Raw genomic sequence first — 70,704 nt, forward strand, 5'->3', positions numbered from 1 at the left:
GGGGGAAAGAGGTCATCTAAGGGAATATTGCTCTTAAGAGAGTATGTACTGCCGTTCGGTCGAACGGTCTTTCTTTTCTTTATTGTTTGGATAAGAAAAAGTGGGAGCAAGTTTGCGGAACTTCCGCGGTGCTGCTCTCCCCGGCTGCTGCTGCGACTGCTGCTGTGGCATCGGGGTTGGAGGCGGAGGCGCCCCCCTGGAGCGCTGGAACCGGCCTGGACCCCGCTTCCTCCCGGCCTGCTGGTGGGAGGAGCCCGTGAGAATCGCCCCGAACCGGGAACGATTCTCACGGACGGACTGCTGGTGAGCGAGCACCTCCGAGAACCGGGGCCCAAATAGTCCATCCGGAGCTAATGGGTCCTGGACGAGGCTGGCCCGCTTTCGTTCCGGAACCGCAGTGTGAGAGAGCCATATGGCCCTCTGGATCATGGTGGCCCATGCCATATGCCGGCCCGCCGAAAAATGTCTACCGGCTGGCACAGCTGAAGGATGGCGCTGGAGAAGCGGGAAACCGTCAGCCATCTCTCGGCCTCCTCCGGGCCGTAAGCCTCCCTGCCAGCCGACAAGGAGACCAGGGCAGAGGAGAGCAGGGCGATGTTGTTGACCGCCGCTGCAGACTGCGAGGCACAGACGAACAACCTGTCCGTCAGGCCGGTAATCTGCTTCTGGAGGCGGTCGGGGGGCAGCGGCATCTCGTTAGGACGCCATCCGGCGCCCGGACAGAGAAGCGCTGCTAAGGAAGGCTCCAGGCGAGGGAGTATCAGCCCACCCTTCCACGTTGGTGAAGTCAGTGAAGGCCCTCACCGGGGCCCTCAGAGTAGAGGGGTTCCCACCCGCAGCAGTGAAAAGGTGCTGAACCGGTGGGGGGGGGACTGTTTATCCCGCCGGGAGGAAGACAGGGTGCGGAAACACTCGCCCCCGAAGAGATCGTCCATCCGGCGCAGTCTCTCCCTCGGGACGATAGTGGCTTTGGTGGAAGCCCCGGAACGGGAGAACTCGGACGCAGAACAAGGAAAGACGTCGTCCAAGGAGGCAACGTCGTCAACCTCGAAGTGCTCGTCGGAGTCCTGGGCATCCGGAACTCCGGCCCTGAAGAGGTCGATGGCCTCAGCGAGATCCACCGACGGGGAGAAAAAGAGGTGCCTGGAGAGGAGCCCCTCTTCAGGCAGCATGCGGCAGGCGCCACAGGAGGCGGGACAGGAGGCGCACTGAGGCCCTTAAAATATATATAAGGCGGTTTGCGCCGCCTTATATACACGGTGCCGTGGGAAATGTGGGCGGTGCCCACGTTTATACATAGTTTTCACGTGACGTCACGCCCTTGTTGGAACGCCCACCTGGAGGGCAAAAGACACTATTTCAACTGCCTGTCCGCTGCCCGCCAGCTACTTTTTTTTACTAGCTTTGGCTTAACTTTTGCCAAAATGCCAGATAGTTGTTGGGCAATTGGCTGCACAAATCGACGAGGAGACAAGCCTGGTTGTGCTTTTACAGAATCCCGTCTGAGAAAGAAAACCCAGAGAGGAGCAGGTTGTGGATATGTGCCTTGAGACTTGCCTCCGTCCCTTGGGAGAACAAACAATGGCAACCATCGAAGTACACACGTCTTTATAGCGAACATTTCATCAAAGGTAAGGTTAAGCTCGGTAGTCAACACAGTATTTTAATTATTGTACTGTCAGTCATTATATATTTACGTATTCGTTCCGACATGGTTCGCTTAAGTGGACCTATGCACCCAACTCCAGCGGCCTTGCTAATCATTTTCAGTCTGAAAAGATAACAGTCAGATGTAGGAAGGGGAGAGGGTTTTACCAGTTTGCATGCAGTGTAAATTTTCCGAAAATTCAGATAATATTATTTGTTTAAAGGTTGGGTATGGGATTTGCGAAATGCCAGCAGATTTTGAAAAATACACAACTCAAATGGTCCTACCCCCTCTCCTTCAACGCTGACTCTGACTCCACCCATTCCAAGTACATGGACGCGCAATCATGCACGAGCGAACACAAATGCGCGAGAGCGAGTCATTTGCTAGTTAGCTAGCTCCAGTAGCTACCGCAGGATAACAACAAACAGAAGCTTGCTCTGGGTCACGAGGTTTGAGTACGTGCACGAAGGGGTCGCGCGCGGGGCGCGGGGGAGGGGGAGTGCAGTACGACCGTTTGATTGACGTACTTACTGTCCAATGCAACTCGGTGGCAATGGAAATCATTGGCTGGAGTTTTTCGAGCCCTGCCCGTTCCACAGATGATTGACTTGTTTAATTGTCATGTCAGTACTTCTAACTCAGTGGCTGTAAGTGGGTTATGATAAGGATTTCAAGTAATTTTGCAAAAATGGCCAAAAAAGAGAATTCCATACCCAACCTTTAAGTGATTTTATTTCATGAATAAATTATTATGGTAACGTTAGTTATATGAATGAAGTACTGTAACAAACACATAGCTTAGATGTCTAAAGTCTAAACAGCTAGCTCAGGATAATATCACTTTTTTCTCTTACAGCCAGGAGAAATATAATTTAGCAAAATCCATTACAGTATCATGAAACTGTCTGAGAACATAATGACTAAAACATGGAATAAAATTTGACTTTAATTAAAACTGTGTTCCACTGCCTACTGTAAACATTTACAAAAACAAAATTGGACTAACTAAATGCAATTTTCAGTAAGTGACAAAGACTAAAACTAAGTTAACACTGTCTGAAGGAATGATATCACAATGTTCTTGATTTTACTAATAACTTGTTGGCATATGTGGGACATAAACCCTCTTGTGTCATTATAGGTGCCAAATGTGACGACCCCTTGTCCCCTGACTGGGTTCCACCCATCTTCTCACACATTCCAGCCACCAAGAAGAGATAAAGGGAGAAAGACATGGAAAGGTATGAACAGCACAGCAGAATGAAGAACAAGAGGGTGGAGGAGAAAAAGAAGAAAGATGCAGTGGATGTCCTCCTTGACCTTTCATCAGTACCAGATGCTGGACCTGTGCCACCTGCTGTGGATGAACAACAGTGTGACGACAAGCCATGCAAGGAAGGAAGGAAGGGAGTGTAATGACCTCAGGGAGGAAAACCGTAAGCTGAAAGACATTATTAAATCAGGAACATTTGATGAACTGGCTTTTGAAAAAGATGAGGAAAAAGTGAAGGCAATGACTGGAATCTCCACATATTCAAAGTTACAAGTAGTTTCAACATTTGTGTTATAATTTCTGCAGACTGGTACAAACCTCTCTCCCTTCCAACGACTTCTGTTAACTCCTATGAGGCTGAAAATGAACCTTCCCCTGTCATTGCTTGGTTGTATGTTTAAGATCTCAATTCCAACTGTCAGCAGAACATTTAGAAGCACCATTGAAGTGCTGAATGCAAGGCTTGCTCCAGCAATTTTGTTTTGGCCAAATCGAGAGGAGCTTCAGTTATCAATGCCTATGATATTTAGACAGGTTTTTCGTAAATGTTTGTATTATTGACTGCTTTGCCATTTTTATTGAAAGGCCTAGAGACCTAAGAGCACGAGCACAGACACTCAAAATACAAACATCACCATACCATGAAATATCTAATTGGCATTACACCACAAGGAACAGTTTATTTTATATCAAAGGGATGGGGTGGGAGAACATCAGACAAACACTTGACTGAAAGAAGTGGATTTTTGGATCACCTCAACCCAGGTGATGTCATACTAGCTAATAGAGGGTTTGATGTGGCAGATTCAGTTGGTCTGTACAATGCTGAGCTTAAGATCCCAGCTTTCACTAGAGGCAAAAACCAGTTGGGTCCAGTGGAATTATTACGAGGACTTGCATCAGTTAGGATACATGTGGAAAGAGTTATCGGTGAGGCAAGGAATCGATACACCATACTTCAAAGTACAATTGGGATTCAAATGTGTGAAGCTGAGCATCCTGAAGGTCTTACACCTCTAGATAAAATAGTCTGTGTGTGCTGTGCACTGACAAATTTGGCTCCTTCAATTATTCCTTTGGGTTGAACATGAGAAAAAACTGTTAATAACAGTGAAGTCACTGTTATTTCCATCAATGAAATAAGGACAGTGACAAAAAAGAATTCATACTTTTAATATTTTAGTGTTTTATTACCTTTTTACAACATTTTTCTATGAATTATTGGTCCTTAAATTGTAATAATAAATAATTTGTTTTTTGAAAAATCCATGAAATGTAACATTACAAAAGAGTGGCAACCCTGTAAATAACTATAAACATCTATATACAAAACTGTACTGTGTGTGTATGTATTATGTAACTATATACATCTATATACAAAACTGCACTGTGTGTGTATGTATATATGTAACTATATACATCTATATGCAAAACTGTACTATATATCTATCTGTCTCTATTAGTGGTGGGCATACATTAATTGTTTTAATCTTGATTAATTCCAAAATTGATCTAGATTAATCCAGATTAAAATGGCAAACGGCAAAAAAACAGTTTGTTTACCTTGACAGCGGTCAATTATACTGGGCTGGGCAATGGCGATTTATCAAATATAATTCACCGCCGGAAGTTGTGAAGTGCCCATGCAAGTGAACGGAGCATAAACAAAAATAATTGACAGCTGAACGTTGGGAAGGCCCATGCAAGTGAATGGAGCAGTCTACAGCATTGAGAAGAGCCGTGTAATAATCCATAATAATGTAAGGTTTAGAAGTTAAATATTTGAAAGTTGTAGAATAAATTAATATAATTTATATTGGAGTTAATTTGCTAGAAATGTACTTAAATTTTTTTGTCAGTTAATCATTTACATATTTATGTTACACAATTATAACATATTTACATGTTTACATATTTAACACAGTCAGGATATTCTGTTGAATCTGCCTCTCTGATTCCCTCACGTTTACCTCAGTCTAAATTCTAGCTTCTGATTGGTTAGTTCAGTCACGTGATGGGTCCGAACAAGGAAGTATCTGAAAATAGATTAACAGCGATATTTTTTTTGTCGCGCGATAAAAGTTTCGCGTTAACGCCGATAACGGCCCACCACTAATATATATATATATATATATATATATGTATACACACCTGTATTGAATAAAACACTTACACTTTGTTCAGATTGTTCTGTTTTTTGTTATCCCTCTCTCAGGTCTGGCAGGGACTTGGTTGTTTTTAACGGCTGAAATACGGTGGCGGGTGCCGTGTATGGGTCGCAAATGCCCAAAACTTGCAGTTTAAACATATATCTGGTCTTTTCTTCTTTGGAGAGATGATCTAAATATTCGTGGCATGAAACTGTTTGGAAATAGACAGGTTTGCGTGGTTGTTGTCCAGCGTTTCCAGTGTTAGCCGCCATCTTGGAACCGGCTTTTTGCCCTCCAGGGGTAGTGTTGGCTTGTTTGTTCGAGAACCGGTTCGAATGAACGAGTCTTTAGGACGAACGAAGCGAACCGGTTTGTTTCTCTCGTTCGTCTCGTTCACCATTCGATTCACCGGAAACTCGACTGAACGAACGAACGAGTTTCCGGTAGCACTAACTCCACTGAGTCTGACTGACTCAGCTGAGAACCGTGCAATGGCGTGCATTCCATGATGCGATTCACCGCTACCGGAAACTAGGCTGATTCGCGAATGACTCCTCCCAGTACAGTCGAGTTCCCGGTGAATCGATTCACCGGAAACTCGTCTGAACTGGGAGGAGTCGTTCGCAAATCGTCTATTCGTTCAGCCTGGTTTCCGGTTGCCTCAAGAAAATTTGATTTTACTATTCTTAATATTATAAACTAACGAAATTCGTTCAAATCGCCAAAAATGGCAACCCTTGTAAATCCTGTTTTGTTTAAATAAAGATGCATTTATTTGTAATAATTATTGTGATGTTGCCTTATGTGCTACAAATCCTGCAGAGTTGCAGGTGAATGATTAGGCCAAAGACTTAGCCAATATCGCCAATAAGTGTGTGTATCTGGGTAGGGAGAGCCGGTCGATTGAAACACGGGACGATTGAAACACAGAGATTTCCTCGAAAACCACGCAAGGCTTTCAGGTCAAATTTCGTCACTACGTTCAGCACGCAAGACTGACCAACCCCGGGAAATTTCGTGTAATGACGTCCCACCGTTCAAACGTTATCCCCCAAACCTGTTTTCGAGAGCGCATAAAATCCTTCCTGCGGTAGTTTTTTGGTAATAAATAGTTGTGTTTTTTGTTCAATGCCATAATAATATGACTATAAAACAGATGAATTAGTACTTAAACCTGTGCTAAAGTGTGCAATGTCAGAGTGTTGAAGTTTCAGTAGTCGCTGTCGGGACGATTGAAACACCCGTTTCAAACGCAACAGGTGTCATGTTATCCGGTTGACCTGGTAGTTTTTGTTTAAAATAAATAAAAGGTTGTTCAACTGTGTATCCCTAAACATGACTTAGGACAGGGAAATAAGTAAATTTAATGCAAATTTAGTGGTCCAAAAGAAGAAAGGTGAGTTTTAATCGAAGTGTGCATCTTGACAATTACGCAGAATTACGCACGGGCCAAAAATATATTTTGACCTATTTATATTATGCAGAATTATGTGAAATTTTAGCAATGACGAGTACACTAGTATGTTGTCCGGTATGTTGCATAAAAACAAGAGTAAGGTCAATAGTTTCTTTTTAAAATATGCTGTTTCATTCGTCCCGCATGTGTGTTTCAAACGTCCCGACTCATTCATACAGAGATTCATAAAGTGTATGGAGACAGCATGGAGACAGCTTCATATGGCTGGTTTATCATGTTCCCCAGATAAAGATCATGTCACGAGGACAGCAGCTGTTTCTACATATCTGTTAGCATTAGCGCTAATCACATCCTGCTATATAGCAGCTTCTTAATTAGAAACAACCTCTTCAATTAACACTTTTCAAATGGTGTGAATAATGACATTGGTCATCAGCATCACAAAGCCCTCTGTTGTTGATTAACATCCCCCAGACTCAGGGACGGTTCTGTTCCATTAACAGGACCAACCACCACCATTTTTGTATATTCTGAGGTTGGTAGCCTACTTTGTATATTCTGAGGTTGATAGCGCAAGTATTTTCTAACTTTGTGAGTTATGTTGTTATGGGTTTGATATTGTTGTTATGCATTTATTGGCATTTGCATTATTTGTTATGCATTTATTTGATTTAGAATTTGATGAATAATTTCATGAATTAAGTATTTTCCTGTTTTAGACCCTTACCCTTTTTTTAAGATATTGGAAGTTAGTGTTATTAGTAATAGCACTGGTGGTAGTAGTAGAATTAATAAAAGTATCACTTAAATATTCTCTGTGAATGTTGTCGCACTCTTCACCGCCTTCAGAGCAACGAAGTGGCTCTTCCTAAACACAAATCATATACAGAACGACAGTGGCTTCACTAGGCTGTTATATTCGGATATTGTTTGGTTAGGCCCGAATATAATTTCTGGGTACCAAAAGAAAATCTTTCGATATTTATTGGTATACTGGTAACTATGGACTGCATTATTAAATTCAGTGTAAAAAACAGTGTAATAATGATTCTAGTCACTAATGGTAGTAAGTTATTTAGAAAGAAACACAGGGATTCCAGGGACATCTCAAAATAAAGTAGCATAGTCCTTCTGGAAAGATAGTAAACAGTTTAAAAACATAACCAGACTGTTTACCACCTCAAGTGAAATAACCTATCCAATCCCCAGTCAGATCCATCTATCCATCCATCCATATATACATATAGTCTGTCTCACTTGTATTCATTTTACTCTGAAATAACTTGAATGGACCTTTAGATGTTTGATAAGCAGTCAGCAGTCAGGTAACTAATTAAAAATATAATATGCTGTTTTGTTTATTTAGGTAAAGCATTATGAAAAAATGTGCATGCACAATAAAGCATACCATTTTTTTTTATCTTTAAGTATGCCCAGAGGGATACCTAATTCCCTTTCCCTCTGGGTTAAGCCCCGGATGATTATGAAACCTAGAAACGCTCCTGCAGAATGACAGCCTCAATTTTGAATCACATTAATGATGCAGTGTGTAGGATTTAGTGGCATCTAGCATTAAAGTGGCAGATGCAACCAACCGAAATGAACAGTTACAAAATTATGTCTACGAAAAAAATAATGGGGTCAAGCTTGGTCATTTAAGTACTTTTTTATACGATTTTCAAGGATCATTTCCAAAAAAGAATGGAAAACTAAATGGAAAACAATGCAGCTTATAATGCTCAGGGAGTTCAGATAGAGGCTGGCGAGTGGATGGACAGCTGGTTATGAGCTATCTGCTGAAAAGTAGTCACAAGTTTCCAAAAAGTACTTGTGACCTTTATTCAAAGGTCCCCATCCCCAACGACAGCTCTACAAATAATGTAAACTGTTTTGCCCAACTGGATTTAGAGCTCCTTAAACACGGTTCACACAGTATGTTGCAAATCCGTATTTAGACCCAATAGCAGTCATTATGAAAAATAAAACACAGAGAACAAAGTACAAATAACGTTTGCTGACTTATTTTTAAGGAAATGTTTGCTAACTTATCTTAAATTGACCCAATGCACTGATAGGTAGGTTTAAACCCACAACATTGTGCTGAGAAGAGTAGAGCCTAACCACTAAACTACTGTGTACAGGTGGTTGTACTATAACAAAAATAAGCGCCTGAAGCCTAAAAAAAATATTAATATAATAATAATAATGTTATAATTGAAAATAATTCAACAAACTACAAAAAAATACTAATGAAGTCTGAAAGTCTTCGCCCCACATTGGGGTGAGTGAGTGATGCCATAATTATGTGTGGAGATAACACTGATTTGCAAAACTTTCCAATATACTAAAGACCACAAAAGGATATTCCTCCAAACTACTTGATGCCATGCCCAAAGCCCTCTACAGACCTCAGAGTTCAGACACAGAGCGACATCTGCTGGTCCGTTGTTATAAGGCTCGTTTTTGATGGTAGGCTGTCATCTATTTCTGTTCACCCTGTCCATAGCGTTATAAGGATAAACTGATATTGAATCTAGGCCTATAGGAAATTATTTGGATTGTGATTGTTTTTATTTTTTAGGAGAAGGACTCTGAGTATTTAAATGTTTTGTTTCTTCAAATGGTGGATATCCAGCGATGTTCAATTTTAATGACATTGGATTTCTAACATTCAATGTATTTTCTGTGTAGGCCATGACGCGCCAACACGGAGCACGTTATCAGGTTTTTGAATTTCTAAGATGCGATGTCCTGCATTCTCGTCCATTTTAGGGTGTCCTGCTGGACGTTGGCAAATCCTAAATCTCTTCTAATTCATAGCCTACATTTTCAGTTGCAGGGCCTGCTCAAGACAATACTATTTAATGGAAAGAAACAATAACCAATTAACTATTGACTTCTAGAGATTTTGATGTAAACTAGGGCCTACTTGGCAAAATTGAGACATATACATTTGAGACTAACTTTCAGTAGATTCAAAGTAGGATTGCAGAGATGGATTGTTTGTTCGTTTTGTTGTTAGCTTTTTTGTATTTTAGAAGTAGTATGCCCACTGGGCAGTGGTGGGGGTAACGCGTTATGTAACGATATTACTTTTTTGGGTAACGAAGTAAAGGTACGCATTACATTTAAAATATCGGTAACTACACTATTTTACTAGACTATTGTAACGCGCTTTCCTGAGTTACCCAAGCCGTGTTTGCCTGCGTGTAAAGTCCTGATCTGTTGTGGTGCGTGCATGCGTGCTGCCTGTGTGTCTACAGCGCCTGCTTGCCCCGGCACGTTGCCATAGCGATCGATTTGAGTGACGTAGCTGCTTGTGCGAAGGAGTGTTCAAGTGTTGGAGCGCAGAAGCAGGTGACACAGAAAGACAGTCTGGTTGCAGGATTCATTGTAGAAGACACAGTGGCGTATATATCGACGGTGCAACCGGTGCAGCTGCCCGGGGCCCAGACGGCGTCAGGGGCCCATGGAGGATGAAAAATAAAATGTGTCGGGGGCGCCCTCTGGTGGCGCCCTTAATTAATTAACTAAATTATACGAAACCCTCACCGCAGTAAGCAGGACACCGCGACTCCCCCCCCCCAAATCCCCTGTCGTCCCTCTAGTCGACAGGGGATTTGATAGTCCCCTGTCGACTGTTGAATCGCCCAGATTAAGAAAAATACTAGATAAAATAACCGCGACTCGCAAGCCAACATCCGACAGGAAAACATTTTCCTGTGTTATCCCGACATGGAATCGAAGCCAACAACAAAAGTTACTTAGGATTCCTAAGTAACTTTTCTTCTCAAGTTTAAAGTAATGCCGTCTATCCAGTGCACCGTCATTCCTAAATTAGGAATGACGGTGCATTGGATAGACAGCATGACTTTAAAACCTGAGAACGCTGCTCTTGCCTGCAAGAGGGTTAGAGGAAGACACACTTGAATAGCTTGCGAAATAGTTCAGGTTCATTCAGCCTTTGGACCACATAAAGTATAGCATGGGTCACCGCCGCTTAAGTGTACTTCTGTTTTAATTGTATGAAGTGACCTTTTTATATTTTTCATTGACCACTTAATTTTTGAACCAAGTGTTACAATAAAAAAAAGCTTTTATTAAAAGACCCCCCACCCCAAATTTGAACAAAACACATTTTTTGGCTGTTTGGCTGGGGCAGAAGAGTGGAAGGGGAAACAAAGACAGGTAGCCTAAGATAAGGAAAGGAATGAGAGGAAGAACAGTGAAATGAATGAACAGTGTGATAAACGCAAATGATTACCAAATGATTACCAAAAAGGTTATAATTACTGATTTATCAAATACGCAGAGAAGAGCATCATCGAATAAAGATTAAGGACCTGGATTATATCTTACAGTATTGAAAACTGTTGAAACTACAATTCAGAGTGGAGAAGGCTGAAGGCATTGGCCCTAAAAGTGTCAGTTTCACCCACTCTGGATTATCGCTTCAAGAGACTGTGAAATGCTTTTTAAAAAAATGTCATTTCCCCTATTGGTGAAATGAACCTTGTCTTTTAGGTATAAACTACAGCAGTTAAACCTTATTCCAGGATGCTCTACGCTGTTGCCTCCTAGCTCTACACTAACAAATGCGTTCATCACACTGTTCACCAGAGATGGGGGGACTCGAGTCAAAGACTTGACTCGAGTCCGACTCGAGTCGCCAGTTTTGCGACTTGTGACTTGCTTGACCAACACTAACGAAAGACTTGACTTGACTTTGACTTGCCCCTTCCTGACTTGTGACTTGACTTGACTTGAGTCATGTGACTTGCCAAGTCATTGCAGTCTTGCTAAATATTTTAAATAATAAGAATAAAAAAAATATTAGATGAACATTGTTTTATTGTGCGCGAGTGCTCCTGACCTGCAACCTGGCAACCCGCCCTCTTCCACGCAACGTGACATTCCTGCATGAGTCTAGTGAGTGATCATGAGCAGAGATGGAAGGCGCTCCGACCAACATCCCGAAAATAATCAATTTTGGCTATAAAGATTACACAACACAAAATAAAAGAGGAGCGACATGCAAAATCTGCAATGTCAAAATTACGGATTTGCCAAGCACCACGTCGAATTTCATCCGACATTTCAGGACGGCACATAAAGAAAGGTGAGTAACATGTTGCAAACCTAGATGGATTAACGTCCTTGATTCACACACACACAAATAAAAAGCTGTTTGAGATTCATTCATGTTGAGCTGATTCATTACGTAACTTATCTTCTTACATTTAAAAAAAATGACTCTGAAAAACAGGTTTGATGAAATACAGACAGAAAAAACGAAAAACGAATTTGATAATGACTTGACTTGACTTGACTTGACTTGATGATGAGACTTGACTTGACTTGCTTGACTAAAGCTGTGCTTGGACTTGACTTGCTTGATCCTCCTTACTGACGACTTGGACTTAGGCCGAATCTCGATTCTTCCCCTTGCCCCTTTTGCTTTGTCTTTGTCTTTGTCTTAACCCTAGCACTTGCAAGTGTAAGGGCCAAGGGCTGAGATCTTTCCCCTATGAAATGAGACGCCACTCGGTTTCGGGTACGTCATCATTCATCGTCGCCAGCTGGCTGCCCCGTCACCAGAGCGCCGAAACGCCAATAAAAGCCAGAGAAGAAGAGCGATATATATATATATATATCTTATGCCGCTTTTCCACCGCACATGTAGCTCGACTCGACACGACTCGACACGACACGACTCGACACGGTAGCAGCACGGGTGCTTTTCCACCGCAAATAGTACCTCCTGGACGTGGGCGGGGTCGGCTGCGCGAAAGGGCCGTGACGTATTTGTGTACGCGACGCAAACAACACATACGCAACCCACACATGGACAGAACCCACATAACAACAATGGAGGACATCGATCGCATTACTATTATTAGCTGGCATGTTGAAGAAGTTGGAGAAGTGGAACATGTTGGCTGCGGCGCTGCTATGGATGTTACCAGCATGGTTGCCATGTCGCTCTCGTGACTTCGTCACACTCTCTGGCCAATCAGTCGCCGGCCGTCTGCCGACGTCACCTTTTAGCATCGGCTCAGCTCGCTTGGAACCTAGAGCGAGTAGGTACTAGAAAAAGCAGCCACTTCAGGTACCAGATACCATGGTACCGCGGTGGAAACGCAAAAAATGCGAGCTGAGTCGAGTCGTGTCGAGTCGTGTCGAGCTGGTACCATGCAGTGGAAAAGCGGCATTAGATGCTGCCGCCATCGTTGAAGAGTTGAGGGTGTGTGTAGCATAGTGGTGAAACGGATCAGTGTGTCCACGGTTCGGTTCAGATAACCGTTTTGGGCCTCGGTTTCGGATACGGTTCAGATCATGTCCGTGATAGTAAAAAGGCGGACTTTTTTTTGACGGAGGGTTTGGGGGAGAAACACAAAAATGAATGAGACCCACAGGCTATTTGCAATGTGTTAATTGACTGCAATCAGACAACTTGCAAGGCTTTTTTGTGCAATAAATGTTCCCCTAAATGCATTTGAAAACATGGTGCACTGAGTGTAACATGTAAGGGATAACGGCCGACGAGGCTTAGAACTCTGGCGACGAGCGCAACGAAGTTTAAAGCCCAGTTTGTTTTGAACGCTGACAGGCTGAAGGGAGGGGCGGGAAAAGTCTCATTGGCTCGGGCAGCACTGGAGAGAATGCATTCCGCTGGGTCCTAAACACCCTTTTGTATCGGACGTAGGCTACAGTAGGCAAAATACGCTACATAAGGCAATGCCTTCATGAAACCGAAATCCGCGGATCTCCAGAATGCTCCGAACTGTGGTAAACGAACCGAACGGATTCGGATACAATTCGAATCCGCTGCAGCAGGCCTAGCATCTAGCTGGCAAGCTACCATATAAGCCAATGGAGTGGTGGTATACGCGCTAATTGTATCCTAAAACTACCGTTTGAAAGCTTCAGTTAAGACCTACAATACTATGCATCGTTCGTGTAGCACATTTCAGATCAAACCGAGTCATTATAAACATATAAAAAGTTGTGTAGATAGCTGTAAAATATTCCTCGCATCAAGCAGCCATGTTTTTTTTAAAATTCCCGGTTTCGCTATGTGCTCTGGGATAGCCCTTGGAGGAGCAAGTGAGCTCTCAAATCATCTTAAAAATAAGGGGTACATAGCACTCAATCTTATCCCTTAATCTTGATCAAATTGGGTATTGAGACACCACTAGCTCTCACATGAACGCGCAACTTCAAGGGTAAGGGGGAAGATAAGGGGTAAGGGGAAGTATTGAGATTGGGCCTTACTTGAGACTTGAGGGCTAAGACTTGCGACTGACTTGAGACTTGCATGTATGGGACTTACTCCCATCTCTGCTGTTCACCCATTTCCTAGCGTGATTTAGCTTCCCCGGATGGTCAGCCCTCCACCAGCGTCTAAGTTTTATAACAAATAATTAAATACGTGAAGATTTGGTGATAGAGGTAAAGCATCTTCTTTTAAATATTATAAGTTAATTAGTTATTCAGTTCTGTTGGATTCCAGCCCACCATGGAATATATGGCAATGAAATTGCTGATAAATTAGCTAAAAGATACTAACCTAATTAGAAGAATTTAACCTTAAGTATATATATTTTTTATTTTTATTTATTCATTTCTTTTGTTAGTTTGTTTTATTTTGTTTATTTTGTTTCGTTAGTTTGGTTTTTTCTTTGAATTTATTTGTATGATTTAAAGTATGATTTGCCAACGTCCTTGTCCTTGTCAACGTCCTTGTCACAAACTCCTGTGTAGTAGTCCAGTAGGTCGCGGTATATGGGGAAAAACTATGATCCGCCACTAAACTAGAAGAAGAAGAAGATCTCTGCATCCGGTACGTCACGGACTAGGTCACGTGTCCTGGCCACATACCGTGGAAGCAAATTGCTCCTGTATGTTACCATGCGCCACTGAGCAGTTTGCATAGGAATGAATGGGCGGCCTGTTGTGTGTGCAAAACACTACGCGAAACACGGGAGCCTCATGAGTTCAACTGTTTACTCCAACTTATCCCAACGGACACACGTCACCGGAAACACGTCATCCGTTACATTAAAATACAGGCATGCTATCAAAATACGGGCATGCCGTAAACACTGTCATGGATACATAACACGGCCATTTTCCAGTCCGTGGTCCATCCTTTATTATGTCCATGGACGGAGGCCTGCGTATAGAGTGGCGAAGTCACGCCCCTTCCGGTAGGGCTCATGGGACCTATGAGATCGAAAAATATGAATGGGTGTCAATGGAGAGAAAATAATTATTTTCTGGTCCCGGTCTTTATATGCCCTGGATTACACATATGTTGTTTGTGGATTTAAAGGATAATTTTTCATGCAAAGAGTTCGACCGTTTATTGTGCAATTGTTCAGATAAAGGCTGTAGAGAGAACACAACGAGAAAGACTACACGGCTCGTATGTGACGTCACGCTCCCTGCGACTGGCGTGGAGATGACCGACAATCTTCCCATCGGCATAACTGAAACTCTGCACGTGCCCCGACTTATAATGGTTTTCACCTCTTTCGATGCTTTTATCCTCCCCTTGGAAAAAGCGGTGAAGTGGGGCAGAGAGATCGCCATCTCTGTGCCGAGTTCCAAGGGCGGGTGTGGTGACGTATATCATATGCGTCTAGAGCAGCGAAGAGCTGTAGTTCACAAAGCGGCCTCACATAAAACCTAAAATTATCAAACTTCTTCACGAACATTTTTAGTTTTCTTTGCATGAAAAATTATCATTTAAATCCACAAACAACATTTGTGTATGAAAAATTATCCTTTAAATCCACAAACAACATATGTGTAATCCAGGGCATATAAAGACTGGGACCAGAAAATAATTATTTTCTCTCCATTGACACCCATTCATATTTTTCGATCTCATAGGTCCCATGAGCCCTACCGGAAGGGGCGTGACTTCGCCACTCTATTGGTTAGAGCATAAGTTCAGGCACTGACTGATATGACCATATCAACCGGTGTGCTGACTACTCTAGATTTAGAGAAAATGTCATTTGAAAAACGTACACATGCATATTCTCGCCTTTGCAAAATTGCATTATGTCAGCACTTTGAAGTGGGCTATAGACCGAATTTCACATAAGTTCAGGCACTGACTGATGTGACCATACTAACTGTGGTACTGACTACTTGTACACAAGGGACCATTTGATTTTACTGTATAGATTTAGAGAAAATGTCATTTGAAAAACGTACACATGCATATTCTCGCCTTTGCAAATTTGCATTATGCCAGCACTTTGAAGTGGGCTATAGACCGAACTTCACATAAGTTCAGGCACTGACTGATATGAACATACTAACTGTTGTACTGACTACTTGACCACAAGGAACCATTTGATTTTACTGTATAGATTTTGAGAAAATGTCATTTGAAAAACGTACACATGCATATTCTGCTGGCCAATGGAGTCGAAGGTCCGCACTGGCGGCCAACTTGCCACAGTCAGCTGTTCACCCATAACACTGTGTTGACTTGGTAGTGGTACATGTACTTTTTAAATAACCTTAACCACCTTGCTACATTTTCCAACGGTTTGTTTTGTTATAAACGTCAGAGATGTAGTTACGGCACTGCATACATGATACTGATGAATAATTATGTTAGATTCTAAAAAAAAAAAAAAGTTCTATAGGTACAATATTATAACCACGTTAATAAGGTTTGTAAGAAACTAAACCGTTGGGAAAACGGTTGAAAATGTAGCAAGTTATGGTTATTTATAAAGTACATACAGTACCACTACCAACACAATGTTATGGGTGAGCAGCTGACTGGCAAGATGTCCACAAGTGCGGACATTCTAGACGCCGCCGTAAGACAGCTAGTGTTCTATATATCTACACACGTAGGTGAAGGGTTTTATTTTTAAAACGTTGCGAGATACCACCCAAAGGCTGTTTAGAGTAAAGGCGCACGAAGATTTTGTGTGACGGCTGGTTTAACCGCGGAAGAACGAATGGCGGCTCACTTGACCGCAGTACTGTCAACGTATGCTTTTGTCGACTGGGTTGGCTCTCAGATATACGTGTTTCTAACAAGATGATATCATTAAAGGTTACATAAAGTAACGGTTTAATAACACAAACGCAGGAAACACGTGAGCTGCTAGTTTAGCGAAAGCAGCGTCCCTAACAACCTGACGTCGTTGAAACATGCGAGCGAGCCGATAAAATCTTCCTAATAACTATAAAACTAAAGATCAGACACAATCACTGACTCAAGATTATGCAAGTAAAAAGTATATTTCTCGCTAGAAACGTTATTAGAAACACGTTTAACGGTGAATCGGTCCTAAAATATTGCATTTCCCATTCAGATAATAAAGATTAATAAAGATCATACACATTCACTGACTGAAGATCATTCAAGGAAAAAGTACATTTCTCGCTAGAAATGTCATTAGAAACACGTTTAATGGTGAATCTGTCCTAAAATATTGCATTTCCCATTCAGTTAATGCTGGGATTTGCGTATCATATGCACGCGAAATGGACGCATCCGCCCTCCACAGTAGTTAATGCTGGGTTTTGCGTATCATATGCACGCGAAATGGTCATTTGGTGTATGTACTGCACGCATTTTGAAAGTGTCAAACCGTGCGATCTGTACGCATATTGGTGAGACTGGGTTGATTGATCTATATAACATGGCGCTTCGACGCGATGGAGAGTCTCCAAGGTTGCCGCGAGTCGCGACACACAGAACCACTGAGTCACCGACCCCAGTGGTGGTTCTACGATTGTTCTAAAACAGGGGCCATTGAGGAGCCACAGGTTACATTCAGGGACCAAGTTCAGAGTACATCCAAGCACACAGATAATATATTCAGTACAATGCAAATTCATTCTCTCTCTCTCTCTCTCTCTCTCTCTCTCTCTCTCTCTCTCTCTCTCTCTCTCTCTCTCGGCGAAAGTGTCGCGCGACAAATTAAAACTTGCCCGATTCGCGTCTCTACGTTGACTTTGTATGGAGTCGTGTCGCCCCTTCGCGTTTGGTGTGAACGCACCTTCCGGTTAAATCACTTTGTTAGCAGCAACGCACCCGATACTCTTATTCCATGGGAACATTATTATTTTGTACAGATGATATTTTTATTCACACCAGAATATTTACCTTATCAATAGGATTTGTCGACAATGCTCATTTGTAATATCCTAAATGTGCAAGAACGAATTAAACAAGATTATCTGACTATGATTATTATTATTAGGCCTAAATCGTAGCATGGGCATAGCATAATATTTATCTTCCCTACTTGTTCATTTTGCTTTTAATTATTGGTTGTCTTTCGGTTATTATCTATTTAGTATAATAAAAAAGCCTATAGTAATCCCTAAAGAAATATTTGACTGTTTTGTGTAATTTTAACAAGCCATTTCCTAATATGGGTGCCCACAACCCAACCACCGTCAGGCACACTCGGGTCAATATCAATAAAACACGCAGACAGACAGTTTGTCAGGAATCAGCCATGTCTAGCAACTATTTATCGCATGAAAAGATAATACAATTTAATTGGGCGTGATGGTTCCCTTTCCTGTTTCTCCTTTCTGTATACACTTTACAATCCACTAAAAAACATGACCCATCGTGAAACTTCCTGGTCTGCCTCTTACCTGGCCTGTAGTCCCAGCCCACAAGGTGATCTCAGCACTTCATCATATACCAAAGGACTACAGGCCAGGTAAGAGGCCCCCATGCACTTCTCTTTCTGGTACCAGGTGAGAACTGATAGAAAATCGTAAACAACAACAATCGACTGGAAGCCTGCTTTATTTATTGTAGGTTACAAAAAATAAAGAAAATGGCGGCATTGTTGTTGTTATCGATTTTCTATCAGTTCTCACCACACAACGACGTCTCATCTTTGCTGCTTGAATGTCGGTATGTAATGGTATGGAGTTATTGAAACTTACTATGTGTAAAAAAGACTAGAAATTGAATGTTTATTTTTAAGCCTCGAAAGTTGCACTGGGTGCCTTTAATATAATGGAATAAAGAACGAGACGGGCACTGCTAGGTTCACTCAACGAGTATCACTGTATTCTTCTTCTAATCACTCTACATCACATTATACAGTTTCAGTATAACACTAGGTAAGTGTGCCATCTGGTGGTGTAGTGGAGTAACAGGAACAGCACGTAATAAAACTGAATACACAACAGTGTGTGATCTTGTTAAGTAAAGATAACTGTAACAAAAAATAATGGCATCAATAATCTAGAGTGGTTTGCTTACAGCTACAAAACTCTTAGAATCAAAAGAGACTTTTAAAAGACAGGTCAAGCAGATTGTATGGAACAAGGTGGATACTTAGCATCGTGATCCAGAAACAAATAAAAAAAATAAAAATCTAAGTGAAAAGACTAAATATTTTTACATAGATTAATATATTTATAATAGTCATTTCTAACCTTGAATGCATAACCTTGTAGCTCCCCGTAGCCAGTTAGCCAAAAACTGTGACTGCTTTCTCAAAATATTTACTTGAACTATAATAAATTGAATACTTTTTAGTAGTGATGCTCATTTGCTCATTTTTGAAAGAAAATAATATCTTGGAAATAAATGCAATGTCCTTTTACCACATGTCTCCCTTCATTATTTTCAAGCTCCTCCTCCAAGTTATCCACCTCCTCCATTCTTCTGACATGATAACCAGAATCACTGGGTTCTGCAGTCCCGATGAGCTTGACCTCCCTATCTCCACCCACTACTGAGGTACACACTTCTGGAATTCTAAAATGTTACAAAGACATTTGACACGAATTTATGAAAATAATTGACCCCTCAAGTCTATATAATGCATGTGTTATTACTTTATGAATCGGAATGATACCCACATTACAAAGGCCTGTATTTTAATTGTTGTCACTCATCAGGCCTGTCATTTTGTAAACAAAATCAGCATTGGCGAAGCGGTTTGTTGAGAACAGGTCGCATGAAGAGGGTGAAAAGGCAAGTGATTTCTGGCCTACATATCGGATCCCTTCGTGCGTTTTAAGCTATTGGCTCCGACCGTGCAGCGAGTGAGGAGACTCTGAGAGGTCTCTGAGCTGACATATGCTTTATTCTCCACATATGCAGATAAATACTTAAACAGTAGGCTATGTGCATAGCTATAATAGTAATACTATTAGTACTTAGTAGTAAATTACTTACAGGAAATGTGATTGACAGGCCAGATGGTTTTCCCAAATAAGTCATGAAAGAGATGCCCTGATTGGCCAGACATTAGTAAAGAGCTATTCCAATTTGTATTCTAGCCATACACACACTTTTTATTTTCTACACTACACGGCTACTGTTGATCAACAAGGTCTATTTGGGATAACCAATTTTTGCAATTAGGGAGTACCAGAGCTATTGTCATTTCACTTCCATGATTCTAGATATTATTGCTTACTCATTTCATTCTCAGAAGAAAACGCACAAGAAAAAATAAACACACACTGATGATCATAATGAGTCGATTTATTGTGAATTACGAAAATAGCGTCATGGGTCATGTCCTCAGGCTGGTGATAAAGCAGCAGAATTCATGCGTCGCCGTTGCAATTAACTGCAAGGCTTTGAGAAATAAATGATAGCGAAAACGCACCGCTCCGCAAACAACTAACCGAGCTTCTGGCACTTCCAGTATTTTGTAAGTGCCGGAAGTTGCAATATGGCGGAAGCCATAAAAAGTTAATAAATGATTCCACCACAATCATAGACAGATTTTTTTAACTCAGTAGTAATAGACCTACTATTGCTGTTTTCGCTTGGATTTTTGTATTTCTCTACTGATTGCTTCGACAATGCAACATTAAAAGTTACTAACAGCGACTTCACACAGAAGCTCTGGCTTAGGGCCCCCCTGAGCCCTTGGGGCCCCTGGGCATGTGCCCGGTTCACCCGTGCGTTAATCAACCCTTGACCACAATGCAACAAGTGTGTGTAGTGAGAGGTACAAGCTAGGGGTTTTGGTCTGTCTATGAGACAGCCACCAGCCAGGGGTGTCGTAAACACTGTGTAGCCGTGGCTCTCTTTCCCGGCTGGGGCTCCAGCATGGTGAGCAGGAAGGAGCTGAACTGGGCCGCCTGCTCCCGTCGCCACTCAAACTTATCCTGCAGGATCTCACACAGGCTCCACGGCTTCAGCTTGGAAATGCGGCGCAGTTGTCCTAAAATAGGAAAACACTTGATTAATCCTGGGAGAATAATTCCTGAGCTACGGCAGAGCTTTAAGAAATATACACGAGTGTGACAGTCATGGATGAGTAAATCGATGGGAGAGTAATACAATTAAATAATATAACAAAAAAGTATACAATTTACAGATCATTACGAGTGAGCTGCTGCTTGGTTGCATTGATTGGATAAAGTAAAGTACACATTAGTATTCATTAATATAATTAATATAATATTTACATATAGATGGCATTCATTTCCCTATAAGCAGGACCATAAGTGTCCAGAGTGCACTGTGGTCCCGTGGATGGTGTCCACACATCAACTAGAATGCGTTTCGGCCTAACGTACTGCGAGAGTTTGGTTGCTACATGCTAACATCAGCGCTAACGTCAACGCTAGCGTCATCGATGCCTGAACGTCGTATAAAGTAGTCCAATTCGGTGGGAAATAACGCCAAATCTGGCAAAACTACCTGCGTGTCCTCCGCGCTCTAACCTCAGCGTATATCAATGAGACCAACTGAAAACGAAGCCGATATGGAACTTAAACTGTGATTCTGAAAAAAGTATAAAGGTAATCAGATTATTTAAGATACAAGTGTGTTGATTTGTTAAATGGTTTGAACAAAGGTTACCATTGAAAACTGACTAAGTTACGATGTCTGAAGTAGTTGCAATGTATTGACTTACATTGTAAAAAAAATGCAGAAAAAACGTAATCGTTTAAAAAAACGCTGAGAGATAGCCGTTAAAGAGATGTCGTTAAAGAGATGGACGTTTTGAAAGTTGAATGATTTCTGTAGCTGAAAGTATGCAGGAGCAGTTACCTGCACAAAAAACTGGCAAACAGAAGAGTAATGAAGAACAGTAGATGTGCTTACAGAACAACCACACTAATAACAAACTAACTTCATTATTATACTTAGTTCACAAACTGCTTCAACAATCACAATAAAAGAAGATAACCGCAAGCGGTGATTAACGGGGTCCGAGCAAAATTAAAAGTCAAGAACAAACTAATGGCAGATACATAAATATAACATATAATTGTCATATTTGAAGAAAGATGTTCCACTTATAAACCTGAACTGCAGCCTCGTTCAGATGGTCAAAATGTCTATTGATAAGCACACAACATCTAGGAAAAATGGTTAAGGAAGGAGTTCCCCTTAAAGTGTAATTCCGGCGTAAATTGAACCCAGGGTCATTGTTTTGGCATAAAAATATCAAATTTCAAATAAACCCTCCAGATACCTTTTTCATTGAAAATCGAGTATTCGAGTTTGCCCGGCGCAATGTTTGGCGTCCATGTTATTGGCTTGGGGCATTGAGTTTCGCTTCCAAATCGGCATTTTTAAACCACTAATATCGCTGAAAATAACACCAAACCTCTGCAGTAGCATGACTAGAAGCACAAACAACTTAGTTTGCAAACCCGGAGTTTATTTAAAAAGACAGTTTAACAAGCATTACCGTTAGGTCCGTGTTTACAGGAAGTCCACACAAGTCGATTGCCGAATGCGCCGGAGTTCAGTTCAAGGAGGAAAGTTTTGGAATTTAATTCATTAAATTAAAGAAAACTCCAAGCACACATTTCACAAGAGAATTAAGGGCTTTCTTAAAAGAGTACAGATCTGAAAATTTGCACTGTTAATGGTATCCACATAATGATAGCCGTATGGTAGTTATACAATAACAAAATGGTCATATAGACAAAATGGGTTGAGACTGTGGACGTTTGGCTTTTCTATGAAATTGTGGGAAAAGTAAACATTTTTAGAGCAGAAGACCAGGGTGAAAAAGATGCATCTGATTTTAGAGATTAATATGATGAAAGAATTTTGGGTCCAGGTCAACCTAGTAAGGAGAAATAAGGCTAACTGCTCCAACGCAAGATCACGAGATCACGCGATAATCCTAAACCTAATGTACTCACCTTCCACTCCCAAAACTACTGCAATTAAATGCCACGCTTTGTCCTTCCGGCCATTGCCCTTATAAAAAGGATGATTTGGTACATAAATGACGTTGTGATAGGCTACATGAGCTGAGTATTGTGTTTTATTTTGAAAATGGACCGGATGCTCTATGGCTTTTACTTTTTCACTTCCTGGCCTGCTCGATCTGCTCTGTTGAAATTGACGTGGTTCAGCAACGGCTTGCGGCAAAAATAGGAATGCTACGGAATGATAGCGCTGCGGCACGGCAAGCCGCTCCTGGGACGCTGCTGAGACGTTCCGCAGCCGCGCCCGGTGGAAATGGTCTCATTGATTAGAGTGGAACCTATCTGCTGCAGTGACCGCGGTCAAGACGTGCCGCAGCCGTAACGTTGCCGTAACGCGTCCGGTGGAATCAAGCCTTTACAAGCCGTTACAAGTTGCCCCTTCTGACATCACTAGTGGGCGTGTCCACCTAGATCTGTGCTGGATAGATGAGCAAGATTTACTTCAGTCCACTGGGTAGGCTGGTGGACTGATCTATCCAGCACAGATCTAGGTGGACACGACCACTAGTGATGTCAGAAGGGGCTTATTTTTTAAACGGCTTGTAAAAGCTAATCACACTCACACCTGGTGGTCCCCTTTAAAAGTAGCCCAATTGGGCGGAAAACCAATCTGGCAACACTGCTAAATGCCCTCATGTCTAGCCTCACCGCCCAATCTGGCAACACTGCTAGAAAATGCTGCTGCATGCAGCACTCACCTAATGATTAATAAATAATTGAAGGCAATAAAAATGTGTACAATTAAGGGATTGTTATGAAAATATCAAAGGAATTTTCAAAGGGATCAATGTTACTTACGCTTCGTAAAGGTAATGCAGAATACTATGTGGAAGAACTTCTTGTGAATGACTTGTTATTATTTACAAAATCACCTTTACGGTTGAAGTAGTGCTTGGACCTGGTCCCCGAGAGGGCGAACTGTGTGGGAAGTGGTCCGAGCAGCTCCATGATGTGGGCGATGTGATCTGGGGACATACAGTCAGGGTCTGTGAGCGTTGTGGGGCTGTTACATTAACTTAATCACATTAACTTAATTACATTCCCATAATCATGTGATGACTTAATCATGTGCTGCTACTGAGCGGCAGTAGCTCAGGAGGTAGAGCGGGTTGAGTGGTGACCGTAAGGTTGCTAGTTCGCTATTTAGTCAAAAGAGTGTTGATGTTTCCCTGAGCAAGGCACCTAACCCTAACTGCTCCCGACGAGCTGGCTGTCGCCTTGCATGGCTGACGCCGCTGTCGGTGTGTGAACGTGTGCATGAATGGGTGAATTTTAGGCAATATTGTAAAGCGCTTTGGGTAAAAGGCTGTATAAATGCAGTCCATTTAATCACATTCACTTAATTCACATGTTTATTGTGATGAACCACCGAGACTAAAACAAATTCCTTGTATTTGAGAATCTACGCTTTGGATAAGAGCGTCTACTACATGACTCAATAGTAAATAATGAGTAAATATCATGGGAGCAGCAGCTGAGAAAACCTCGAAATGAAGAGTAACCCCCCCCCCCCCACATCCAAACACACACACCTTCATCTCGTGAGAAGGCATCAGCTGCTTGAGGCTCGAACAGATACTCTCCCGTGGCCAGCTCAAAGGCCTGTCAATCAGAAGACACACACACACACACACTTGATTGTGTGACATCGATTTCTTTTATCAAAAATCTTTGCCTTTTACCTCATATGGTTTAATGTTTGACAGGTCAATTCATTATTATCTTAGGCTATCCAGAAAAGGAGTATAGTCCAGTTAATATGTCCAGTTAGTAAGACGCTAAAAACTCTATAAAAGTCTCATCCTCTTTTAGTTCTCTTTGAGAATATTATCTTCTGGTCATTGCTCTTTGAACTCCTAGGCATCTCCCCGTCTTAGCATTAAAAGTAGATTGGCAGTTTAGGCCATGCTTCAAGGCCCACAGATCTACAAAAAACAAGTTTAAGTAAGGTAAATACTGCGAATGCAGTTGGGTTTGGCCGGTTAACATGTCTCAGACAAACATCAACGGATCAACGTGATCCTGCTGGGACTGGAGAGATCCAGGCAAGATCAGACCAGTCCAGAGAACCAACAATGACCTGATCTCCTTCACTAAGTAAACGCTATCCTTGTCTCTCATACGAGTTGAACTTGCAAAAGGTACAGGTTAGGGAAAGTTGCTCGATCAAGGTTTGATAGTTGTTATGAGGTTTACAGCAGACCTGCAAACTCCTCAAAGTAAAAAAAGCAGTGGTTAATTTGAGCCGGATCCTGCCGGAACAAGATCCGGCCCCTCTTAATTTTGGCCTCCCTGTGTTCCGGTACTTATTTGGGCAAATAAAAACATGTTTAAAAGAAGATAATAATTCGCATACATTAATTTACTGAACAAATCCCAAGAATTTCATGTTGTTTATTAAGATTTAATGTCATTTGAAAGTGTCAGAGATCTGTTGACGCACTGAAAAGCTGCGGGCCAACAAACCATGCCCGACACTTTTGAAATTTGCCGCATCTGATGAGCAAGCAGAGAGGAAAAAACGTTACCATGCATGACCACATGTGTGTGTGCCATTTACAAGTTAATAGACATTTTGATAAATTAAATATGACAGCAGGATTGTGAACGTTTACAATATCTGATGTCAATTTACAATCTGCAAAATGTGTCAGCGTTGGCCGACTAACTCTTTTTAATTAGGATATTGATCCCGCGCCTCCTCTTTGCAACAGAATTTGTTGAAGATATAAAACCATTTCATTGAACATACACACATTAAAACAGATGTTTTCGTTTTTAAATAATAATATCATGTTTCCCGCAGTGTGCTTCTCTGGTATTGAGCGGGTCTGCAGGATCACACTCTGCACAACCCAGTCGGAAAGAAAGTGACGGTGACTCACGACTCCGTAATCAACGCTTTCCAAGCATCGGTGGTGATGGCAACTTTCTCTGCTAAGGGCAGGAACTCAGGGAGGGAGGCTGCTGCTTCGCTGTACATTTTCTCCAGCCGCACAGTCATAGTTTGGCGACACGGCACTCACTTTGTAATCCGCCTCGAGAAATGCGATCAGATCGCGGAAGACTAATGGTGCGTTCCAGAGCCCAAACAAACCAGTGGGACGTGGGACTTATCCTACCTCCAACTAAGAAAAGTGCACTGGAATGCCTGTCGAAGTGGAACATCCCACCGTCGAAGTGGAACCGCCTACTATCGAACTGGGGGGTGATCGACCTACCCCCACTACACCAAGTAGGAGCTAGTACAGTTCAGGTAGGATAAGTACCACATCCCATTGCTTTGGATGGGCTCTGGAACGCACCATAACACGTCACGTCTCTGGCAAAGGCTGCCGTATTTAAAATAGTTATTATTTAACTAACGTATTTAACATGTTATATTCTCAATTTAATTTACAGAGCAATCCCTGCAAAGTATTTAGGTTAACTATATAAGAGACTACGATGAGTGTGTGTCTGACGGGGGGGACAGGGACGGGGGGGCGAGCCATCACGATGGTGGCACTCCGTCGTGATGTCAGTCAGCCATCACGACGGACGATGACATCGTCCATCGGCACCACCCTAGTACGCAGTGTATTTTTTTTTGTCCCATTACCTCTAACCCCCGTACTAAGTCGCCGGATCCACCCCCCCCCCCTCTGCGTTCCGGGACCTCCCACTTCACAAATTAAACACTGAAAAAAGTTGACAGTGTCAGGGGGGGGACCGATCGGTCGACAGACTGATCATTGTTTCGAGATATACAGGCTAATACACCTATTGGCACCATTGCCAATTTTTGATAATCTGGCAATGGTGTTGTCGTATTATAGGACAACACCATGGCCAGATTATCAAAAATTATCTAAATAGCCCTATGTTGTTAGAATTGATTGACTTTATGCAAGGTCTACGTTCGTGCAGTACTCGGCGTTGACTCGGCCCTAAGAATACAATATTATTGTAAATTATATCAAGCGGTAGCTAACGTTAGTTTAATCAAGCAAACAAATAGCTGTTGCCAAAACAAAACAATTTATTTACAATGCATTTGTTACCAGCATTAATAGTGTTGATCAGCAGAGAAATAGTCTGCCCAAGACGTTGACGTCGTCGCTTAGCAACCGACAGCGCTTGGGTTGATACATATCCCGCTTATTATATTGACAAGTTACCGGACTACGTGCAGAGTGTTACCAAAGGCAAAAAGTCCTTTTGTTTACCTTGACAGCAGTAATTATTCATCCGTTGCCAATGAATTATCCAAAAATAATTGACCGCCGGAAGTTGTGAAGTGCCCATGCAAGTGAACGGTACGTTGAAAAGACCCGTGTAATAAACACATATATAGCATACACAATATGTATGCAGATTTATATACATTGCATTTACTATTTTCACCCTGTTTTAGTAAGGTCCTGAATCCATATGAGGGGAGGGGGGATTATAGCACCACGATAAAGTGTAACACATAACACATACAACGCGACCAATATGTCCATGAACGCGACAAGGTGAGAGACAGACAACAGACGACAGAGGGAAACGATACAGGACGACATCAGAACTGACAGAATGTGATGGTATTAAAGATTGGGTGGAGTGATCTGTGATCACCTCACATTAAGTGGTCACGGTTAGGGTGTAGGAACGGCTTGGTCATGTTATAATAATAAATTATATTAATATATTTAATTTGTAGAGCACTTTACATTCAGAAATCTCAAAGTGCTACAGAGTTTAAGAGAGAGAAAAAAAACAACTATGCATTTCCTGCAGAAAATGCGGTGAGTGCTGTAGTTTTCTGAGGTGAGGTTGAAAATATGTTTTAATAAAGATAGTTTAAGACGTAAAGAGATGTTAAATGGCAAGTGAAGGGATCAAGTGAAGGGATTTGAACTTTGAATTCGAGTCTAAATGGAGTAAACAATGTAAACATGCACATCATTTAAGAAAATGTAAATGGTTGGAAACAAATAAAGTGACCGCTGAATGAAAAGCGCAAAGCATTCAGCGGTGCTGTATCTGAAATGTCAAATGTATTGCCCTGCACTGCGTGCGTGCGTGCGTGATAATATAATTAAGCAATAGATCACGCCAGGCTGTGGTATGTGCTCATTATACCACTGTTAAGGGACGTTGTCCGGCCCCGACGCGCAGCGGAGGGCCGGCGACCCCCTTCACAGACTGTGTGACCCCCTTCACACACTTCACTGACTGAAGTGATCTATTGCTTTTATACAACGGTTACTGTTATGGCGAAACGAAAGTCATAGACACACTACATTTAAAAAGAAACCAAGAAAGTCAAAGTAGCCGTTTTATTAAAGACTACCAAAAAGTAGTCCCTCCTGGCTGCCGCTATGCATCGACCGTCGCTATGCAACACACTTTAGCGTCCCTCCGAGAGAAGGCTCTGATAGAGCGGTTCGCCGGCAATTTATCCTATGGAGCAGTTCACTCGCCGATTTTAGGCTTCAGTGAACTGTGCTATTGCTTTTATACAACTGTTAAAATTATGGCAAAATGACTCCAAACACACACTAGTAAAAATACGGTTGTATTCTTTGACACTTTCCACTTCAAGGCGCGGAGTGATACTTTCACAAAATGCGCCTCCGGATGGCCTCTGTAGGGATTGTGCTTCGCGGGGTTTGTTTACCGGCCTTGCTATGGTTACCTAAATTATTTTACGCAACTGAAAAAAACGCTATCGAAATTCCGTTTGGACAGTATTGAAGATACAAGTGTGTAGATTTGTTTAATGGTTTGAACAATGGTAAACGGTTGAAAAAGGATTGAGTTACGATGTCACAAGAAGCAGGTGTATCAGAATGGGCAGACAGCTTCAATGAAAACAGCTGAAAACGAAGCGGTATGAAACTAAAACTGTGATTCTGAAGAAAGTCTAAATGATATCGAAATTCCGTTTAGATATTATGGAGGATACAAATTTGTAGATTGGTTAAATGGTTTGAATGGTTCGAAGATAAACGGTTGAAAATGTATTTAGTTACGTTACGTCTAGTAGAAGTAGCCAGAGGACGGCTCTGCCGTCCTCCCATTGACTCCCATGTTAAAAAAATATATAATATTTTAAAAGTAGAATATCTTAAAAAGTATAAAACATTTAAAAAATCGGAAAGGAAGCGCGCGATTCCAAGCTATTCTGATATTTAAAAATTTGAATGGAGTCTCTAGGTGAAAAATTTAGGAAGGAGATTAATAAAGAAAGAAAGAATAAAACTTACGAAGAACAATAGTTGAGCGCTGCATGCAGCACTCACCTAATAAACATGTTATGCGTGAGTGTGGATGGTGTGTATGTGTAAAGCGGTAGTTGCAGGGACAAAAGAAAAGGAGAAAAACAAAAGGGGAAATATAAATAAATAGGTGTTGTTCTCTCCCAACCCAATATTTATTTGTGAGTGTGTTAATTAACATGAAATGGTTGTTCTCAAATAGGTGGTGAAGATGTGTGATTCCTTTTTGTGCCCATGTGGCGAAATAAAACGTTTTTTTTCTGTATCATGAACACTGGGTTGTGCCAGAGAAAATCATCACGTCGATTCCCCTGTCAAGCAGTTCCCCAATTTTAGATGTGCGTTTAATTTAGATTGAAGTTTGTGGTTTTGTCTATTTCTAGCTACTTATAATTTATTCATGTTAAGGCATTTCTTTATTATACAAATGTCAAGAACCATATCAAATCAGCGAGTGACTTTATAGCATAATCTAATATAAATTACATTGTTCCTAACGGAAGCGATGCCCATTTGAATAGGTAATTAATAAAGGTTACATTCAGATCACTTTAAGTCACTTAGTCTCGCTACAGAAGAAAGTTTGAGAAAGCGTGATGGTCACGATACTTGGCCCTTCAGACAGCCTGTACTTCAGGGCTTCACAACTAAAAGGGACTCGACTTGATATGCGTGTGGTTCCCCTGGGCCGTCAGACCGCGGTGGGAGGGGCCGGGCTCACCATGCAGGCGGTGCTCCAGATGTCGGCGGGAGGGCCGTAGTCAGCGCCGATCAGCACCTCCACCGAGCGGTACTGACACGTCTGGATGTCCTCACTGAAGTGCTTGTTCTAAGGGAAGAGAGGAGGAGGATAAGGGCTGGTCAGGGTTCCTTTAGCCCTACCGAGGCTCTAGCGAAGCAGAATGGGACTGATGGTTGCTCGCAACAACTCGTGTGGCATGCGCATGTAACAACAAACCTCCTATCCTAAATCTCAGACGCAAGCAGACAGGATATGTGTTTTTCTATCTGAATTCAACAGAAGAAGGAATATTTGTTATTGTGCTTTGTATCTATACCCCCTTTCAAGCCACAATTAGAGTAAAGTAAAAACAGATGGTTTAAGTATCTTACTGTGAACCTGTTGGGGAAGCCTGGACACTTTGTGTACACACAGCTCAAGGTAGAGCTGCTGCAATCCAAAAAAATATTATTACCGGTAGTTAGCTATTTATAGCTGTTAATATTAGCTGTAGTTGAGCTCCACACACAGTAACGGGTCTGACCAGAGAAAATCCGTAATTTACTTCAAACTGTGTTCTTAAGGGTTATCAAGGTGTGCGTTAAGAATCGGGAAATAATGTTTCATGAAATCCATTTCAATCTCTCAAGTCTACTTTTCCTCCTGGCTTACACTCCACCAGTACAAACTACCAAAGATCTGATTCAGATCACACAACTTGCATGTATTATATACCTTTTGACGTTTTCCTGACAAGACACAAGGTGTGAAGTAGACACATCCCCCTGTACAATGTTATTGTTTTTAGCTATTCCTCACTGAGAGGAAAAGCTTTTACATAGGCCCGTTAAACTGCAACAAACAACTTTTGATGAGTTTCTGAGATTGAGCCAGTTTAGAAGTATCGTTAGTGTGCCAACATGTAACATTATCTTCTGTGTTTCGTTGACGTAAAAGGTTTCGGGACACTGACAAGAGTTTCAAAACCAGTTACTTTACTTTGGGCTGGTACTGTCTGTCACTCACCACCCAGCAGGCGTTTCCCAGGTCAGCGATCTTGATTAAGATCTTGTCAGCGTTCTCTGGCTTAAGCAGGTTCACAAGCACGTCTACAGAGTCAACTGTGTCTCCGTCTGATACCGGCCCCACCTCAGCCACACCTGTACAACATAGTCTTGTTGAATTAAACTTTCAGCAAAATAGTCTTAAAAAAAAATAAGAATGACAAAAACACGGTTATGGTAAAAGATAAGCCACATAATCGATTTATATGTAATCTATTTGATCAAATATACCTGTATTAGTGTGGAAGTGGCCTTAAAACTACACATGGCTCAAAATAGACATCGGTATTATTGTCCTATCATTCCGACCTTGTAACGACGAAGACAGCGATGTCTGTTGGTGGTTCTCTGCAGTCTGGTGCAGCAACAGAGATCGGGGCCGGGCCTTGGGGGAGCGTGCTGCTGTTAGAGAGCAGGGAGAGGGCAGTGTGTCAGGGTAGCTCTGTTCCGTGTCGAGGTCTTCCAACAGCGTCATGCTCCGTCTGTGGAAGGGTTTGTCGGGCCGGCGTCGCTGCTCCTTCAAAGGGCAGTCGTGGCTCGGGGTGCCAGGCGGCGTCAGGTCATCAACAAACGACACGTGACGTTTGAATCCTTGACCGCGGCCAGCTGTGCTCTCCCCGCCGTCCCTTCCACCGCCATCGCGCTTCCTGTTCTCCTTCCTGCTCAGTCTGCTCATCTGGCGCCGGGAGACCCTGCCCGTCTGAGGACCGAGAAACAGACGGGGGAGCCGGCGGTGCCCAGTGTGACACAAAGAACGCCAACACAGAGAATATGGGACATGTATGCATCTCACAATATTAACGATTGATGATTGGTCAATGCGATCTTGAAAAAGGCCTGCTCAATACGTGTGAATATAATTGGATGCTGGAAGGTCACAACAGGTCACCACTTTTTGGAAACCTTTTTCTTTGCATGTGCCATGTCTTATGCAGTGTTTGCTGGATTTAAGCAAAATGCAAAATGAAACATGCAAAGTGGTTGCTCCTCCACACTTGGTCCAGTGCCAAGCAGCCTGCAGCTCACACACACACACACACACACAGCACGCACGCACACCGCACACACACACACACTAACACCGCACACACGCATGCGCACACACTCGTATGCAGATCCAGAAGTTGCAAGACAACGGCAGGATGAAGAAAACGGCCCCGCCGTCGATACACTCCCAGATAAGACGCTCTGTCTACAGACATAACGGCCCCGCCGTCGATACACTCCCAGATAAGACGCTCTGTCTACAGACATAACGGCCCCGCCGTCGATACACTCCCAGATAAGACGCTCTGTCTACAGACATAACGGCCCCGCCGTCGATACACTCCCAGATAAGACGCTCTGTCTACAGACATAACGGCCCCGCCGTTGACACACTCTCCCAGGTTAGACATTATGTCTATAGACTACACTTTTTTTGCTAAACTTTATTCAATAAAACAAGTACTGTTTGTACTTGTTTTATTTAGAGCTGTCAGTTAAACGCGTTATTAACGGCGTTAACGCAAACCAATTTTAACGGCGTTAAAAAAAATATCGCGCGATTAACGCAAATATTTTATTTATAAAAAATAAAAATAAACTTTTCTTTTTTTTCTTTGGCTCAAAACAAAGAAGCAGTAGCCTGACTGCTATGTTCAAATGACATTTGTTCAAAGCAGTCGTTTAATTGCACTATAGGCTCTTTTTTTGTATCGTCCTGTTTTGATCAGTATATGCCAATGTTGTTATCAATAAAAAATCATTTGCACAAGACAAGCCGATGCACTTCACCATGTTGATAAGAGAATTAAAATGAGAAGAATTATGGGACAAAAAAATCAAGGGATATTTAGCATAGAAAAAGAATTTGCGATTAATCGTGAGTTAACTATGACATTAATGCGATTAATCACGATTAAATATTTTAATCGCTTGACAGCTCTAGTTTTATTCTAATGTTTGTGTCTACTGTCTATTTTATAATGTTTTGTGTGTGGGCGACGTGTGACTGTAGGCTACTACTGCCCGTCTTGGCCAGGACACTTGAAAAAGAGATTTCTAAGCTCAATGATGTATTTTTCTGGTTCAAAATCTAAATAAAATACCATCTTAAACTCTCCCGTCAGGTAGCCAATGTACAATCCGCAATCTTTCCCTCGCATCCCCCCCCTCTCCGTCTCTCCCTCCCCGACACAAGCCCACACTTGTGTCGGGCTTGTGTCGCTTCTTTAAATGAACACAATTTTTTCTTTCAAAAGAAGCTGTTTGTTATTATTATTTTAAACTAACCAATAGTCGTTAGGATTCATTTAGAAAATGTCAATGCAATTTGAGACCTGAATAACAGTAAAATCTATTGAATAATTGATTTGCATGCATAGTATACTACACTTTCCAACAATTAACCCATAAATTGACTAATTTTCTAATATAATCAAATGCTCACACTATAAGGAGAAAATGATCATGCTTACTACATAACGTAAGAAAAAAAGATCATGCTTGCTTGATAACATAATAGGCAAACCAAAATGTTATGCATTGTAACATTATAGGCAAAATGTTCTTATATTATGCGCTCAGCAATTTTTTACATTATCAACCGGGGTTTCCAATTTATAGCCATAGCTTTATTACAACTGAGCAAAATGTATGAGGTGGAAAGAGTACAAAAATATTCTACTCAAGTAAAAGTATGATTACTTGGATGAAATTTTACTCAAGTAAAAAATCGACTTAGGTAAAAGTAAAAAGTAGCTGATTTAAATTGAACTTAAAGTACAAGTTACTAGTTACTTTTAAACAGCGGGAGGGGGCGGGGGTCTCCGCTGTGTAGGGCATTATAGACAAGGGGATGTCAATCTCAAACTAGTTTTGTTTAATTAACGCAACACCTTTACAAATTAAAGTGTAAAAATTAAACAAATCATGTCGCCACACATGAATGGATGTATACTGTGTCATCATACTTTAGATAAGTTTGAGGTCGGAAAGCCCTTATTTGGTCGACTGGGAAGCCCCGCCCATTCTGCCGGCGATTTGAGTTCGCCCTGCACAAGGGTCTGGAGAAGAGCAATGCATTTCTTTCTGCTTCTGATACGTTTTTGGGGGGCCAATTACCGAGCTGGCTTTTCCCCTTGGCGCGCTATTGGCTGGTTTAACACAATGACGACAGGGAAACGACGGCAAGCAACCAATCGCGTACAGAGTCAGTTGAACTTGGCCCGTTGATCACGCCTCTTGTGCTGAAGAAAATGACAGCAGCTTCCCCAGACCAAAGTGCAATCTACGATTGAGCTTGGTCTGGCAATAGCCAGACTACTTATTAGGCCAATTCAGAAACAAGAACTCAAGAGAGTGACAGATCACACTGGGTTAAGAATTGAGGAGGAACAAGGCTGTTGTTTGGAAGACATCTTACCCACGTTCCCAATGTGTGGAAAACCCCGTTGAGCTTCCCCAGCAGGTTGAAAAGGCTCTGTGAAGGGGATTCACTGTGGTTAACAAGACACACCTTCACATACCGAATCAAACTAAAAGATTTTTGTTTTTTATCAAATACCCACCTGTTTCTCTCTGGTGCTGGTATTTTCTAGTAAGGGAGTAGAGTCACCATAGCCGCCATGTTAAAAAATAAATATATACTCAATATAAAAAAATGCAAAAAGAATGCAAACTCATTCAATTTTATATATAATATTATATTATATTGAAGGCTTTGTTACGCCGCCTCCTGCTACATGGTCCAACACTTCTATCTAGTGGTCGCTTGACGCCACTGGCCCTCGTTCTCCCGACACACCTGCCATCAATCCGCAATCTCTACTCCCTACTTCAGCCGGGGATCTCCATTCAGCCGGTGCCAGTTCGTCGTTTACTATTGCTCAGTTAGTATCGGTCCTACCAGCGCTCTACCAAGATCTGCTAGTTCACCCTGTTCCCCTAGTAACCCTCTTCCCTCTCCACCTGCACCCTGCTTACCTGTTGCTGAACCCTTGCCTGCCTGAATACCCGCCTGTCGCTGAACCCTTGCCTGCCTGACTACTCGCCTGTCGCCGAGGCCTTGTCTGCCTGACTACCAGCCTGTCGCTGAACCCTTGCCTGCCTGACTACCCGCCTGTCGCTAAACCCTTGCCTGCCTGACTACCCGCCTGTCGCCGAGCCCATGTCTGCCTGATTAACCCGCTTGTCGCGCAACCCTCGTCTGCCTGACTACCCGCCTGTCGCCGAGGCCTTGTCTGCCTGATTGCCTACATGCCGGAACGAACCCTTGCCTGTCTGTCCATTGCTTGCCTAGCCCTGGCATGTCATTTACCCCTGCCCCAATAAACCCCACTTACTTTCACTCCGTCTCCGCCTCACTGTGTCAAGCGTTTGGGTCCCCTCGTTCCGTAGCCCAGAATTTTATTTTTTTATGTTTCAGTATTTCCAGCATCAGTGTGCATAAACAGCAAATTTACAAAGAAAAAGACCTGCAGATTCATCGTTAAAGGAGAGATCAGGCTTCACTTACGCGAGCAGCTGGGGGACGCTGGGGATTTGGGAAGCTGCCATAGTTTGGTGTTAGCCGCTAGTCTCTGAATGTAAACCTCGTCCACCCTCAAAAGGATGTTCTCGGGCTTGATGTCCGTGTGGATAATCTTGCATTTTGTGTGCAAATAATCCAAGCCCTGCAGAACCTGAAGGAGCGATAATTGGACTTAGTATCACTTTCAGGATCAGTTTCACACTGAAATCCAGTTTGTATGAGAGCCCATGGCACCTGTTTGATGATTCTCCTCACGCAGGGCAGGGGGAGGCCGTGGTAGTTGGACTTTATGATCCACTTCAGGAGCTGGTGGCCCAGCACTTCCAGAACCATGCACACGTCTGGCCAACCAAACAAATCAAGGAAGCACTTTCATAGTTCCACTGTATGCACACACACACACACACACACAGTTCCTAATATCCAACCCCTGACAATTGTAGCAATGGAAGCAGATACTATACAAGCGTTAGATATACAAGCCCGACAAGTATTCTACATAGTTGTGATCTGTAATATATCATGGATCTATGAAATGTTCATGATGTGTAACATATTCAATCAGTATAGGATACGTTGCTGTCCGTTCACTCCGGTGACCCTGAAGTCATCAATGAGCTTTACCACATTCTCTCTTGTAGGGTCCTTAGGGTCGCTGTCTCTCACCTTAAGGAATAACAGAAAACGTAACGAAACATCACTAAACGCTAGTGATTCAGAAGAAGATATATGGTTTTCTGACTAAAAAGGGGATTGAACTTTAATGAAGCACTGATTGCATTTGTAGTGTTAAAAAATGATGATAGTAGGCCTAATTATATTAAAGAATTTTTCTGTTTATTATTATTAAGTATTATTAGCAATAATAGTGGAAGTTGCATTAATAGTACAAGAATTATTAGTATTAATAATATTTTTCCTACCATGTTTTTGCAAGACAATACAGGTATAAACATCCAATATCTAGCTTACTAATGGCAGATACAAAATTTATAGAAATGAAATAACTTAGCAAAATGTAGTTGATTGCATTTGATATGAATAACCAAGAAAGAAAAAGACCAACTGACACATTTCAGCAGTTTGATCTCATCGAGAGCCGTCTCTGTGAATACTGTCGCACTCTTCACCACCTTCAGAGCAACGAAGTGGCTCTTCCTAAACACAAATCATTTACAGAATGACACCTTCAATTTTGAGTCACATTAACTGGTGCACTTAGTAGGATTTAGTGGCATCTAGCAGTGAGGTTGCATATTGCAACCAACTGAATGCTCCCCCCACCCACACCTCCCCTTTCCAACGACCTACTGTGGCCTCTACCGGTCCAAAATGACCATCTATTTACAGCATAGAGTGACGAGGTTCCTTGATAGATTTATAAACTTCCCAGTATTTTTTTTCAGTATAAGCTTAGATCATAGCTTCCAATTCATTTTATGATTTTTAATGAAAAACCCTTCCTCTCAATAGGGACATTTGTCCGTTCTGGGATACTGTAGAAACATGGCGATGCATTATGGCGGGCCCGTTGGGAGAGGACCCTCTCTCTATGTAGATATAAAGGGCTCATTACAATGGAACTGAAACATCATTTTTATTTTCATGAAATCATAATCTCATTAATATTTATTTGATATATTTAGTTTCTGTCAAGTGTGTTGTGCTAGATGCCACTAAATTCTGCACACTGCATCTTTGGGATTAAAATCGCAATGTTTAAGATTGAGCACCTCAGATTAAGTAGGCAGGAGATTTATAGAATCAAAAAGACTCCATAACCGTGTTCAGCACACTCAAACTGGCTGTGCACTTGTGTGACGCGACCTAGCCCAGCTTGGCCACCGTAAATAGGGAGGGGTTTTAGGAGTGTTGATAGTCACATTCTTGTAAACAAAGAATGGTACGGGCCTCGCCAGCCTTTGTCATTCGTAGAATATATCAGTTATAGTATGTGTATGTGATTTTAATGCTTACATTATTGAACTCACAATCGATCAACATCGACTACGGATATGTTCAGGTTACTTTAGGCTAGGAGTTAGTTGAAATGCGACACATTGCGACTTTAATAAGACGAATGATGTGAACTGGAAACATACAACTGTGTGGGTGGCTGACTCACTCCATGTCCCAGCAGAGCCACACTGTGGAGAAATGACCCCATCCCAGCTTCCTCACCACTTGGTAGCGGTCGATGAAGATCTCCCCAATTTCCACAGCGTAGTAGCCACCTACAACACAATGTCCACCCACCATTGCTTCACTCTTCTACCTGGTCTGTAAGTCGCTTTGAACCCAAGCGTCAGCGAAATAAATGTAATGAAATGGTCTTTTTTTTTTTTTTTTTACGAGTACGATTTACTTACCTACACAGTAATCCTCTGAACTCTCCTGCTGTTCATCCTCAAGTCCTAAAAGCTCGGAGGAGGTTGTTTGGGGAACTACCACAGGTGCTGCTGGGTGAATAGTGGGATGGTCGGGCTGGTTTGGGGGGCCGTTAACAACACTAACCTTTGTGTCTGAGGGAGGCGGAGGGCTGGGAGGATGCTTTGTATTTTCCTGTGGCTTAAGGGACAGTGCTGAAAATGCTGCAGCATATGAGGAAGACATGGTCAAAAAGACCCAGGTCAAGACGAGGCGGCTCTAGGGGCCTGTGTGGTTCTCAAGTCCTAACCTACAACAAAAAAAAGGCATTCGGGGTACTTGCAAACACAAGCGCTGCATTCAATTCCTCTCAGGTGATTGTAGCAGGTGGGTAAGCGTCAGCAGGGGCTGAACCAGCAGTCGTGACTCGACAACCATACATCTTACAAATGACTCCCAATAGGCTGTTGGCGATGACATTTTAAAGCGGTGGCCGTAGGTTTATTTTTAGATGGGTTTCAGCGAGTGGTATGTCAACGTAAATAGCCCCTGCAACTGGCATGTGTTGCAACTGAACGCTGAACTAAACACTTTCCCGTTATCTGCTAACGTTATGCTTTATATGTCTCTTCGCCATGTAACATCTCATTAAGAACTAACGTTACATATTATCTATAGCAGTAACTCGATTAGTTGGGATCACAAACTCTACAAATTGAGCAATCCAAAAGTTTGGTTTTTCCAATATAATCTAACTTGTCCAGTATCGTCCATAATAGGCCTGTGTTGTGGTCTTCAATGGGGGTTAAGTTCAACGGAAACACCGAAGACACACCGCGACCCGATAAGCCTCAACACTTGCGGCGGGTTTAACTCTGACAACTAATTTGCCTCTACACTAAACCAGACAGTCATGCTGAAATACTTAGCACTTCATGCTATTACCGTCCCAATAATCGACTTACGTTGGTGGAAAATATGTCTAGTCCTACTGTTTGGTAACTTTTAAACTTTACCCGCAGATATTGGCGCTGCGTTCTCGCCTCAGTGTGATTTGATGGCCCGCGTATGCTGAAAAAAACACTGCGCCAAAGGAGCAGAGTTGACGCCTAGAGCGGAAAGGGAAGCTGGACTGTCCCGCGTCCTTCTTCAAGTAGCCTACACACCGCAGACATATTCAGTCCCACTCCCAGACCATGTAATATAGTTCATTTGAATGGATCAGCTGTCTTATGAGACACAAAATATAAGATATAAGAAATGAGTTACAGCTCACCTCCGAGCGCTCGATCCCAACCACAGGGCTTTCACTGAGGACCAATAATACATTGTTATTGATGTCACAAATATAATTGATGGATGAAAAAAACACATCTTATTTTTATTAATATTTCAAGGGAAAATTCATATTTATTTTCTGTAGCCCATAATGCGACACATTGAGTCCAAAATAAATCAATACCAGATCGTATTTATACAAGTCACAAATATAGGACACAGCTCTTTATTAGGTTTAGTGCCTCTTCTATTATATATGAATATTTTAATATAAATTCATCCATTTTTTTTTCAATAGTTCCAATGTAAAGTAAAACCCCTGTGGTTAAGAGCAAGGGATTGGAGTTGAGCTAACTGTTTTCTACTGATAACACTGAAACTGAAGAAGAAGCCGCTGGATCAGGCGTCTGGGTGAAAGCGCTCGGCGCTTGAACCTTTCGGCACTAGACAGCGTGACTGTCTAGTGACGACGAGGATGAATAACTTTGAATCATATTTACTCAAATCCCATGTTAGCTTAATATAAAATAACTTTCTTAACCATACAATACAATGCAATATGTGTTGTGCATATATATTCTGTATATGCATTGCTTTTATATATCAAAGTCCACTGATATAGCCTACCAATAATATGTCAAACAGCAACATACATAATTTACACATGTGTTTGTTTTGTGTGAAGTATCATATTGGTTTATGTGGAGTAATATAAAACTCAATTGAATAACATGAAGGCACTTGGAATCCGTTCTGTGTTGGAAATAATTGGGGTACAGTTTATGTTAATTTGTGTTTATAACATGACACTTTATTTAGTAGAACCAATGCACAATCACATATACAGGCCCACCCTTTAGCTAGGCCTACTTATGAATGAAGAAGAAGGCAGAAATAAAGAAACAACTTGGAATAATTATCTCAAAATCAAAATACAAATAATACAATTTATACAACTAAACAAAAAAGCTTTTAATATTCGTTTGTTAATCATCTCAACATGAAAGTGAAAGAGCTAGATAACTACAAAATGTTACAGGTTCATAAATAGACAATATAGTTTGGATAATTTTTTGCTTCATAGCTAAATGCATGTCATTTATTCTCAACTTACAGAGTACATTATATGAAAAATACATGTGGTCGGATCCCCAGTGCACAGCAGTTTGGTCATTGATATCAGGAGTCATTCACGCTCGGCTACAGAATGGCACATGGCGTCTGCACCACAATCAACTGGGTGCTACAGTCATTACTTCCAGTTCAAAAACATAATGAACATTGTTTGCATTTGATACTTTGAACACATCTAAAACAAATACATTCAGATGAGATCAAGATGCCCAGAGAGAGAAGAAATAGCAACGAGAGGGGAATCAGACAGAAGTACAGAGGTGAATGGCTTTTTGGCAGATACCTTATGACGTGTTAATATTTCCGCATGGTATCAGTAATCAGATGTCCACTGCAACAACAAATCTAACTGAGACATTAAACAACCTAGCTCAGTAACTTGAATTATATGTGTGTATGCATCACAATAACAGAATCTGTAACATTCATACGTAAAATGTTTTGGAGTTTGGCAGGAGACCTGCTCATGCCATCATTCAGTACTTACACAGTTCTTACTAACCTGTCCCCATTGTCCCCACACTTAATGGAGTGTGAATCGGTAGGGGGGGGGGGGGGGGGTGGTGTATATACTGTTAGTTAAAATGTATGTAGTGTTAGTATAGGAATAGGAGTTTCAGACAATTCAATACAATCTATTTACAGGCTGTTAATCAGCACACATCAGTGGTCCATTCATGGTCAACTGAACGCTCAACATCAAGCTATTTCTCTCCTTTTAGATACTAAAACCCTGTACTTTCTGGCGTATCCGTTGGAAGCGATTTCCCCAGGGTATTAAGGCTTACAACGTTCATAAAGTGCTCCGTATGACACTTCTAATTCTACATTGCTAAATGTAGAACCTCTATTTTTTCATTAAAACCAAGTGAACTACTGGCATAGAATAATAAGCTACCGTTATAATCACTCATTCTAATGAGACTTTCCTCTCAGCAGAGTAGAAGCTACATATATGAACTGTGAATTGGATTCCAACAGCTACATATATAAACAGAGAATTGAATTCCAACACAGGGACAACATGGATAACAAATGACATCATTGTAAATATCCTAATTGCGTGACATCCTGACCTGCTTTTGATTTTGATTGAAGAGTAAGCTTAAAAAGGCTTAATGCGGGCATTACAGATTATTAGAAAGCACTTTTACGTTTTTTTAGGTTTTGTTTGTGTTTTGTTTATTAAAAGCAATTAGGCCTTCCCGTCCCATTTCACTTTGTAACAGGGCATGGCCCCGTTCCTTTATCAAACATGGAAAACAAAATGTGTGCGAATGGCAGATGAGAAAGGAAATGTGTGTGTTTGCTCTCATCATGTAGTTTCATTTACAGTACAAACACACATTCACCAGCATGTCCAAATACTGTTCAAAGGGTTCATCCTATCACAAGACTAATGAGCAATAAATTACTTCTTCAATATAACTCTGTATATCTCATAAGATAGAAAATAGTAATTTAGAGATTTATATATTCTGTAAAAAAGTATACCATGGTATATCTGTTTAGGGTTAACAGGAGGGGCGCCTCAATGCTTGAGTGGGACTGGGGTAGCGAGTATTGACACACAACAGTAAGTAACGTACAGCGTAACCATGTCGTTATCCAGAAACCGTCACTTGGAAGGGGGTTTCAGTGCAGCCCCCACTGCAGCATCACAAAGCTCTGCAGAGATCGTGGTTCAGGTTTGTTAAGACGTTTGCAGCTACATTTTGTTGTTCAATTGGAGTGTCTTTCTGCCGAGGTTCGAGCAAATGAGGTTTGCTTAGCTTTTGAGGTCACATTTCAGTTAGGTTAGTGTACGCGTGTGTGTGTGTGTGTGTGTGTGTGCCTGTGTGTTTGTAAACGTGTATGTGTGTGTGTGTGTGTGTGTGTGCCTGTGTGTGTGCCTGTGTGTGTGTGTGTGTGTGCCTGTGTGTGTGCCTGTGTGTGTGTGTGTGTGTGTGTGTGTGTGTGTGTGTGTGTGTGTGTGTGTGTGTGTGTGTGTGTGTGTGTGTGTGTGTGTGTGTGCGCGCGTACACGTGTCTGTATGTTAACAGTATGTACACTGCTGCCTCAGACGAGGGTGCCGGGGTCTGCGTTGGGCTCCTTCGGGGCCACCTCCTGCATCTGTGGCTGGGGAGGCTCCTGATAGAGGGAGAACTCCACCGTCCTGTGGCAACCAAAGGGCTAGTTAGCACAGTACGATGACGCTGTGGCGGTGTTAGCCCGCTAGCCCTCCATCCAAAGGTTTATTGTTATTATTACTTATGTACCCCATAAGCCATGATGAAACATTATCCATCTGCACTGTCCCTAAAATAATAATACATCAATCTAAAAACAGAGTGAAGTACATAAAGGGTATGATCAAACATGAATGAATAATTGTCGATGATGACCAGACTATTTCCTTGTCAGTTAAACGGATTCATGTTGAATTCAAATTGTTTAAAGTGTAAAGTGCGCTACAAGCACTATGTAGCGAGCTCAACTCACCGTCCGTGAAGCGGGTGACCATGGAAACTGGCCGACTGGGTCATCTGGGACCTCTGGTGTGACAGGGGCTCGCCTTGGACCGCTTGGCCTTGGTGCGCCAGCGGGTGGGGGTGCGAGAGGCGGGAGACCCCCGCTTCGTGGCCCTTGGGGACGGCGGCGGCGGCGGGGTAGCCGAGGGCGTTCCTCAGGTACCAGTCCCTCAGACCCTCCAGGGCCAGCGCCTTGTGCAGGCTCCGCGTCGAGTCCTCCGGGGTCGGCAGGGAGAACTGCGGGGCCCTCCGGCTCAGCGCGGGCCCCGGCAGCTCAGTCTGGTAGGGGTACAGGTTGGGGTTGGAAGAGGTGGAGGCCCCCGATACCGGATGGGGGGCCTCGTAGGCCGACAGCAGCACGCTGTCCTGCTGCTGCAGGGGAATGAAGGGCCCGCAAGACTTGGTTCTGGTGACCTTCACCCTGCGGTTCTCCGCCTGGGAGCCGCGCATCACCATGGGGCTGTAGGGGGCCGCGGCGCTGGGGAGGTGCACCTGGGAGTGGGAGAAGCCGTTGGCGTGGGGAGGAGGAGGGGGAGGGAGAGGCGGTGCGTTGGCGGTGGACGAGCGCGTGGATGACATGTCCTGCCAGATCCGGCCCGTGGACTGGTACAGGTGGGGCGGCGCCTGCACCCGCTGCTGCTTCCCCCAGATGTAGTCCATGAGCATCTCGTTGTAGCCCGCACCCCCTCCGCTGCCAGCCCGCCCCCCCACGGAGAGCCGCAGCTTGGCCTGGTCCGCGGGGGAGCCCTCGGCGTGCCTCTCGGGGCTGCCCAGGTGGACGTGCCGCAGCTTGCCGTCCGTCAGGGCCTCCGAGCTCTTGTACGGCCCGCCCCGGTTCGGGGGCATCCCGTTCCTGGGGGGGGGGGGGTCCTCCGAGAGGCTGGAGCGGTCCAGCAGCGCCTCCGAGCTGTTGCTGCGCCGGGCGCGGGAGCTGTACGGGCAGCTGCGGTGGTCGGCGGAGGAGCCCTCCGGAGCCAGCGGGATCATGTGTGGCACGTCCAGACTGCCGGACCACTTCAGAGCGCTGCCCCCTGCTGGGTCGGACCTGTGGTGGAGCGGCCACACGTTAGGGGAGATCTGTTTCTGATCCGGAAGCAGGACGCAGCCGAGTATCAGTGGATGACAAACCTTAGCCAGTCAACACCTCGAGACAACCCTTTTCTGCTTGAAAATACACGGCGATGGTGATTACCCCTGATTACAGCCCTGATTCGACCTCTCTCCCATGGAACCACGTCGAGCCTCTAAGGTATCAAGCTCGCTGGTTATTGTAGCGTTGGCGTTAAAGTAGAACGCGCAGGGCTGAGGATACCTGACGTGCACGCTGATGGGAGCAGTCCTGGCCAGCAGAGGGGTGGCTGGGACACCTCTGCCCTCCACGTCGGACGCACTCCTTGGTAGAGAGTGACTGGGGCTGTCGGAACAGCAGAGGGACCAACATAAGGAGGTAGGAGAGAAGGGGTTGTACTTCACTCTCACTACCTGTTTACCACTATTCAGTCGTTCAGCAGACGCTTTTATCCAAAGAGGGCTACGGGTTAGGCTGCGGAAATCGAATCCAGGCTGGGAGTCAAACTCCCTAACCATACGTATTCCCCCCCCCCCCCCCCAAACCCAGGCATCCTGGTAGATGTGAGGCATTACGCACCAAAACAACAACAACAAAGAACATTGACCTTTTACTTAACAGGAGCTTTAAATATATATATTTGTTGAAACAAATGTTTAATCGCTCTATCATCCCACAGCTATTACTGGTCAATAACAAGGATACTCCCAGTCCCTCTGCCCTGCCGCATACAGATTTCAGATTTTCTGGTAGCCCGTCCCATTCTATCCAATCAGGAGAGAGAACTCCACAAAAAGGCGGTCCTCCGTGCGGGCTCAAGGGACGGCTGCAGGGTTTGAGTGCTGACTGAAAAAGGCTGAACAGGCGAAGCTACCGATGCCAGCACTCCCAGCAACTTCTTACGCAACATATCAAGCGAAAAAGAATAGAGTGAAGAACAGAAAGAAGAAAAGAAAAGTGCCAGGAAAAAGAGACTGGAGAGACGCATAACCAATATTAATGTGGATGTGGAGAGGAGGGAGGGGAGAGCTTACTGCAAAAGCGGACATGAAGTTAGCCAAAGCTAGGACGTTGTTACAGTGCCCTTTAATTAAAATTTTCTCTAATCTCTATTTTTACACAGTGCTTTAAATCTTGAGCAGAGGCACTGTGACAAACAATTTGCCACAGGGTCAATAAAGTACCGCGACTCATCTAAGACAGGGGGAGACATTGGGGCCCAAGCAGCCCTTCATCAGGTCTCAGTACCTGCCGGAGCTGGTGACCGAGCTGCGCCGTGTTCTCATCTCGTAGTAGATCTCCACGGGGGACAGTTTGCGGCTGATCCTCTGGTCCGGGCTGCCGACGGAGAGCCGGGGCTGGGACAGCGAGCGCTGGTCCACCGCCACGCTGGGGGAGGACTCTACTCAGAGGAGCACGGGAGAGAAGGGAGAGGTTAGCTCCTCTCATTCACGTGTTGTTGACACAGTAAGGCTGGTTGGCCACTGAGCTCTTGTATAGTTGGTCATTAAATTGCCTTAGCACTTATAATGATCATTCTCTTCCTTAAGATAGTCAGTAAGCAAGCAGCAGTGACGACATAATAAGCACTATGGTCCTTAATGATGGTAGAATAAACTAACATTACACCTTATCATAGTCTATATTTTGTTCACTTACTCTGCTGCTTTAATGATGTGTTCCTCTACTCAGAGATCTTCATCTGAGCTGATGTCATTCCCTCCGCATAATATTACTGATCCATAGCAACATTATCTTAATCAAATTTTCTTTAGTCCCTAAGTTATCAGAATTGTGATAACCTAAAATTTGTACTGCCATACAATACTGTACATTACTGTGAACATCTATTGCGGTTTGAATATAGATATCTGCATTTCTGGGTAAACCGAGGCAAGAATGTGAATGTACATTTATTCCTCATAGGCGATATTTGCATACAGGCATTTAATTGGTTGACCCACCATTGTCATGGGATGTCGAGTCGGACATGGAGCTCGTACTTTCTGAGATAACAGCATCTTCTGGAAACATGAGATATAACCCACATGGTCACACTTTGAAACTTTTAAGGAACTTTAAAATGAGAAATACAGCCATTATATCAGGCTATTGATCGGTTTTACACTTATTATGATTAAAGGTGCTGTAGGTAAGATGCAAGAGAAAACAGGTTAGAAATGGCATTGCATTCTGTCAGCTTTAAGTGAGTGAAATATTATGTGATAATATCTGTTTGGGTCATATCTGACTAGCCTCTAGTCAGGTATGACTAGTCTCTATATAAGCTCCCCCAGACTGCTTCCCCATCAGGACATCTCTTCCCTGATTGGTTCAGGGATTTTTCCATCTAGACTGTCACTGACAGACGTGTGTATGTTACACTTCTGAATAGAGAGAACCTTTAACATTCCTCTGACCACGTACCTGTGTGACAGCCCCGATGCGTGGTCCTCTTGTTGTTCAGGACATTTCGGTCAGACTCTGTGCTCCTGTACAGAGGGCCGGTGAAGTGTCTCTGCTTTCGTAGGCCTGACTCATCCTAGGGGACGGTAGATCATGTTACAGTAGAGTGGCAACGCCACTACAGATACTGTTCGTACAACACCTGTATCCATGTTATTATTACACCAACACAATCGATTCCTGTAATTGTTTTTGTTGAGGTGTGAGATTACAGATGGTTATGTTTGGGTACAACATTCAAAATGTTAGGTAGGTATGAGATAAGGTGGCTGACTTCAAAACACCAACAATGTACAACAATAAGATATTCAAATATTAAGGACATTGCACCTATATCCTTGCTACACTCCGCCTGTGTGGCTTGCACTGGGCTGCTCCAGAGCATGTATTGTAGGAGTTTTGATCGACCACACATGCGATGGAGTTCTGTGCTGCCATGTAGGAGAGCTCCCAGAGTGTTTGTGTGGTGTGCCGCCACACCCAGCCCCAGGGTACAATCAGTCTGACTCGGGCCAGATGAGGCTGCTTCAGCCTGCCATCAACCACATGCGCTCCGCGGACATTCAAAACCCTCAAACCATCCAGCAGAACATCGTGATAACACCTCTCACCAGGAGAAATGTGCACAGTTGCCCCCGTGTTCATGTACCTCAGACTTGGAGCCCACCCTCCGCTGAACCAGCGGGGGTCTCTCGCCCTCCTCCAGAGGGAACCCACGGGACAGCTTCCCCGTCAACTCCTGCAGGAGACATTCCACAACACATTGAAAACCTGCTACCTGGAGGATTCAGAGGTTTTATAAAGTGCTAAAATGCTACTGTTTCAAGGCAAGCACTAATATTGTATCAATTAATCCAAAGTGAGGGAATTTGCTTCTAGAAACATTTCATGAATGAGCAGGTATCGGTCAGGCTTTCTGTTCATAAGCCTACAGGTAGACCGCAGGCAGACGGGTTTGAACGCAGAACCTTTCAGACTATCCTGCCCACTTTTCCTTTACTTAATACGAGAATGGGGAGCATACTGTGATGACCTCACACTTTGCTTCTCTTTAACCATCTCAAGTTATTGCAAACTACTACCGAGATATGAACACAATAAAAAAAAACATTTATGCTGTAAAATATAACTGTACATTTCCCCAAGGGCCGTGGAATTAAATGTACCGTGAATACACCTCACAAATTCATCTTGACGGTATATTTAGCTTCAAAGGGTTTGAATAGATACCGACTAGCAAGCGTATCACATCCAGTGGAGAACAGATGTGTCAACCAGCTGTTGCTTTGTTAAGACTTCCTGCCAAAGCCTGAAGCGTTACATTCGTACATTCTGCCTGAAATAGCAACGGGTAGAGAATAACGTTGCTTTTCGATGAACGCTTCCCGCCATTCATTCTCATTTCCTCCGTTTCATCCAGTTTTAAGATTCAGATACCGTTTGACTCCACCATCTTGTGTACACTTGCATGCATTTCAATTGACTAATGAATTGCAAGAGTCACCAACACCCTGTCGGCTTGTGTGTGTGTCTGTGTGTGTGTGTGTGTGTGTGTGTGTGTGTGTGTGTGTGTGTGTGTGTGTGTGTGTGTGTGTGTGTGTGTGTGCATGCGTGCGTTCGAGTGTGAGCAGTTGTTACAGCGGAAGGGATCAATACTACTGACCGCCTCCTGCAGACAGACGTGTCTAAGCTCTCCGACGCGACTGTTGAGCAGGGCCTCCAGGAGCTGCTTCCTCTCCTGCAGCGAGGCGATGCGCTCCGCCTGCAGCTTGCTCTCCGGGCCGCCTTGAAGCTCTGCAAGGAGGACACTGTCACCCCTCACGCATCACACCCCTCACGCACCCCTCCACAACATATCAGGCTTGAGCGCAGGCTGTGCTGCGTGTTTTCTTCTCCTGACGAATGGTTTGACAGGTGTTCCACAGCTGCTTCTGCTGTACTGGAATTTTACAGATGTTTAAATCTTATTTTCGTCACAGACTGAAGATGTGTGCTCTGTTTTCACAGAGCCAACACATTTGTTTTATTAACAGGAACAACACAATGGGTTTTCATTTCTCAGGGGCTTCGGGGGTCGAACAATCAGACCTTCACTGCGGAAATGGGTAGTTTCTGAGAAAGACGAGGAGAATAAGAAATAGTCACCTGGAGCTCCCAACCCCATGGATGAGATCAGTTGCCCTTTGACCTCCATGGGACACAATTCCAGGGACGTTACAACTCGATGCTTCCAGCTGACTCTTACCTGATAAAGGAGAGGATGTTGAGATGGAAACGTGACGACAAGATCGCATTGTCAAATAAAGCTACTGCCATTTCTGTTTTTTACCTGCAGGTATCAGCCATGTGTTTCGTTGAGTTATAGTCGTAATGGATTCATGTCCAGTCCGTCAGATGCGTGAGGTGTAGGTCTTCTCTTCTAGAGCTGGTGATCCCGGGTGCCAGAAGGGGGAGCCACTGTGCCTCTTTGAAGGAGTCTATGATTGAATCCTTGAAGGGAGAGGAGAGGGCTCAGCAAAATGTGAACATATCCCCCACCGTAACTATTAGCTTAACATTTCAGTTGAATTCAACATTCATATTCTGACGAAATGAATGTCCTAATATTCAGTTACTTATTATAAGTAATTTGGAATACTTGCATTCACAATGTGTAGGAACAACTCAGTAACGTAGAAAACTGTTATGTCTATAACGGTTTGGCCCTGTGGGTGATGTAAGCGTTATCCTGGTTTTTCATCCCATACTGTTACATAAAGCTAAAATTAGCATTCTAATTTTAATTATCAATATCATTAATTCTATAAATGTTCTAATTGCAATTAAAAGGGAAGCAAAACCATTTGAATAATGCATAGAGATAATGTGGAGGCTGAGAAATTAGATCCCTGAGTGAGCCATACCTCACTTGCTCAAAGCTAACAGGACAGACAGACAGACAGACAGACAGAGAGACAGACAGACAGACAGACAGACAGACAGACAGACAGACAGACAGACAGACAGACAGACAGACAGACAGACAGACAGACAGACAGACAGACAGACAGACAGACAGACAGACAGACAGACAGACAGACAGACAGACAGACAGACAGACAGACAGACAGACAGACAGACAGACAGACAGACAGCGAGAGAGAGAGAGAGAGAGTTCAATTGCTGAAACACCTGAAAATACATTTCAAGTTATATGGCCTCACTTTCATTCTGTCCACCACACTGACCAAAGAAGGGTTAACTAGACCACACAGCTTATCGCTTCTGTGACGAATTTTCCTTAAAGAAAACATTGGCTGCTTGAGTCCCAAACATGAGTGATGTTTTCCATCACAAGGCTTATCTCTAAATATTAATATAAACAAGGAGAGAGCTGGCAGAACACAGACCATTGTGCTGCATGACTTACTGTCTGGTAAATAAAACACGTTGATCCTCACCACAGATCCAGATGGAAAGCCTTCTGGGCTGACTGTTAACTCATTCATGGACGGCTGCGGTCAGCAGAATGGCCTCTTTCAGTCTCCCCACTAAGCTTAGTGGGGTGACAATTAAGTCTGAGAAACCGATCCGAAAAAGAAGGTAAATGTGTGTTGTTCACGCTTGGACCAAAACACACATCAACGGTGGCACCAGGCAACTGAAGGCTTTCTGCAAACCGGGGAGTACTTTCAAACACAGCGCCTGTCCTGTCGTTGGAACAACAGTGGGCCTCAAGGCACCAACTGTTGGTGTGGGAGTGTGGAACCCGCCCCCGCACATCCCCTACCCACATCACATACACCCCCGCCCCCCCGCCGTGCCTGACCCCCTCGGTCAGACACAACACCCCAGCTCCCCCCTAACCACTACAACACGTGGATCCTGTTACATGAGGCCATGTCAATAATTGAACTCCCTTGATTTGACTTAATCTAATATGCTGCGTCTAAAGACGTACTCAACGTTGCAAACAGGCATTAGGGACCTCCACGGGTCTCGGCCAATGGGGTGAGCCGGGGAGACGGACAGAACAGTGGATTTGTCTGCGCCAAAAGGCCCAAGTGTCATCATGTGTGAATGTTTATTTGTTTGTGTCTGACCTCAAGCAGCCCATTTGCTTGGCAAATCAGTCTCACCCTTTTCACTCTCTCTTCACAAAACAAACAGAGAGTGACTTTTGTCACCTCGTGACCGGTTGACACCGGGGAGACTGTTGAGGGTAGAGTGTGAGTAGGGTAGCAGTTAGGGGGGGGAGGTAGTTACAGTCCAAACAACATAATGGTGGACACGTCTTTGCTTGTCTATCCACTGCTCTATCACACGCCTGGGAAAATCACTCATGCGTCTGTTTAGAACGCAGTCGAACAGCTGGCGTGCAGACGTTCTACAGGTAAGAATGGGAACGTTCCAGGGAGAAGCTTGGAGAAAGAGGGAAGGGGGGGGCATGACTGTGGGGAATCAGATGAACACCGTCATCAAAGAGATGTTCCGAGATAGCCAGAGAGTGGCGGGGGGCTACATGCTGAAACAAGTGTTGACATAGCATGTTGAGAGAGGGGCGGAGATGGTGGGAGGCGGCTGACAGTAAAAGAGACAGCACAGCAGCGTTGGGAGCCATGTTGATTAAAACATGAGGTGAGCGGTGTGAGCCAGGCCCTGTGCAGCTCACGCGAATGCAAATCAGCCCAGAGTTTTATATTCAAGTCGGCCAGGGCTCCAGCCTATAAGGTGGCTGCTACTCCCAAGCCAGTGTACTCATGTGTACTCACTCTTGTGGTGGGAAGAAGACAGGGGGGCCTATTACACGCCAACATGGCCACATTTTTAGCTAAACTGCTGGTGGCAGGAGCTCTGTTGAGACCCAATTTTCAAAGAGAGAGAATCTTTGATACACAATACGCCTCTGAGCCTTCAAAGAGATTCATCCTCTGTTCATCCTCAAACATCATCCAGCCCTGAAGTCCTCAAGAAAGTAGAAAAATAAGGAAGGCTATGCTGCCATCTTCTATTATACACTCGGGTATTTAGCCCCGACACTTGGCTATGTATTATCGATATACATTCTCAAAAAAGAAAGTTAGGACGTTTAGTGCTGCACTTATGACTCAGTCCACTGGCTGTGTGTAGAGCAGCTGAGTGGACAGGTGAGCAAGCGCTCCACCAGCCCCTGGTTGTTGACTGCGGGTGTGGACACAGCTGCTGCTCTTATGAACTTTTGCAGGGTAGTAAGACAGGCGCCCGGGCCAACTACACGACCGCAACAACAACGACACACCATATTAAACATATTGGCGGACTACACTGTTATGCAAAGCATCCTACAAGAGCATGAGTGCGTACATTCTAAGCATTGGGTGGCCGGGGTGGGAATCGAACCCCTCACCTTGGAGGGGTTTAGCTTTGACATGTGTAGCTCGACTGATAGCGCATGCATGAGCTACCAGTTGGGCTATGAACACAGACACGTATTAGAGAGACATGATGGTAATATGGGTTACCAATTTGAGGAGTAGGAAATCTAGGTCAACAGGGATAAAGTCATGATTGGATGGATATTTGACGCTACGATTCACACGCTTGTGTCTCACAGGCAGTTCTGCCGCACTGCTTCTCTGAGAGACTGCCTCCGACTCCACACTTGGATTCGTCTTGCTTGTTTGTAAAGGGGAGACAGTCTTCTGCCGTACACATGGGAAACAGGGATGTGGACGTGCCCTTTCCCCGCAGGATCTCCCTGTCATTCAACATTAAAAAAATGGGAGACTTTTAGACCCATGAATGGATGAAGAAATGTCAACAAATGGGTTGGACAAAAATAAAAAAGTAAAATAAAAAAAGGAGGGCTTCTATTGGATGAGACCGAGCAGGGTCAAGGGTGGATACTGTGCAGGGGATTAAATCTGGTTCCACTTGCTATCTCTCTATCTCTCTCTGCATGCATGAAACACAGATTCATAACATATTTATTAGCCCCAAGACAGCGAAGTTTAGCTCCCGGGCTCGACCAATCCTGTGAACCCTCCACGGTTCTACTACTGAACCCCTTCCCTTTCAACCACCACCACCACCACCCTCACCACCTACGCTCCCTTGAAGCTCACCTATGCAGGTTTGAGGTGAAACACAGCAGTACAGTGCGATGGCTATCCACCTGGTTCCTGCTAAGCCATGGCATGGGGAGGGGAGGGGAGGGGAGGGGTAATAAAGAATGGAATGTGGCTCTAATGCCCAGCGGGGTTACGTCCATCCAGGCTCTCTTCCCCCCATGTCGCTCCACTACACCTGGAGGGATTTCTGGATGTATCCCATGGTGTTTTCCATGTCCTAGTTCTCACACAGTGGCCCTAATCCACCTTCCCACACCTGACGATCTGGAGGAGGGTCAGAAGCCTCACTCACAGTGTGTGGAGCCCCCATGTAGGGATGTAGGGATATAGACGTCCGCCCACGTGCCTTTTCGTTATGGGCTCAAGAAGCACAGCCGTGCATCTTCTATCTGTTGTGGCGTTATCACAACACTACACAGTCACAACACCATACCTGTGCTGCTGTGCACACACAGGAAGGTTCAGGACCACTATTTGTTGTCTTTTTAAATTGTGGGCTTTTATTTCCAGCTCTCTGAATATAAAAACATTCATGTAGTGTGTGGATAAAGTAGTGGCTATGGGGTGCGAGACTCCCAGCCAAAATGTTTTTTCTGTCTGATGCCCAGGTTCAAATGGGGTTTCTGTCTGATGCCCAGGTTCAGATGGGGTTTCTGTCTGATGCCCAGGTTCAAATGGGGTTTCTGTCTGATGCCCAGGTTCAAATGGGGTTTCTGTCTGATGCCCAGGTTCAAATGGGGTTTCTGTCTGTGCACAGACGACAGGGTAAGGCCTACTTTGTGAAGTTTTCCCGCGTCAAGATGGCAACTGTTCCCGTCGTGTCACACCATTGTTAGGACGGACGTGTTAGAAAGGAACGCAGTCCTCTACAACAGCATATCACCACGCCTGGATCCCAGCGAGTCGGGATGTGATTGCCACGGTGTTTGGAAGGGAACGTTAAACTCGGAGTGGCATGGGAACCGATGTCGGAATACCGTGTGAAAAGTGGGGCAGTCATCAACGCAGCCTATTTCAAGAAGTGACACTGAACCGAGGAGGGGGAGAGAAGAGAGACATCTGAAGACAACCACACACTGACACCAGGTTTAGGAATCCAACTGAAACGGATGAAGCTGGACCTACTGGATTCAGGATATGAAAGATGAATTGTTCTCAAATGTCTGATGGCGGTTGAAAGTGGGCTCTGATGTGCTCAAATCTCTCTAGAGATGAAAAACTCTATCCTCTCGCTATGAAAACATAGCGAGAGGAAAACAAAAAAAGTGTCTGGCCCTGTGAAATAGAACCAATGCACGGCAGCAAAGTGGAAAATCTTCTGAAAACAGAGAGGTGTTCCCAGGCGGACCAAGCAGCATTAGCAGTGAATCACCCTGGGGCACTGTCCGCGGGACACGCATTTGGCAAAGTCCTTTTAGATTCTGCCAGCTCTCGGTGTCCATGTTGTTCTAAAATGTGTTCATAAGTGTCTCCTGTCCCCAGACCGTGTCTCTTTGGGAGCTACCAGAATGTCGGGCACTGATGAAATGTTTAAAAGAGCCATAATTATTAGAGGGTTATTGTAATATATGAAAAGGCAGCATAGCAAAGCAAATTGAAAGTCAAAATAAACATCAACATTGAAGGGGTATTCCCAGAATGAATGACACATGCGTGTATGATAAGGGTAAAAACAAAATCTATGCAGAGTCCACTGTATTTCTTGATGCCATTATGAATAATAATTCATGCAACACAAAACAGAAGGCCTACATTATATTTACTGAACAGTACAGACAGACATGGATGCTCGGCTACCCTTTAAAAAACATGTGTTGAATTGTAACATTATAACACCCATACTGAAAGCACAAGGCAGGAGCTCCCACATTAAAACCGGCATCTGGCATAGAAGAGACATATCTTAAGATGCTGCGCGAGGCAACATCGGTTAATGATGAAACTAACCAGACTGATAAATCAGAGGCATTTAATATCGCAGGTGTGTCACGGCCGTTACACACTACTAGACGATAGCTATGCAACAAATTGCAAAATGTTACGTTTTAGTCCTACACAAAACACATTATTATTAATTCCAAGGCCGCTCGTTTTTATACGCCCATTGGCGCTGTATCGCGATGAAGACGGGAACGGGAGCTAAGAGCGGATTCTCCTTACCATAGAGAAGCGCCGATGCCTGCCGAGGTCTCCTTGGTAGACGGGAAATCGACACGGACAATATCATCGAGGAGGGGGAAAGCGATACACGTCGTTGCCATTACACTCATGCGATTCCCCCCAAAAAATATTGTACACTGGACCTGTACACAAATATATATTTATATATATATAAATATAGCTCACGACGCCAAAATAAATAAATAAATAAATGAACGCATTCCATCTGGCGTTTATATCTCAATTGTTATTCACCTCTCTCGCTCCCTCTCGCTCATTCTCGCGCGCGTCCACAGCCTCCTCTTGCGTCGAAGCGCGTTCGTGCCTCCTCCGGCGAGTAGGAAGGCTCCCTGCACCGGATGGACGCTTCGTAGAGTACTCCCTACCCCAAAAGGTGTAGCCGTGTCCGTAAATGTCGGCCACCCACACATATACGGCTACACAGACCCACACATGGCTGAACCGTCGAACGTTGTAACTTTAGTGAATACAATGTGTTTTTGTTATGTTAGTTGTCAGACGCATGTGCACGAACTGAACGGCAGAAAAACAACATACGACATCTGATGCAAAGCATGTGGTCCCGCCTGTGGAGGCTGTCCAATTGGTCTCACGGAGATGTTTCAGTAGAAGTAGGTCTACGCCCTATTGAGATAAACTAGACACATTTTGTGTTTTTCATTTTGTCACACTACCATGGGTTGTGTATCCCTTAAACTATAATGGAAAAAAATCCTGATTCTAAATAAACCCCTTGGCTATTGTATTAAATATATATTTATATATAGGCCTATGGGGAAGACATACCAAATAACATTACATCTTACGGGAACCTCGGTAAACAGCAGCCATGAATGATAAATGGTAAAATGCACTCGTTTCAGTAATATATTATCACACAAAACAATGACAGATTACAAAATCATAATCTATCCTATTATAATTTTGTCTAATCTAGGTTTTTCCTGCATCTATCTTCCAAATATTGCCTAATTTATTAAAGACATACTTCACGGAATGATTCCTATCATATTAATGCAAATAAGGCTATTGCGAATAATATTTTATGAAAGTTGATAACCTGTGATCACACCTGATGTTCTCGCCTTTTCTCATTTATGTTCTCGCCTTTTCTCAACATGGGTTTCTGTTAAGGGTTGCGGCCCGCAACTTGCGGGTGCAGGCAGGCAGGTAGGACCCAGACGCAGACGGTTTAGGGAAAACTGCACTTTATTTTCGCCTAAAGGCTAAGGCCCAATCTCAATACTTCCCCTTACCCCTTATCTTCCCCCTTACCCTTGAAGTTGCGCGTTCATGTGAGAGCTAGTGGTGTCTCAATACCCAATTTGATCAAGATTAAGGGATAAGATTGAGTGCTATGTACCCCTTATTTTTAAGATGATTTGAGAGCTCACTTGCTCCTCCAAGGGCTATCCCAGAGCACATAGCGAAACCGGGAATTTTAAAAAAAACATGGCTGCTTGATGCGAGGAATATTTTACAGCTATCTACACAACTTTTTATATGTTTATAATGACTCGGTTTGATCTGAAATGTGCTACACGAACGATGCATAGTATTGTAGGTCTTAACTGAAGCTTTCAAACGGTAGTTTTAGGATACAATTAGCGCGTATACCACCACTCCATTGGCTTATATGGTAGCTTGCCAGCTAGATGCTAGGCCTGCTGCAGCGGATTCGAATTGTATCCGAATCCGTTCGGTTCGTTTACCACAGTTCGGAGCATTCTGGAGATCCGCGGATTTCGGTTTCATGAAGGCATTGCCTTATGTAGCGTATTTTGCCTACTGTAGCCTACGTCCGATACAAAAGGGTGTTTAGGACCCAGCGGAATGCATTCTCTCCAGTGCTGCCCGAGCCAATGAGACTTTTCCCGCCCCTCCCTTCAGCCTGTCAGCGTTCAAAACAAACTGGGCTTTAAACTTCGTTGCGCTCGTCGCAACGAAGTTCTAAGCCTCGTCGGCCGTTATCCCTTACATGTTACACTCAGTGCACCATGTTTTCAAATGCATTTAGGGGAACATTTATTGCACAAAAAAGCCTTGCAAGTTGTCTGATTGCAGTCAATTAACACATTGCAAATAGCCTGTGGGTCTCATTCATTTTTGTGTTTCTCCCCCAAACCCTCCGTCAAAAAAAAGTCCGCCTTTTTACTATCACGGACATGATCTGAACCGTATCCGAAACCGAGGCCCAAAACGGTTATCTGAACCGAACCGTGGACACACTGATCCGTTTCACCACTATGCTACACACACCCTCAACTCTTCAACGATGGCGGCAGCATCTAAGATATATATATATATATATATATATATCGCTCTTCTTCTCTGGCTTTTATTGGCGTTTCGGCGCTCTGGTGACGGGGCAGCCAGCTGGCGACGATGAATGATGACGTACCCGAAACCGAGTGGCGTCTCATTTCATAGGGGAAAGATCTCAGCCCTTGGCCCTTACACTTGCAAGTGCTAGGGTTAAGACAAAGACAAAGACAAAGACAAAGCAAAAGGGGCAAGGGGAAGAATCGAGATTCGGCCTAAGGCAAGGAACCAGTGAACTCAGGTGACAACAGGGAACAGGGAACACGCAGGACGAACAACCACAATAGGGGATTATCACGCTTCCTGGTTCCGGTGGCGGGATTTGTCTTCGTTGTGCATGAACACTTCCGGCGCACTTCCACCATGGCTGAAACAAAGGCGAGATGTCACTGCTCTCTGTTCCACTTTGTACATCTAACAAACAACACCAACCCTACTTAAGTTTTCATGGATTCCCGACTGAAATGAGTCTAAGGAAGAAGTGGATTCAAGCGGTTCGCCGGGATGAAGGGCCAAACTTTAAAATAAAACAATGTAGCATGTTTGTTTGTAGCCGGCACTTTAGTGAATCAGACTACAAACGCTACAGCTAGCAACCAACCGGGGTCACACCAAGCGACTGAAAATCGGGTCTGTACCCTCCCGTTTCCAGTGGAACAACTGGGGACTGCCAAGAAGGGGGTCTGTTTATAAAAGAGCATCAACTCGCTTAGGCCATGACGTTCACCCATCCCTTCCCCTGGAGCAACCGCTGCCCTGTGAATAAGAGCCGATGGAGGAGATCTCAGCTTCGGTGGTGATGACAGAACATGATTTCGGTTCTGCTCCTAAACCAGGTTTGTCAGTGTTTGTTAGTGTTCTGAAATATTGGCCTACTATTACCCCATACTGTTCTTAAACCACCTACCTGACAGGATGTACTACCTATGGTTTAATCACAGATTTGGCTATTAGTAGGTTATACCGAGGAGGTAGGTCAACTTTTCAGAACTCAGGCACAACATGTTTAGTCTTATTAATGTCCCAGCATTTGACCAAACCACAATGTGAAAAGCTTCATCACAAGTACAAATGTTGCATTTTATATCTTACTTAATTGTAAAGGTGAATATTGAGCTATAAAAAGCAAAATTTAAAAGCAATATTGAGCTACAAAAAGCAATTTCTTTAGAGGTCCAAACTGCTTCCAATATGCAAGTCACAGCCAAAATCTGGGTTAGATGTTTTAATTTCATCTCATACAGGTGCACTGGATGCTGCTGCTGTAAACATACAGCAATTGGAAGAAACAGTCAAGGAGCTGATGAGAGCTGTCACAGCTGAAAGTGGTTCAAGTGCATTTTCACAGATTCTGTGTCTCAGACGCGGACATCCTTTTTTACACCAGATTCACGTCAAGAGATGTTTTTTGTGACTTCTGGGAGGTTATTCAACCATCTGCCTCCATGTTGGTTTATTGTTCGAAAGCTAAAGAAAAAGAAAAACATTTGAACCCATTTCTCCCAGTCCAACGTGTAGACTGCAACTGGTTGAGTTTTTTCTCTTCTGCTGCCGGGTTGCTGCAGGCCTGCAAGAGAAGGTGCTGGCTGACATGTTTCAGGTCAGTGTGTCCACTGTCTACCATGTTGTTATACCGTGGGCCAACTACCGTTACCTGCTCCTTGGCTCCCTCCCCATCTGGATGAGTAAACTGCAAGTCAAGAACACCATGCCAAGATAATTTGTGCAGTACAGTCCAGATGTTCAGGTAATCATCGACTGCACCGAGGTGCAGTCGATGATTACCCGAACATCATCTTACAAGAACACAACCTTTAAGGCCTTGATTGGGATTGCCCCTTGTAGTGCTGTGACTTTTGTGTCAAGTCTCTTCACCGGCTCCATCTCCGACCCAGAGCTGACTGAACGAAGTGGACTGCTGGATTTACTGGAGCCAGGAGATGGCTGCATGGCAGACAAGGGTTTCACCATCGAGAAGCCACTAGCTGATCGTGGGGCAACGCTGATTATACCACCCTTCAAGATGACAGGTAGGCATGAAAGGAATGAACATTTTAAATTAAAACTTTGACCCAAATGTGACCATTAAGATATGCAGACAAATGTTTAAGATGGACTGAAGCACTCACAATAATATTACTAATTAATTTATCTCTAACCACTGCGCAGTTCACTGAAGAGGATGCTCTGAAAACACAAGCAATCGCTCGACTTCGAATCCTCGTAGAAAGAGCAATAGGCAGAGTCAAGGAATACCGCATCTGGGAACACACTGTCCTTTCACCTTGTCTGCGACAGTCAATCAGCTGTGGACCGTCTGCTGTGTGATGACCAACTTCCAGGGACCACTTGATTTAAAAGGCTACATCCCTGTTGAATAGTGTTTCTACTCAAACATGTACCTATAAATATTAAATATAATATATAAATATTAAAACGAGAGGCACTGAACATTTGGATTGGTCCCTTCATTTTTTCCGGAGCTGTAATTTTGTACACTGAAAACATTGTATATATTGAATGACATGTAATGTAATTGAATGAGAAGTCTTTCATCTATAATCAATTTTAAAGTCCAGTCAGTCCATCCTGAAAGTATTCAAAATAATGTTAATATATAATGTAGTAAATGATGTACTCAGAAAAAGAATTAAATCCTTTTATTCTTTCAGTTCCTTTATTCATTCAGTTCATTTCACATTCATTTCACTTTCTGCTGAAGATACACATTCATATATGTACCAAAGAAGTACAAGTCTACCTTATTTTTCATCTCTTATCATTTCATCCCTCCAGACTGAGCTGACGCCAAACCAACGTTAGCATAAGCCAACCTACCTAGCGTAAGCTAGCTAGCAGACACTCGCATTCGTAGTCGTTATATTTCTCGAAAAATAAACAATCCCTTGTCCAGTTTGGAGCGGGCTGTTATGGAGTGTTGTTCGGTAAGTCTGTGAACTTCAGAAAACGTGACTGGGTACATTTACCAGGGATGTCGTGAAAGTGAACTGCCGGTCCTCCATCATCAGTTCGCCAGAGTGATGAGTGGTTCACCGGATGTCACAGTGCACAATGAACACCGAATGCGGAAGTACTACGTATCAGCGTGATAATCCCCACAAAGGAAAGACAAGGTCTTAAATAACAAACACAACGAGGAACAGCTGAGACACATTAGGGGAGGGAACAGTAATCAACACAGGAGGGAAACACACCAAAACACGACAGACCATGATAGATTCTTTGTTATTAGATTGTAATTGTGTTGCCATTTTCCTTATCTAATATTATTGTGATTATTTTTCTATTTAGATAAAGAGAAGTGCTCCTTATATAGAACTATGTAATATAAATCAGACAACAATTTGCCAGTCTTCTTCTTTCCATTCTATTCCACTCTAACTATAAAGCACGCTGTTTCTGGGTCCCTTGTCTCAAATGTATATTACTATGTGGCCTGGAAATGTGGCAACATAGTAACAATAATGTTCATAAAATAACTTTTGCAAGCAAGGATAGAGACTCGTATTCCTGTAATCATTTATTCAGGCCTTTACTTCAAGAAAAAGACATATTGTTGCTGCATTGTATGCCTACACATCTGTCTACCCTGTCTACCCCTACCTTCACATTCCATCATTCAAAAATAAAGGGCAATGACAAAGATCGACCATAGAGTAAAAACCCACAACCTTGTTGTATTTTTGTTTATTCTATGGTTTGGTGAGTGTGTGTGTGTGTGTGTGTGTGTGTGTGTGTGTGTGTGTGTGTGTGTGTGTGTGTGTGTGTGTGTGTGTGTGTGTGTGTGTGTGTGTGTGTGTGTGTGTGTGTGTGTGTGTGTGTGTGTGTGTGTTTTGTTTGTTTATGTAAGATGGGGTTCATGTGTAGACAAAGATCCACAATGTAACCCAAATAAAGAGGACTTTTAGTTTTATGGTAATATGGTGAAGTTTCATCATAATGTTAATTAAAAGTACACTATTTTCTATCAAGTACTAGTAAACATATTACTCGTGCTAATGTAAGGTCCATATTGTGTTCCTGATAGTCTGCCAAGACCTGCGCAGACCCCCCTGTAAGGTCTAGTCTTGTCCACTAGATATCGTGATTATTCTTGTGTAAATCGTTTTACTGTTCTAGTTTTTTTCATGGGCTTTTTCAAGGTTGTGTTACGGTCTAAACAAATTCAGATGTCCAACTTTTTTCTGATCCCGCAGCAAGCTTCTTGGGGTTGTTTTGTCTACACCTCCAAACAGCAGCTGAGGCCACCCATCATCTCCAGCTCCCTTTTTATGATGGTGACCTGAGGCCAGGTGAAAGATGAGCTCTCCCCTCAGTGAGGGAACCTCCTCATATTTTTTTGTTATTGAAAGCAAACTGTACAAGTTTAATCAATTTGAATTGTGTTTGTAAGCAGTTTGTTATTTTCAGCTTTGCTTACCGTCAGAACCAAAGGTTGCACCACTCAAAGACGGGGAGCTCCATCATATTGATTGGATTTATATAACGTCAGACACCCTAAGGCAGGAGTGGCCAATGTGCCATGGTGGGCCGAGAGTAAATATTTACAAATCATCTCTGCCGGGGTGCATTTCAAGTTCTTTGTTATAGAGCTTTGGAAGGGGATTTTTCCTACTGCTTTTTCCCATTTATTAAAACTTAACTTTCAAGGTCACATTCATTTTTTCGTTCTTGACATCAAGAACATCAAATCAGTTGACTTTTCAGCCGGTCGCATCCTTTTACAATAACGTTTTTTCCGTGACCTTCTTGGCTTCAAACTTGATACTTCATACGATGCCGGAGAGAGGGAGAGGACGTGTGGGGGAGGCCATTAGAAATTTCTAGATTGAGTTCATTTTCTGGTTGACGAAAACCAGATTAATTTAACACAGTTCTCAAACACAGGATTGCTGAAGTGTAATTAGATTTGCACTTGATATCAATGACAAGTCATAAGAATATTGATACCTTTCATAATACGATTCTCCTGAACCTTGATAAGAGGGTTGAAAAAGCATGAAAAAAAATAACATTGAACAAGCCCTCAGGTTTATTTTATTAGTTATTTGCCATATTATCTCATCCAACATATTCACACAAACGTCTATGCACAATGATGATTTTACACAATAGGTTTACTCAAAGATGTAATCTCTGGTATATATAAAAAAATATATATCCCAGATTTAATCCAGGAAGTGTAAGGAAATATTAATTTCTCAGCCATCCCACAATGCATCGTATCATAAAAGTTATTTATTTTAATTTCTTATAGCTCATTCTGAGCATGGTTAAGTGACCTTTATCAAGCTCCTACAAAAAACAATAAATTACAAAAATCACACTGCCCTTCTACTCAATAGAAGTCTTTGGTGAAATAATCAACCTATATGGCCATCCTAATTTATATTCCAGGACCACAAAATTAAAAGCATTTATTCTGATCCGGTTTGTGCATTTTATATCAAAAAGTACCAAACAAAATGATCTAATTCTTATTTAATTCACACATCAACCCCCACCCTCAGTTCTACGGCCTCTCAGAGGCATCGGCCCTAGCGGGGCCCACACAACGCACTGCAGGCTGCGCACACCGCCACGGTGCCCGGCACCAGAAAGTCACATGTCAGCGCCCGGTCCAGGATGATGGGTCCATCAGTGGCGGGCCTCTCCTCCATGGCGATGCCCTGGCACACAAAATAGCTCTCCAGGTCCAACAGCAGCTTCACCACCTGTCTCACGGAGCTCAGGTGCAGGGCGTGCTGGTCGTACAGAGGGTGGCAGGGCAGCAGCGGCTGCTTCTGCACCGTGACCCGGAAGCAGAAGTCCGGCTCGATCAGCACCGCCGTATCCGCCATCCTGGACTGCTTTGAGCACTGGATGATCTGCAGCCGCGGGCCCTCCACCAGGATGGAGTACCAGAGGATGGGCAGCGCCACCGCCCGCAGCTCCTCCAGGAGCTTATACAGCGGGCTGCTCGGGTCCACGTTGAGCCTGGCCTGTCTCTCCGCCGAGCTGAGGACCTGAGGGATCTGCCTCACAGAACACAACCGCTGGGAGTGTGAGAACCATTATCTCTCGATTATCCTACGGTCAAGTTGGTCAGAAGGGAAAGAAAACACGGCTGAAACTCTACCCAGAACTCTTTATTTCCTGGACTTCATGGACATAGAGGAAGGGACGGCACAGGAACTATGCGTGGTTGAGGAAAATACACTTACGATTTGAAAATGGGCTAACAATAAATGCCGGTTAGCTAAATTGGCGCACATCTCCAGCAACAGCCTTGGGGGTGTCGTTTTTAAAAACTTGGTGTTAGGAAGTTAGTATTTTGAGAGCAACCACAGCCCATAAGCCGTTACAGTCACAGCCTAGACAAAAGGAAACAGTGTTAGCTTACCGTTTGGGACTGAACGTTGTCCCCGTGTTCCAGGCTTTGCATTTTGTTCACCTTTAGAAAGAGGACAGCTTTAGCTTCCATAGTGTGTCACAATTTAGAAATCTTGAAACACTTTCATCCAAGTGGTTTAGAGCGAAGAAAGAAATGTCATTAAAAAAAAGAGCCGATATGGGTCAGGGCGCAATGCATTGCTCTGGGAGACACTCCCTTACCACCGAACTATCGCGCCCACTGGAAGTAGCGGTCAAGAATGACGGATTTATATTTGTACAGGGTTTGGTCGGATCGAACCTGCGGAGACAGCCGGTGTGGTCTGTGGCTGACCTCAGGAGGTCGCTTGGCACTGCTTGCAGGGTCAGGGCTCCCTCCCTTCTCCACCCAGTAAGGTGTGTGGCTGACTTCAGGAGGTCGCTTGGTACTGCTCGAAGGCTCAGGGCTCCCTCTCCTCGCCACCCAGTGAGCTCGGGGGATGGCCACCGGGGGCAGGGGGCTTCTGCTCGCTGGCTCAGGACACCGGTACGGTACCTGCACAGGTAAACACAATGACAGCCAGGTTTCTTTTTGGGGGAGACACAACCGTGTCCTCCTACACAGTGATAGGAAGTAGGGCTGCAAGATCCTGACATAAAGAACACCACTTTGTGGGTCTTCCTACACAGTGACAGAAGAAGGAGTACACAACCATAAGAAATAAAAACACAACTTTGTGAGTCCTGCTGCACAGTGACTGAAGAATGGCTTGTACAAATATTTGAAGGCGTCCCGTTAGGAGAACTAAAGGCCGCTGGCTTGTCCCCCTCCCACTCACGGCTGTGGGGCGACCATCGTCCTCGCCGGGACTCCCGGGACCCCCGCTCGGTAGCTCTTTGCTCCTCTTCATCAGGGGCTTGCGACTGTAAGTATACCGAGGTTTTCGTCGGCCAGGGCCCAACTGCAAGGGCAACAAGTGTCTCTGTCAAATACAAACATCCACATGTGAGTGAATGCTGAAAGTGTGGCGGTCAGGATGTTGATCGAAACCACCATCGGTGTCAAGACAGAGAAACACAAAGCAAAAGAAACATGAGTGGCAACAAAAAGCGAGCAAGAAAAAAATTACAACAAACATGCATTGCGGACAAAAATGAAACACGCATAAAACATGAACACAAACACAACGGCCGACGTCAAAGCCCTACCTTGGCCCGGCTTTGGCACTGGCGTAAACGGCACTTCTGTCTCTTGGTGTTGCGGCCTCCAAACTTAGGCTTGTCTCTGCAGAAGTCACATTTGCCGCAGTCTGTCGTGCTGAGGCAGGCGCTGCATGTCCCACACGCACGCCGCCGCCGCCTCTTTGGCCACTGGAAGGATATTAACGTACAATAAATGAATGCCCTTTGCTTTTAAAAGGGCATAAAACATGCACGAAACTTCACTGATCGTTTTATTTGATACTACTTGAACTACAAATTATTATTATTTATACATTCTACAATTGAGAAGTACAGGATATTCAGTTAAAGGTTTATCTAAGGACCAGGTCGGTATGTTGTCCCAGGCTGACGTTGATGTGCTGAACAAGAGCTTTGCCAAACATCCGTGAAAGCCTGTCCACTGCTGTCCTCGAAGCGGCAGAGAAGGCTCCTCGGATAAAACAAGAAAAACAAGGTGCTCACTTCCTCATCATCCTCCTCATCGAATTCCCCCTCCTCCCCGTCGGACATGTCATCCTCTGCGTCGTCCACTTCGATGTTTACAGAATGCTCTGTGTCACTGCTCTGTGTTAAACAAGAAAAATGAAATGTAAATACTGGCTTGGAAAAATAGGGTAGTTTGATTTCCCATTTCTCTTAAATCTAAAACACGCACAGCCGCGATGCTGTGGTGTGTGTGAGCTGCATGGTCAATGTGTGCGTGCACAGTGCTGATGTTCACTGGCACAGAGGTTTTAGTGTAATCACTGATTCCAGTAGGGCTCTGGTGCATTCCAACAGAAAGTTTCTGTTAGTCTACTCTATCGACTCCAACTACCACATCACCATGAACACGCCCGATCTCGTCTGATCTCGGAAGCGAAGCATGGTTGGGCTTGGATGGGAGACCGCCTGGGAATACCAGGTGTTGTAAGTGGTTTCGGGTGGTGGCCAATGGGTGGCACTCTTCCCTCTGGCCTTAACATCAATCGCGACACTGGGCTGTGGAAGGCGCGGTCCTTCTTAGGAGACGTAAAAGGGGGGTTTCCCCGGTGTCCTGGCTAAAACTGCCCAACCAGGATCATTCAATCTGGCCACCCAATCATCCTCCTGTATAATTGTCTGACTCATTAATTCTCTCACTAGCCACCTCAAGCTGGTGTGTGGTGAGCGTTCTGCCGTGCATCACCCAAGAGGGTGCTACACACTTGTGGTGGTGAGTGAGGTCCCCCCCTTCACTGTAAAGCGTCTTTGAGGGTCTAGAAAAGCTCTATATAAATTCAATCAATTATTACCAGGGTGGGCTCAACGCTGTTCATTTTTCACTTAGTTTCCTACATTAAGTGAAAACGAATAATGCTTTTCCCCAATATTTCTCCAATGAAAATGTAAGAATTTAGATGGATGCAGTGGGGAGTACCTATGAAATGGATGTTTTTATACAAAGCAAATAGGATGTTGGACAGCACAACATCCTTTCTGATTCTAAAATTAGAATTGTTTGATTCAGTGGTACAGAGCAACTGCTGGATGCATGTAGGGGAAACACGACTGTGTCAGGAACTCAGGATACAGCAAAAAAGGGTAAACAATAAAGTCAATGAAGCTTGTTAGCGTGGGTGCAAACAGTAGTGCAAGCAGTGCGACAACTGCACCTCCATAATTTGATCCGTCACGTCCATTTCGAATCCAAAATGTACGTCATCTTCGTCCAAGGGCTCTTGAAAATCCTCCTAAACACATTCCACATGCCAAACCAAAAAGTTAGACGACACTGGGTCCTTTGTGTGACACGCATCCCTGCTGCATAAAAACATAACATGCAAACCAATATGGTTCAACCTTGCATGTTGATATGCACTGAACACCCCTCTCTCAGCCATGTTATCAAAGCTGATGAGAACGCTGCACAAAGTCGAATAGGTTACCAGGTAGCTGAGCTCAAGCGATGGAGGCGGGCTCAGCTTGACCCGGACATTCTCCGAACCGGCCATCAGCTCCTAAGGAACGCATGGAGAACAAGTGTGAGGACATGATGGAGAACCTCCAGTGACTGAGAGATGCAGGTGTAACCTCCGGCTCTGTGAACCTACCTTACGGACGGGACAAAGGCACCGTCGCTTCTGGCAGGTTAGCCGGGTGAAAGTATTCGGCAGTGAGCTAAGTTTGTCTTCACAGTTGTGGCAACTACCACAGTTTGACGTAGTAAGGCAAGCCTCGCACTGCAAGCAGGGAATCCACTACAGCACAGAGCACAAACTTTCAATACACACTTTCCATGCTCAACAGGCTACTTGAGGACCTGCAAAAGGTCATCAAAAGTATTCTAAACTATTACTTTAATAAACTGTGCATACATACACACACACACGGCTTACCCTTTTGGTACGGATACTTGGATGTGTTTTCCGCTTGGCAGCTGTTGGAATTATTTAAAAATGTTTTACAAATAATGTAGGAAGAGCATACACCAAGATTATGATGTAGGTTCAAAATGTTCTCCATAATAGTTGCAGGGAAAAACTTACCCCAGCAGTTGGGACAGCATGGCTTTTTCCTCTGTCTGTCATAGGAAGTGCCTATAAACTCATTCCCGCAACCCGCACAGAAGCTGCAGGCAAAAGGAACGTATAAAGACTTGCAAAACAACTGCATAGAGTCATCATTAAATGTATAGTTTGGTTGACGACAATATGTACTCCCACCTGGAGTCACAGTCAGTGGCGTTTGACCAGCGAATTTAACCAGCTCCGACTTACAGGGTGGGGGGCCATGCGTTGGGTTTCCCTGAGGAGCTTGGTTCTTCTTTGATGCCCGGCTCTTTCTTGATGCGTCTCTGGGGAGAGACCAAGTGGTGAGGGCCCGGAGTGTCGACCCCCTCGTCCTTCTCCTTGCAGCTGGATTCCGACCACAGACGCTCTCGACTCTTCCTCTAACATATCAAGACATGGAGGGAATGTAGATGAAACTCAAGACAGAAGTGGGACTCATTTTAAAAAGGTCCTCTAATTGTCCACACTGTGTGACGTTCATGAGTCATTATAAGCCATTTCAAAATCGACCCTCTAGTGACATCCCACCTGGGAGCATCTAGCCTGATCTATGAAAGGCCTACCAAGCATGTAGGGTACAAAACACATGTAAATGGCTGATCAACATCAAACAGGGGTTAAAATAGGGGTCCTTTAGGGGGGGACTTTTGGGGAGTACAATGCAGCAGTACCCTTTTTCGCCTTGGGTGTTGCGGTTGGCCCGTATGGAACTCTCCTGTCTTGAAATCAAACATGGCAACGTTCATGACGCTCCCCAACACAGCAGCCAACTCTACTCTGCTTCTCACGCGTTCACCACCAGGACTGTGTTGAAGAATGTTTCATGTAAATACATAAATTATTTTAGGATGCAGAGCAAAAAAACATGCATTGTACTGAACAGAAGGATCTGCTGCATGGGAGATGTTGTGTTTACCCGACGTAATAGACATCCCTCTGGCCAACACTGGACCCTGAGCGACGGATGACTTGTCTGCGCTTCCAGCCCTCTCCTAGGATCGGCCAATCCACCCACCCCTCATCAGCATTGGTGCTCTTACGGTGATGAGAGACTCTAAGCATTTTGAGAAAGCAAAATTATTTGAAAACCAGTTGCAAGCAAGCAACACCGACTAAAATCAAATAATTTTTTGCTTCTAATAGGGGGACTGCCATTGGCAGTCCTCCTATTAGAAGCAGAAAGGGTTTTTTTTACGTTTTTACATATTACTAGCATTAAACATTGAAACGTCTATAACGTTACAAAATGATCAGTTAAGATAATAATTTTAATGTATCAGAAACGGGCAAACAGCATCAATGTGTGGCATCAACTTCTGTTTTTCTGCAAACTTTTAATATTACAGTAGCCATCACGGCCATCTTTTTAAGAACCACAACAAAAATCAATGACGAAATTCCTCCACGAGTAAAACGCAAGGAGCCCCTACAATGAGGTGCACGTTGAGAGAAACGTCTCTCGTCAAACGCGTATACATTTATGAGATTGGTATAATCGAGGGACACGCAAAAAGATCAGACCAACCTGTAGGTTCTCTTAAAGGCCTTATCGTCGCTGGCCACACTGCCGCTTTTTTCACTTTCTGCAGCAACACTCCCTTCCTCTTCTTCTTCTTCGTTCCTCCTGTTAACGTGCTGCCCAGGCTCCCAACTATGTGTATCGTCGTCCTCCTCAAGGGGCTCGAACCAATCAACTGGAGGGTCATCATTACCTGCTTCAGCCCCCTTGTTTACCTCTTCTACAACCGGTTCTTCAGTAGTTGGGATGATGCTGTACCCGTGATCAATGCTAGCTGCTGGTACCAAGTCCATCTCTGGCTTTTCCGATTAAACTTGGTAGTGTTTTGGTTCAGTTGTCCTCCTCGCCAGACAACAGGCGTCCCGGTGCCTCCTTCATTGATTGTTGCTGGTTACCGAGTACTCCAGCCCTTCCTGGGGGGAAAAGCGTTCAGCATTTAAATTGGCAGACTGCCAAAACATGCGTTGTGTTGAATAACTTTAAAACAAACACTATAACCGGCTCGTTTTGTTTAAAGATATGAATAGTTTGAATGAAAGTTACAATTGCAAACAAGCGGTAGGAGTTAAATCCCACCTTCATCAAGTATCACTTGATCCTAACTTTGGGCAATTTTAAGTTGTGTGATTACAAATGAAGGAATTGCTTCAAAACGATGCCTAGAGTTGAAAAATTGGTCCTTGTGATCATATTAATCTACTGGTGATTTAGGATCCTCACAATTAGCTAGACGCAAGCAAGTTAGCCATCTGACCCTTCCAATGCTATCTTTCTGTAAACGTAAATATACTACTAAGTCATAAAACCACTACGTTGTAAACATTGTTTACACGAAACGTGACCTTCAAACAACCCATTTCGTAATAACGTTAACCAGCTAACTTGAATGAGATGTTAATTTTAACCCTTTAGTAACGTTAGCTTATGCTAGCAGGAATGGAAACAAGCTTACGGTTTGATGCGGTTGTGCATATTAGTTTACATCGGCAATGTATGACTCAGCGATACTTCCTAGTTCCTAAAAAGGTTATTAAATATGACAATTTAATTGTTTTAGATTTTTTTTCTGATATTACCGCGCCGTCCCTTGACAGCCTTGCTACGGTGGCCGAAGCAGCAGTAGTAGGGCTTGCAGAAATAAAAGCCACTAGTTGCAACCGTACGAGACTTCCTATCTAAATATATCAGCGCAAAAAATAAAAAATAGTTTCATATTACCATCATTACGGTTTTATGGAGGTCGCTTGTGGAGACCACTTTAATATACCACTCCGGCTACTAGTAAATATGAAGACGTATTGTGTAGGCGGGGCATAGAGAGTGACGGCTCTTGACAAGTGGTCAAACGGGGTTCGTAATATAAAATACGTCTGACCGCTGAATTTCTTCCTTAGCCAGCAAATTTGAAAGATGAAAAGTTAGTATTTATATTTTGCATGTCTACATTTATTTTAACGGTTTGTCAGAACAATATAGCAATTGAATTTTGCCAGACCCACTCTCAGCCCTCCTAGATGTAGTCCATGACTTGGAGGAAGATGTTTGTGTGTAATGTTCTTTGACCAAAGTATTACCTAGCCATTTGCAAGGACACAAGACAGAATCGCAATACATGAGCTATAATAATACTGACAGCCATCTGCACCTCTACGGCTGGGTAAGGTAATTGTTTAACTATCAAAGCAATATGCAAGGATGAGACATTTAACCATGTGTATGTTACAATAAGTAACTGAATTAGAGTACATATGTTCTCCAATGATATATGTACTCCCAAATATGTTAACTTTAATGTTTTATATAACCCCTTCAACAGGGTAGGCTATAGGCCAAAAGTTCTCTGAGTTTTCCTTAAATCTAGCATCATTATTTCAGATTATTCTTCTATTTATTCTGTTAACATTTTAGTTTCTTTGATTGACCATTAACAGTTATCTTAAAATAATATGCATTTATGTTTCTAGGTTAGAACTTGATGTTTGAGGAAATGTCTAATATTATAATACACTAAATTAAAAATTGCTAGATGATTATATTACTCAACTGTAGCAGGATCATATTCTGCAATGCAAAGAACCGTCCGTTTTGCGTGAAGGGGTTCTTGGAGATGAAGAGCGGTAAATGAAAACTAAAAACGAATTGTCCGCGATCTGTATCAGACAGTGGCTGCTTTTCTTTTTTAACGTGTCCACTTTTACTATTAAGACTTGAGAATTGACTTGGACCTGCAGCCAAAGACTTACAACCAGCTGATATTTATGCTGTAAAACTAAAGGTTAAAGTTTACAAATACATAGCGATTCTGATTATTGTAATACTAAGTATCAAAATACTTAGATCAACGGATAGATTTGACTACATACAGTAGTTCAGCTCCTAGCTCCTTCCTA

General features: G+C 43.5%; 3 protein-coding genes, 1 long non-coding RNA gene and 1 pseudogene across 20 annotated transcripts; 2 read left to right on the forward strand and 3 right to left on the reverse strand.

Moving 5' to 3' along the window:
- Positions 1-1,371: 1,371 nt before the first annotated feature.
- On the forward strand, positions 1,372-3,467 carry LOC132470550 (uncharacterized; annotated as a pseudogene).
- Positions 3,468-19,986: 16,519 nt separating this feature from the next.
- On the reverse strand, positions 19,987-38,908 carry LOC132470395 (SRSF protein kinase 3-like). 4 transcript variants are annotated; one of them, XM_060068981.1, is made up of 15 exons: positions 38,585-38,904; positions 37,622-37,929; positions 37,378-37,486; positions 36,323-36,410; positions 35,828-35,918; positions 35,487-35,593; positions 35,238-35,403; positions 34,291-34,316; positions 34,146-34,202; positions 31,049-31,439; positions 30,702-30,835; positions 29,676-29,783; positions 24,239-24,308; positions 23,579-23,671; positions 19,987-20,692 (listed from the first exon to the last, which is right to left on the reverse strand). In XM_060068981.1, exons 2-15 carry the CDS (start codon positions 37,863-37,865, stop codon positions 20,502-20,504), a joined length of 1,875 nt encoding a protein of 624 aa, XP_059924964.1. In that variant the 5' UTR covers positions 37,866-37,929; positions 38,585-38,904; the 3' UTR covers positions 19,987-20,501. The 4 variants fall into 4 exon arrangements, with proteins under 4 accessions (XP_059924964.1, XP_059924966.1, XP_059924965.1 ...); XM_060068983.1 differs by lacking the exon at positions 38,585-38,904 and having other exon boundaries at positions 37,355-37,486; positions 37,622-37,718; XM_060068982.1 differs by lacking the exon at positions 36,323-36,410 and having other exon boundaries at positions 37,434-37,486; positions 37,622-38,908.
- Positions 38,909-39,676: 768 nt separating this feature from the next.
- ccdc120b (coiled-coil domain containing 120b) lies at positions 39,677-54,944 on the reverse strand. 5 transcript variants are annotated; one of them, XM_060068987.1, is made up of 12 exons: positions 54,581-54,944; positions 54,326-54,357; positions 48,406-48,566; positions 48,222-48,321; positions 47,740-47,870; positions 46,726-46,815; positions 46,038-46,152; positions 45,575-45,634; positions 44,859-45,012; positions 43,854-43,955; positions 42,513-43,586; positions 39,677-42,186 (listed from the first exon to the last, which is right to left on the reverse strand). In XM_060068987.1, exons 4-12 carry the CDS (start codon positions 48,268-48,270, stop codon positions 42,090-42,092), a joined length of 1,872 nt encoding a protein of 623 aa, XP_059924970.1. In that variant the 5' UTR covers positions 48,271-48,321; positions 48,406-48,566; positions 54,326-54,357; positions 54,581-54,944; the 3' UTR covers positions 39,677-42,089. The 5 variants fall into 5 exon arrangements, with proteins under 5 accessions (XP_059924970.1, XP_059924968.1, XP_059924969.1 ...); XM_060068985.1 differs by having other exon boundaries at positions 54,326-54,468; XM_060068986.1 differs by lacking the exon at positions 54,326-54,357.
- A 2,012-nt stretch (positions 54,945-56,956) lies between these two features.
- On the forward strand, positions 56,957-59,119 carry LOC132470685 (uncharacterized). 3 transcript variants are annotated; one of them, XR_009528684.1, is made up of 4 exons: positions 56,957-57,504; positions 57,913-58,415; positions 58,564-58,698; positions 58,838-59,119. It is a non-coding gene; the product is annotated as an uncharacterized LOC132470685 (long non-coding RNA). The 3 variants fall into 3 exon arrangements; XR_009528686.1 differs by having other exon boundaries at positions 56,959-57,504; positions 57,913-58,268; positions 58,514-58,698; XR_009528685.1 differs by having other exon boundaries at positions 56,961-57,504; positions 57,913-58,268.
- Positions 59,120-61,698: 2,579 nt separating this feature from the next.
- mbd1b (methyl-CpG binding domain protein 1b) lies at positions 61,699-69,645 on the reverse strand. 8 transcript variants are annotated; one of them, XM_060068605.1, is made up of 16 exons: positions 69,533-69,645; positions 68,321-68,727; positions 67,712-67,849; positions 67,467-67,599; positions 67,003-67,175; positions 66,772-66,854; positions 66,622-66,662; positions 66,337-66,483; positions 66,172-66,243; positions 65,899-65,976; positions 64,727-64,828; positions 64,250-64,411; positions 63,880-64,002; positions 63,396-63,596; positions 63,072-63,122; positions 61,699-62,703 (listed from the first exon to the last, which is right to left on the reverse strand). In XM_060068605.1, exons 2-16 carry the CDS (start codon positions 68,605-68,607, stop codon positions 62,227-62,229), a joined length of 2,268 nt encoding a protein of 755 aa, XP_059924588.1. In that variant the 5' UTR covers positions 68,608-68,727; positions 69,533-69,645; the 3' UTR covers positions 61,699-62,226. The 8 variants fall into 8 exon arrangements, with proteins under 8 accessions (XP_059924588.1, XP_059924582.1, XP_059924587.1 ...); XM_060068599.1 differs by having other exon boundaries at positions 63,363-63,596; positions 63,880-64,023; XM_060068604.1 differs by lacking the exon at positions 69,533-69,645 and adding an exon at positions 69,391-69,511 and having other exon boundaries at positions 63,880-64,023.
- Positions 69,646-70,704: the final 1,059 nt, after the last annotated feature.

The sequence above is a fragment of the Gadus macrocephalus genome, chromosome 13, assembly GCF_031168955.1.
Source record: "Gadus macrocephalus chromosome 13, ASM3116895v1".
In the NCBI taxonomy this organism is placed as follows: Eukaryota; Metazoa; Chordata; class Actinopteri; order Gadiformes; family Gadidae; genus Gadus; species Gadus macrocephalus.

Excerpts from the sequence above, each read along its gene's own strand:
- ccdc120b (XM_060068986.1), bottom strand. The coding sequence starts at position 48,270 with ATGGAGGTCAAAGGGCAACTGATCTCATCCATGGGGTTGGGAGCTCCA. Across the intron at positions 45,635-46,037 it reads GCATCGGGGCTGTCACACAG|AAGATGCTGTTATCTCAGAA; the intron begins GTACGTGGTCAG and ends TCATGTTTCCAG. Across the intron at positions 45,013-45,574 it reads CTCGACATCCCATGACAATG|AGTCCTCCCCCAGCGTGGCG; the intron begins GTGGGTCAACCA and ends TCCTCTGAGTAG.
- mbd1b (XM_060068599.1), bottom strand. The coding sequence starts at position 68,607 with ATGGACTTGGTACCAGCAGCTAGCATTGATCACGGGTACAGCATCATC. Across the intron at positions 66,484-66,621 it reads CAAGTATCCGTACCAAAAGG|TGGATTCCCTGCTTGCAGTG; the intron begins GTAAGCCGTGTG and ends TCTGTGCTGTAG. Across the intron at positions 65,977-66,171 it reads CGCTTGAGCTCAGCTACCTG|GAGGATTTTCAAGAGCCCTT; the intron begins GTAACCTATTCG and ends GAATGTGTTTAG.
- LOC132470395 (XM_060068981.1), bottom strand. The coding sequence starts at position 37,865 with ATGTCTTCCTCATATGCTGCAGCATTTTCAGCACTGTCCCTTAAGCCA. Across the intron at positions 29,784-30,701 it reads TGGGAAACGCCTGCTGGGTG|AACAAGCACTTCAGTGAGGA; the intron begins GTGAGTGACAGA and ends CTCTTCCCTTAG. Across the intron at positions 23,672-24,238 it reads TGCCTTCTCACGAGATGAAG|ATCACATCGCCCACATCATG; the intron begins GTGTGTGTGTTT and ends GTATGTCCCCAG.